This window comes from Rhincodon typus, chromosome 8, assembly GCF_021869965.1.
Source record: "Rhincodon typus isolate 14 chromosome 8, sRhiTyp1.1, whole genome shotgun sequence".
Lineage (NCBI taxonomy): Eukaryota > Metazoa > Chordata > Chondrichthyes > Orectolobiformes > Rhincodontidae > Rhincodon > Rhincodon typus.
Genome location: NC_063339.1, coordinates 29,963,008 through 30,035,096, shown reverse-complemented (window position 1 = coordinate 30,035,096; position 72,089 = coordinate 29,963,008).

Below are 72,089 nucleotides of genomic sequence, written 5' to 3'. Positions count from 1 at the left end.
GTTGCAGTCTGGAAGAATTTAGGTATGAAGAGAGGTTAGATAAACTTGGATTGGTTTCATTGGAAAGACAGAGGCTGAGAGGTGACCTGATAGAGTTCCTCAAAATTATGAGATGCATAGATAACGTGGACAGTCAGATTATTTCCAAGCTGGAAAGGTCAACTACAAGAGGACACAGGTTCAAGGTGAGATAGGAAAAGTTTAGGGGAGAGGTGCAAGGAAAATTTTTCGCACAGAGGGTGGTGGGTGCCTGGGGTGCACTGTCAGTGAAGGTGGTAGAAGCAGCCATGTTAGCAACATTTCAGGTGTATCTTGATAGACACATGAACATGAAGCAAACAGAGGCATAGATACCATGCATGGGCAATAAATAATGGGTCCAAATAAAGACTAGGAATCATCACAGGCTTGGTGGGCCAAACAGCCTGTTCCTGTGCTGTATTGTATTAGATATTGTATAACTTAATATGCCTTCACCTTGCTGTTTTAATTTCAACTAACATAGAATCATATCAAATGTCCTCTGGAAGTTTGTCTCAGGTACCTCCCGAACATTTCCCTGCCAGCACTCTAGTATTCTTCTCTAAAATTACCTTAAGTTAATTAGTCATGGCCTATATTTTCCAAATCAATATTGGTTCTCTCTAATCAGCTCAAATTTCTCAAGTGTACAATCAACTGAACAAATATGGGCTATGGTGAAAAATCTGGGAGAATTTTGTGAGAAGTCCAGTGAGGTGTTTGTCGATGTCAGGAACAGTTAGTTGCATTTTCCAACAGAGATCAGGCAGTGAGACAAGTTTCTTACGCGGCAATGGTGAGATGTCAATTAAGGAGATCTTTGCTTGGTGTCAGCCTAATGAACTGTACATCTCATTAACATGCAACCTCCTATTCTACCATTCACTCTGAGGAAACTAGACACTGAGAACACCTGATATGAATGTCTGAGTAGCTATCTGGTGACCAGTTTACCACTTGCTTTTCCAGACTGTTATATTGGACACTGAGCACCAACATCTCAGGGGGAATTCCATGGGCAGCAGCCATGCAAACCTTATGTTCATGGATGCTGGTATGCAAGATGTGCCATTGATATACTCGCACAATGTTGCTACACCTCAACACTACACTTTGGAGTGCATTGGCAACTATCTCTGCAATGCTGTTGCAATGATCCTTTGTGTAGAAGGACCGACATCCAGCTCACAGACTGGAGCAGGGAACATGGAAGGGCCACTTACTTGTTCTCTTAGTGCTCAGTCACTGATGCCAGGGCTTTTTGCATTTTGCCACTTCCGCCAAGGCTTAAAGGCTCAAAGCACTGTTTTATTGCCTCATGATTTAGCACTGACATAATCCAGGCAGTTTGTAACAGTTATTAGTAGTCAGCAGTCAAGGACATGGACATGTTGCTGTACGTCACTGTACTACTTCAGTCTCAAATCTGCGCTATGTGCACACATGCTAAACACACTGTATATGCTTCAAGCAAAAAGACACATCTCAAAGTCTTAGGGGAGTAGTCCTTGCTGATATCCTGGAGACATTCATTTTTCAAGGAATCCCAACACAGTAAATCAAGAGCAACTGCCGATATCAATCAAGGGGCTTGGACGCGTTCAAACTTCCAGTTCGATGCTAATGGTCACAGGGTCCGTATGTCTTCAGTGTGAGATGTGAGTCACAGTTAGCTCTGTGGATGCATTGCAGCTAACCCAGTCAATCATGGGAACACAGTCAGGGAGCCGTATAGATATACCAGTCAGGGGTCTGATCCCTCATCGATCAGGCTCTTCTAACCACGTCGCTCAAGTATCTGGGACACATTCAGACCAGGGGTTCCAAACACTGAATGTCAAGAGAGGAATTATCAGCAGCGTCTATTGCTTTGAGAGGGAGGCCAGTGAACCTAATGGTGAGGAGTGGAGGCAGAATTCAAGGTTGAGAAAGGGATAACAAGAGTGAAGGGGGAACTCAATATATCAATGAGGGAGATGATACAGTATACTAGAGTAAGGGGTCATGTGGGAGAGGAGGTCATCAACAGTGGGCCACATCCTGACTTCCAGGGAAGTGGGGTGAACTGTGAACTACAAGACCTAACAGGTTCACCTCATTTGCCTGGACTGGGGGGAAAGCTTGGCAGACACAGACTCAGACAGACAGTTTAGTTGGAGGCTTGAGGAGATGCAACATCTATGGGCTTGACAGGGAGTGCTATCAAGAAAGATATTACACTTGGAGGTTCATCTGCACTGCAAGGCAGATCCTGGAACTTGGTTAGAGACAAAAAGTAACTGCAGATGCTAGAATCCAAGGTAGACAAACAGAAGGCTGGAAGAACACAGCAGACCAGGCAGCACCTCGAGGAAAGAAGAAGTCAATGTTTCAAGTATTACCCTTCTTCAGGACTGGATGTGGGGGTAGGGGAGCTACAGATAAAGACGGGGAGCAGGGTAGCAAAATGGTTGGCACCGACAGTAGGTATGATGTGGGTGGTCAATGCGAGGGATGAATCTGGTTGGGAGCTGGAAGGGAGGGTCAGTAGGTGGAATAGAAAGGAAGAGGCAGGGCTGGAAAGGGAACCAGGAGATGGCTGGGAAGGTTATTTGAAATTAGAGAACTTTCTGTCAAAAGAGCAACCACTGCTGCCTTCCGTATCATGCAGGGTTAGAAGCATACGGGGTGGTTGTAGGTGAGAGAGAGTGAACTTTTTTTTATTCACTAGTGCGACATTGGCATCACTGGCTGTCCAGTATTTATTACTTGTGCCTAGCTGTCCTTGAGATGGTGGTGGTGATGAGCTGCCTTCTTGAACTGCTGTATACCAGGTAGGTAGAACCACAATGCTGTTAGGGAGGGAAATCTAAGATTTTGACCCCACGACACTGAAGGAATAACAATATGTTTCCAAGTCAGGATAGTGAGTGGTTTGGAAGGGAACTTGCTTTCTGCTGTCCTGGGTTTGGAAGGTGCTGTGTAAGGAACCTTGGTGAATTTCTTGTAGATAGTACGCACTGCTTCTACTGAGGGAGTGGTACAGGGAGTGGGCACTTTTGGATGTGCTGGCAATCAAGTGGGCTACTTTGTGCTGGATGGTGTCAAGTTTCTTGAGTGTTATTGGAGCTGCACTCATCCATCAACTCCTAATTGGTGCCATTTAGATAGTGACAGGTTTTGGAGAGTCAGGAGGAGAGTTCCAGGTCATTATGTCTCACTATCTAAAAAGGTTCAGCCTTACTTCTCTGCTTCATCTCTGAACCAAAGCATAAATCTAATATAAAGGGGAATACAGGCATCACTCACTAGGAAATCTAGTCAATAAACCAAGAAACAAAGTAATGAATCTCTGGCGTGTCCATATTTCAGTTCCAGGTAAAATTCAGTCTCTAGTTCTTCCTGCTGTTTGCAAACAATGGACACCAGTGCATTCTGACCAATCAGTGTTTTACTTTCACAGCTGGTAACTAACATTAGAAAGTACCAGTCTGAAGTTACATACTTGAAATAGCTGCTGATGGTTTATTAGATGATCAAGTTTAAATACAGAGGTTTCAATGGGATATAATGTGCTAAATGTTTTGGGCACTTGAATGTGCTTCACTGGATTACAATAAAATGAGGTTCTGATTCACTGACAGCTTCTGCAGAAATCCATTGTCACTGATTGACAGGTCTTGGGGAAGCTTATTTATGAATGCAATTTATTCATAAATGAAAGCAGTTTGGATGATAGAAAGCTAGACTAACAAAAACTGTCAGAATGACATTATCTAAATTAGACTTAGAACTACACAGTATAATAGTGGCATCTCCTGTTCCAGCTTCATTAGAAATTAATGAATTTTATTCCAAAAATAGAAAATGCTGTCATCTACTTGCTATTTAGCATAGCTGCCATGTGTAATTCATAAGGTTTAGAATCTGAAATATTCATTATAAAGTAGGTTTTAAAAGTGTTTTAAACCACTTTGCATAGGTATATTTATTGGTTTTGGTTTTTCTGTTACTTTGCCTATCAATTTTATTTTTGTCTGCCAGCAATCCAAGATATAATATATTACATGTCAATTGACCTACTCCTTATATGTTTCCTCAATAATGGCTTCCAAAATCCTCGGAGACAAGATGAAATAAATATAGGAAATGACTGCAGTTTTAATGGTTTCCAACCTCCAGCTTCATATAATTCAGTTCAATTGATCATAGTTAATTCTTAATCATGGATACATTGTAGTGTGTTGCCAACTTCAGTTGCTGAATTAATAACATGATTGCCATAGAAATATATATGTGTTATTGTTGAAATGTATTTTGTGAAATATACATTATTATCCAATGTACATCACAACACTTCCCTTTTTTCTAATGGAAATGGCTACAATAATATGAGAAATAATACAAGTTTAGAGAGTTATATAAAAGGAAAATTATCTGTTGACACAGCACAAAATGCCTTGTGGGGTTGGTGATGAGGAATATTACCAACAAAACTAAGTAAAATCCTTCACGCTATCTGTGGCGATACTATGGCAATAACAGGTGTATTTTGTCCTTTTTTTTAATGAAGAAAGGTTGAGAAGAGATGCCAAGCAATCTACTCCAAAGCCAATAAAGTATACAGCTTGTAAGGCCTTTGTTTTTTTTTAAGTAGGAACAATAGAAGCAGCCTGAATGGGTGGGGTAAACCTCACAGAACTAGGAATTTTTTTCAGTTTTAGCCTTCAGTAGTACTTGCTGGAGTCTTGAAGATGGATGTGGAAGCTCTTATTCCTCTTCCTGTTACACATAAAAGCTGGGCTACTCTTTCTACTGCTAGAGTTGTTTCATGTTAGACAATCTATTTTACTGAAGTCACCTTTGCCAAGGGTGTATTTATGGGATATTACTATATTGGAACAGTTAGTTAGCAGTAGTTAATATATATAGCATTTTGTTAAGCATTTCGACAGAGGTACACTTAACCCAATTCTTCTCTTTCATTTTTATTTTGTCTGTATTTTAATTATAGTGTGTGAATAAATTGTGTTTTCTTTCAAGCCTGGTTGATTGACCAAATAAATTGCATTCAGAACACAATGCTTTACATTTAGCTTTAAAATAAGAAAAAGCTACAGTCTAGACTATCTTCTTAATACATTTTGAGAGGGTCTGGTTCTGGTCCATTGCAAATTTGGGGCTCTTGTTGGGATAAAAATCTCTAATTTCAGATTGGGTTTAGGATTAGTGAACTCAAAGGCAGTGACTGGCAAGTGTTGGTCTTCTCTTTTTGCGAGTTGAATTTGGTTGGTTTAAACAGGGTGCACCTTTTGTAGTAATGGCTCTTTCAGTTGCTAAATGTTTCCTCGGAGTGGAAGAAGTCACTTTGGGAGTTTTATAGCAAACATTTGTGATTGCTGGAAATGACATCGCAATCATTGGAAATGGCTAAAATTCAATTGCAAATGAAGCATCTTGTCAATGAAAAGGAAATTAAACAGTTTGAATTATGATTGATAGCAAAAGAAAGAAAAGGAAAGGAAGGCCCTAGCAGAAGAAAAGGAGAAAGAGAGAGTTTTTGAACTTCAGAGGTTGAAGCTGAAAACTCAAAGTCAACTTAAAATGGTGGAGATAGAGGTGAAAAGTAGGAATGCTGATGAGGACAATGATGGACAACTTTCCTATCGTAGCCAAAGGTGTGGTGAGGATCTGTTTGAACATTTCCAAAGGATGCCTAAGTTTGATGAGAAGGATATAGAAGCCTTTTTCATTTCATTTCTGAAAGTGGCTAAACAAATGAAATGACTGACGACCATATGGGTATTGTTGATCCACATAAGCTTGGTAGGTAGAACTAGTGAGGTATTTGCATCACTATCACTATGATGAGGTGAAAACTGCCATTTTGAGTGCATATGAGCTAATGCCAGAAGACAATATTTCATGAATCTAAGGAGGGAACCTGGTCAAACATACATAGAGTTTAAAAGGATCAAACAAAGTAATTTTGATAGGTGGATAAGTGTGTTGAAAATAGATCAAACATATGACACTCTTAGAGAGACAATTATTTTGGAGGTGTTCAAAAATTCACTTCATGAAGTAATGAGAACTCATGTGGAAGAGCAGAGTTAAAACTGCAAGATTAGTTGCAGGACTGGTAGCTGAGTACAAGTTGGTTCATAAATCAAAATTTGGCTTCTGACATCAATTTAAATCTGTGAGGGATAGAAATTGGGGAAAAAAGAAATCCTCAGGTGGTAAGGGAAAAGGAGATCATATTGACAATGGTGAAGATAGTTTACCACAGGGTAAAAAGTACACCCGTAAGGGAGAGAGAGGAGTAATAAAGCTCAAGTATTTTCACTGTAATAAAGTGGGCCACGTGAAGTCATAGTATTGGTGATTTAGAAAAAGCACTCGTGGTTTAGAAAAAAAACATTGATGTGGGAAAACAGGAGAAGCCAATGAGTTTTGTTGGAATAGTAAAGGAAAGTATTGTGGAAGCAAAAAAGCTGCAAAAGAATATACAACCTAATCAGGGGTTTGTTGAGAAGAAACTGCCAAATTTCATTAAAGAATTGATTTGCATGGATAAGGTTTACTCATATGTGCCAGGAAGAGGAGGTAAAAAAATTAAGTTTTTTAAAAGATACTGGGGCAAGTCAATCTTTGATGTGGAGAAATGAGGAGATGTGTAATTCAGAAGGAGTATCGCCAGAAAAAGTGTTAATATTTGGAATTCATGGTGAGAAGAGCAGTGTTCTGTTATATAAAGTGAGGTTGGAAAGGTCAGTGAAAAGTGGTGAAGGGTGGTAAGAGTAATAAAGAAATTCTCAGTTCCAGAAATACAGCTTGTCCTTGGTAATGATATAACTGGATCACAGGTGGGAGCAATGCCTATTGTGGTTGAAAACCAAGAGCAAAATCAGGCAACTGAGGTATTACAAAATGTATATCCTAGGATATTTTTCCTGACTGTGTAGTAACAAGGTCACAAAGCCTCACGTGGAAACAGGAGGCGAAATCAGAACTATGTTTGATCAAATGGTTGAGAAAAAACAAGAACACGTGTAGGACAAAGCAAATATTTTTATTTTAGAGAAATTAGCTGAATTACAAGATAAAGAGGGAAAACTAAAGGAGTTGTATCAAAAAGCATACACAGATAAAGAATCTAAGTGTATCCCAGAATGCTACCATCTTAAAGCTAAAGTCATGACGAGGAAATGGAGACCATTACATATTCAGGTGGATGAAAAATAGGCAGAAGTTCATCAAGTTGTTTTACCGGTGGGTGAAAGGATGGAGATGTTGTGGGTAGCACATGAATTACTATTAGGAGGTCATCTGGGAGTAAGGAAAACTCAAGCCAAAATACAAAACATTTTTATTGGGCTGGACTGCATAAGGATGTGGTTGAATTTTCCCAGACATGTCATACGTTTCAGGTAATTGAAAAACCTCAGGCAGTAAAAAAACCACCACCCTCAATACCAATTCCTGCATTTCAGGAACCTTTTACAAGATTGCAAGATCAACTGATTGCTAACACCTCTATCTAAAACAAAATGTGGGAATCAGTATTTGTCAACCATAATGGATGGGTCAACTAGATTTCCAGAGGCCATTTCATTATGCAGTATCATGGTTAAAAAGATTGTAGAAGAGTCATTCAATTTTTTCACCAAGTACAGATTACTCACAGAGATACAATCAGATCAAGGGTCAAATTTTACATCAAAGTTATTCAGGGAAGTTATGGATAGCTTAGGAATAAAACAACTCAAATCCATTGTGTACCACCTAGAATTGCAGGGAGCATTAGAACAGTGGCATCAAACTTTAAAGACCATGTTGACAGCTTATTATCAAGTCTATCCAGAGGATTGGGATAAAGGAATTCTATTGTACTTTTTTGCAATTAGGGATGCACCTAATGAATCAAATAAATTCAGTCCATTTAAATTAGTTTTTGGGCATGAAGTGAGAGGACCACTAAAATTAATTAAGGAGGAATTGCTGAGTCAGAATTCAGAGACCACATATTTGGACTATGTATCAAATTTTAGTGAAGATTATATACAGAGATGAGTTGGCTAGACAGCATTTGAAAGTAACACAGCATGTGAAGAAACAGGAAGCAGACAAGAAATCAAAAATTTGCAATTTTGCTAATGGAGATAAAGTGTTAACGTTATTCCAAGTGGTATATGAACCTTTAAATGCAAGTTCCAGTTCCCAGGAAGGGTCACCGGACCCGAAACACTAACTCTGTTTTTTTCTTCACAGATGCTGCCAGACCTGCTGAGCTTTTCCAGCAACTTCTGATTTTGTTCCTTTAAAGGCAAGGTCTAGTGGGCCTTATCAAATCAAAAGGAAATTGAGTGAGGTGAATTATTGAATAAAAACATTAGATGGGAAACAATCTCACAGAGTGTGTCATGTGAACGTACTCAAAAGGTATTTTTATAGGGAAGGAAAGCAAAAGAAGAATGCACCATTGGTTACAGCATAGCATGAAAATCTAAGTTCAGAGGATTCTGAATTGGACATTCCTCTAATTAAATTGGACAATGAAGGACTCTCAAAAATGGGGACAAATTATTGAGTTACCTTCCAGAGGAAAATCAAAATTACCTGAAATAGTTATTAAAATCACATCGGGAGATATGTGGGAATAAACTAGGAAGTACTAATCTAATTATGCATGATGTAGATATGTAGATATAGGAAATGCTGTTCCAATTAAGCACTACTCTTATAGACTTAACCTTCTAAAAGTGGCACAGGTTCAAAATGAGATTGAACACATGTCCAAAAAAAAAAATGAAAACGAGTTGCAACTAATGGAGATCACCCATAATCTGGAGCGAAAACCAGATAGTACCCAATGATTAAGTGTGGACTATCCCAAAATCAATGCAGTTACAAAATTGATTAATGTCCTATTCCACATTCAGAATACAGTATTGTGAGGGTGGGACAAGCAGCATATATTTCAAAGTTGAACTTACTCACAGGATACTGGCAGGTACCTTTATCCGAAAGAGCAAAGGAAAGTTTGGCTTTCATGATCCCAAATGGACTGGACCAGTTTCAAATCATGCCATTTGGTGTGAAAAATGCACCAAACACATTTCAAAGACTAACCAATCAAGCTATTTCTTGCTTACCCAATTATGTGGTGTATATCAACAATCTGGTGACTTTAAGCCACACATGGAAGGAACATTTGGATCATCTATTGCAATTGTTCAATCACGTTCAGGAGATGGGCTTGGTGATAAACCTGGTTAAGAATGAGATTGCAAAAGCCCAAGTTGTTGGACATGGACAAATGGCCCTACAGGATGCGAAAACAAAGGTTATTTTGGAGTTTCCCATACCATCAATGAAGAGAGAAGTTTTATGATTCCTGGGACTGAGACATTTTTCAGACATTATATCAAATTTTAGCAGTGTCATTGCTCCACTGACTGACTTGTTGAAGAAGCGCAGAAAATGTCAGTGGACAGAGGAATTTGACAGAAGGCAATTGACAGCCTTAAAGCTGAGTTAACCATTGTGGTTGGTTGGCTTACTGAGCTGGTTCGTTGTTCCGCAGACGTTTCATTACCCTGCTGGGTAACGTCATCAGTGCAGCCTCCAGTGAAGCGCTGTTGTGTTTTCCCGCCTGGTATTTAAACTCTGGTGTCCATTGAATTGGGTTACCTCACTTCTGGTTTTCCTTCACAGTGGAGTATATATAAGGTCTAGCTCTATGTGTATGTTGATGCCATCAACAAACACATTGAGTTAGACCCCATACGTACACCACTGCAAAGAAAAGCCGGAAATGAGGTAATAAAATCCAACAGACCCCAGCATTTGAATAACAGGCGGGAAAACACAACAGCACTTCATTGGAGGCTGCACTGATGATGTTACCCAGCAGGGTAATGAAACGTCTGCGGAACAACAAACCAGCTCAGTAAGCCAACCAACCACAACATCCACAATCCGAGCTACAAATCTACTTAAGAACCTGTGTTAACCATTGCCCCAGTGTGGGCCACATCTAATTACACAAAGCCATTCGAGGTGGCTATCAATGCGAGTGTTGTGAGTGTCAGTGTTGCAAGAAGATGACAAGAAGATCAAAAGATCTATTGGGTATTTTTCCAGAAAATTGCCTGATGAAAATTGAGTAATCAACAGAACTAGTCCATAAATGAGAAGGAGACCTTGAGCTTGGTGTTGGCGTTACAACATTTCAACATTTATATTACCGGTAATGTGTCTGAGACAATTGTATGTATTGATCATAACCCCTTAAAGTTTTTGGAAAAATTTAAGGATGAAAAAAAAGGGTAAAATACACCTCTTAAAGGCATAGTATCATCACACATCACTATCCACAAAGGGAAAAATGTAGCGATCAAATATATAAATAGTAACTAGGTAACACAGAACTTGAGTATTGCTGTAAAAAAACACATTTTGTTAAAGTTCTTCATCTTGCACTCATCAGAACATTTCACAAGAATACAAATTCAAGGGGAAAGTAAGTCCAGGCAGGCAGTATTAGCACAGTCAGTGAAGTGGTTCATTTGATTTTAGTCCAGGTGGTTGGCCACTGGCAGTCTGGCACTCGGTTCTACTTGAGTCCAGGGATCCATGCCCTTGTAGACCAGGAATCGGGTCACAGTCAGTCCTGAAGGCTAAATGAGATCAATCCTGAGATTATGGGTATGATGCTATAGAGACAGCAGTCTAGAGGGTCAGAATGTTTACTGTTATGAGAGCTCTCACTGCACCTGAAGAAGGGGCTGTGCTCCGAAAGCTTTGTGTGATTCCAAATAAACCTGTTGGATTGTAATTTTGGTGTCATGTGACTTCTGACTTTGTCCACCCCAGTCCAATTCAGCACCTCCACATCATGATGATCTGATTATGCTGCTAAGGTCGGCAGGACTTAACACGACAACATAAACTCCTCTCCATAACCATCTCTCCTCCCTCGCTGTCTTTCTGTAAATATCAGTGCCTTATCTCCATTCTTTACAAGTGGGCTGAGATCTATAACATCTGAAAACCACATTTGGTTTTGTCAATACAGCCTTCTCCATTGATATTACCAAAACGTATGTTCAAAGTAAATGTGCTTATGATAGTGATGCAGTAAAGTATATTTTTTGGCTCAGCTAACATTTTGCTGGTGTTGGTCTAGGAAGAGATGCTTTGGGGTTGAGTAGGTGAAGTAGATTATCAAAAGAAGTCTGGTTTGTTAGACTTTTTGTTCATTAAACTCAAGAGTATAGCACTATTCAACAAAACCTATTTACGAGAATCTTAGTTTGTAGGGTAATTGAACTACCTGACCAAACAGAGGGTATCTTATATCTTATATTCATTCTATATAATTATAGAAATATTGATGCATCGTTTCCATGCCAAAGCACTATCCAGCCAAATACATTTTGCTGCACTTTCTCATATCCTTCAATACAGTCGGTTCTGATTTACGTGATAGTTCCGTTCTCATGCGATGTAAGAAAACCGTGCATTAGCCACGCCATTTAAACTAAAGGGGCCGTAATCACGTTATAGTCAATATAGATATGAAAAGTTCGCATTCTACAAATAGCGGTCTAAATTCTTCAATTGCATTAAAGCCAATTCGTGTTGAAGAAACATGGATTATAGCAGAACTGATTGTATTTTTCTTCTTCAAATGTCAAATAAATTCCTAGTGGACAGAGTATTTGAATCAACCATACTATATTGAGGTCATCTTTTGTATGAAACATCCCTTCTTCAATGTTTATTGTATTAACCATGATTTGAAGCTCATTTTCATCACAACATCCACCAATAATACCACAAACATAAAATATTAAACATAAAGTATAAGCTTCTGGGCTAAATGCATCTATAAGTGCAATGTTGCAAAAGCATGCTCAGCAGATGGAAAAGATATTTTTGTTATTTGTACTGACAGATATCCTTTCTAAGAGTCAAATTTTAAACTATTTTGGTTTAACCTTCTGGCTTTGATTGCTTCCTTCCTAATGTAAGTTGACAGATGAAAGTTTCCGGCTGATAACACTGAACGACCTTTGTTGGGGAGCAAACAACTTTATTAATACTTCACAACTTTTCCAACAACAATACAACAAATATTTCTTATTTTTGGTCCAGAAATATCATTGTTAACCGTATTGTGGATTGTATAGGGATTGGTATATGCATGAAAAATGTAGAATGGGTGTGCAGATTCATTATGCTATATGAACTACTCCCCATGATGAAGGTTGCTGCTGAGCCTGTTTAGTTGTGTGTTGTCGAGAAAAACCATTTCCTGGTCTAACTAAAAAAGAGTCTTTTATAGTTTGCAAGATATAGTTTATCATGTTAGCAACTAATTACAGGTTATGTTGATGTGATAGGCATTGTTACAGAGCCTTTGAGGAGCATCAGATATTAGGTCTCACTCCTTTGAGGCCCTAAGTTATAGAGTCATAAAGCCATGCAGCATGGAAATAGACCCTTAGGCCAACTCGCCTGCGCCGACCAGACACTCTGAATCTGACCTAGTCCTATTTGCCAGCATTTGGTCTCTATACCTTAAAACCATTCCTATTCATATAACCATCCAGATGCCTTTTAAATGTTGTAATTGTACTTTCTCTACACCACTTTCTCTATCAGCTTGTTCCATACACACATCATCCTCTGCATGAAAAAGCTATCCGTTATGGCTTGTTTAAATCTTTGCTCTCTCACCGTAAACCTATGTCCTCTAGTTTTAGACTCTTTCACCCTTGGACTAAAGCCTTGGCTATTCACGCTATTCATGCCCCTTATGAATTTAAATCTCTATAAGGTCACCCCTTAGCCTCTGATGCTCCAGGAAAAAAAAGCCCCAGCCTATTTCAGCGTCTCCATATAACTCAAACCATCTAGACCTGGCAACATCCTTGTAAATCTTTTCTGCAGCCTCTCAAGTTTAACAAGATCCTTCCTGTAGAAGGGCGACCAGAATTGTATGCAATGTTCTAAAGCTGGCCTCACCAATGTCCTGTACAGCCGCAACATGAGTTTCCCTGCCCAAAATCATTTTGGAAAGTACACTGATCATATAGGTATAGGATCTTGTCAATTTAAGTACTTACGCAATATTCCAACTCTCCATTTCCTGCCACTCAACCAATTTCCTGTCCATGTCAGTAATTTGCCTTCACTTCTGTGGGCTTCCACTTAACTAACAGCCTCTTACATGGGACTTTATCATAAGCCTTCTGGATGTCCATAAAAACAACATGCATCAACTTACCTCTGCATCTTGGATCACAAAGTGTATCCAAGTCGTTCTTCGGATTCAGTTAAATGTAGTTAAGAAAAGACTCAACAACACAAATTTACTTGAATATGAACATTTATTAAATAAATTAGAAAAGAATGAAAAAGAAAGGAACATTTATTAAGTAAATAAAAAGTTTGGAAAAGAAAGGAGAAAAACAATGAGCCTCATGCCCTTCTGCCTGTTGGAGACCCTTTGATCGAGGACTGGTCTAGAGGTTTAGATCATTCCTGGCGCCACCCTGAACCAAGGTGAAGCCCAACAACTCGGAACGAAACTCTCTCTCTTATAAAGTGTAATGAACAGCAAGTACAGAAAGTACAGAGAAACAAGCTGATTGTGCTGTCTTCGGCACATATAGGAATGTTCACAGGACTCCTTCAAGGTCATGCAACTTGTGGAATATCATCATCAATTTTAGCCCATCCTATAAAATCCACCCTGGTGATATTTGACAGCGCATTTTACAATATTAAATTCAGACACAATTCAGCGACCGCCACACGAGAGTATGTAGCCTATGCCAGAAGATTAAAACTACAATGAAAATAACCATCATCAATATGAATAATATAACAATAGGGTGTATCATAAAATTAATGATCACAGTGGCCTTTGGGGACCAACCCTTAAATATATGCCACCAGTGATGTACAGTCAAGGCCATGATGGAATCAGAAAATCATGTTAACATTGCCTCTAATGGGGTCAAAATTGAGAGGATCCCACAGAGGATTAGCATTTTCATGCTTACGCTAATAGCAGTAATTTGCTTAATTATGGTTGCCACGCAACCGCATCACATATATTTACATGTGACCTTAATCAATTCCGGCTCCCATCCTGGGGCCGAGGATCCCATTCCTGCTAAGGGCCCACAAAACGTGAAATAGGGGGAGAGGGAAATAAAGAGAGTGCCAGGCTAGCTGGCTGTTCGTTAATTCCTTCTTATTCTGGCATTTGGATCTTTCTTTGCACTTTAATTTTAATCACTGCTGCCACTGGGTATGTGACTAATCTTACACTGGGTTTGGGTGTCCTGGCTTGGGTAGCTTCCTGTTCATCCTGTAAACTAGTTCTGGTGGACTCCAGTTGGAAGCTTTCAAGAACAGGAGCATTGTGATGAAGGGTCTTATGTTGAATTGTACTATCACTCAAGGTTATAAAGCATCATCTTGCCCATGCCATCAAGGCATTTTTACTGTCAGTGTAGATGTTTACTCTTTGCCTTTTTCCTATCTGGAGGGTGGCCGTAAGTACTTTTAGTTAGGCTACCTGGGCGGAGTGACATCCTTCTATCATCCCTCCTGCCAAACATTCCCCTTTCAAGTTAACCACAGCCCACCCTGTCCGAGCCTCACCATCATAGTACTTCCATACCCCATCTACAAACATGCGTTTCACATCTGGCCCCTCTAGTGGCTCTTCCTTAACTCGACCCTGACTCTCTTCTTCCTGCTCCATGAGGGAGAAACAATCATGGGCCTGTCTTTCCTGATTCACATAGTTTGCTGGGTTCTGTCTATTATCTTTAACACTTCCATGTGCTTGTCTCCTGGCAACAGTGCAGCTTCCCATTTGGCTCGCTGACTGTCCGTGACGCCTCTCAGTCTGCCAGCTTCGAATAGCTGGACCATACTATGTGGGGAGTGTAATATCACCTTCCCTAGTTGGGTCAAGTGGGGAAGGATGTCGTTAGTGGCTAGGTAGAACATTGGATAGTCCAAAGACACAAGTGCTGTCCCATCATGGCCAGATTGATTTTGCCTGAGGCCAGAGCTTGTCTCCATGACTCTGTAGTATTACTGCAGACTGATTGCCATTGCTTTCACTACAAGAAAGGTGAAAGGGCTTTTTCAGATCAGCGAGTCGTAGCGCTGGTGCAGAGGCCAGTGTCTGTTTGATTTGGATAAAGGTCATCGCCTGCTCGGGTCCCTAATCAATTGTCTCTGAGCTAGCCTGCCACCCTTTAGTAAGGTCTTGCAGGAGTCTGGCTAGTTCGCTGTAATTTTCTACAAAGTTCCTGCAATAGATAAATAGTCCTAAGACTTGTCTTAGCCCTTTAACATTAACTGTTTTTTTTTCATTTCCGATACTGCCATCTGACTGAGGTGACCAGAGTATCACCTACACTTTTTCAGTTAATCTATTTACATAATTCGCTCTAAAATTCTGTATATGCTTGATTCAGGCTCCTTAATTTGTGTTTTTTTTAATTCTCCTGTTCCCTATCCACAGATCACCTTACCCAATACCAGTAAAACAACACCAAAATTTCTCCAGCTCTCTTCATCTGTATCTATCTTGGGGGTACTTCTTCAATATGCTTCTTTAATTTGCTAATTTTGTAAATGAATGTGTCATTGTGTGGTAACTACCTCTACATGCAAGTAGCCTCATTTAGCTACAAAATTCATGGTATTAAACAATACAGCTCTAACGTTCCTCAGGCTTTGCCTTCAGCTTATGCTTCCCACCTTTTATATTCCCAGGGGCTCCCTCACTAGAGACTCCTCCACTACCTGAATCTTAGTTCAGCCTTCTTTCACATACACTAGCTGTCCTAACATATTAAACACTGGGTCCACGCATCGTACAAATGCTCAAGATGTGGTATCTGTATGTCATCTGTTGGGCCCTTTCACTCAGTCTGCTATTACTCCTCCCAGAGTCCACATTCTTTCATTTTGGTAACATTTTGACACAATAGCAATCACAGTATTTATTTTGATTGTAATTCTTTTCACATCCCTTTCACTAATGCTACTTTCATTGTTTTACAGTCAGTTTCTCTATAGATTATGTGTCAGTGTCTTATCACTTAAACTATGTTTTCGTACTCCCCCAAGCCACTAATCTTTTTGTCAAGTAAGTGTACATGTCTGAGACCCATTCTTCAGTGCATGTCTTTTTTTACCGTGTATTCCCTCATGTTTGTTACCTTTGAGACAACATTCACTTTTACACACTTACATCAGTATCCCAAGACTATGTCATGCATTCTTGACTCCCACGTGATCTTATCAAATGGTCTATGAGGTTTTACTTATCTCTCCATGTATGGTCCCGATGCCTCAGGTAGTGGCTTGATCACCAATTTAGTCTTTCTTAAAATGAAAGGACACAAACGTCACTAAGAGAAAGCTCTCAGCTTGGTGCTCTCATCTAAATTACCTCGGCACTAAAATGCGTTTTAACCTCTATTGCCATTTTACCCCATTACTCTAATTTTTTGTCTTCTGCCACTAGTCTTCACCATTAATTACTTTGTCTCATCCAATTTTGTAACTTAACTATTACCACCTATTTAATTCCAGAGATCTGGAGAGATTTATAGTCCAAGGACATAATCTCAAAATACGTTAAAACAGATATCAAACAGCTCTGTTCGATTCAGGCAAAACTTATTTTGTTCTTTCTCTAAGATGACCCACTTTTTTTTAGTTACTTGATAACTTACTCTAGATATTTGATACGTCTATGTAAATTTGTCCAAATTCAATATTCTGTTTACTCCCCCAAAGTCAATAACCATCTTTTATGCAATTGAAACTACTGAGACTGTGCACATGCACTTTATCATTCCCCAGAATCCCTTTGAATTTTCAGTTAACTATTCCATTTAAATGTTTTATAATACAAGGGCATGTGAGTCTTAATATAATTTTCTCATGATATGCTTAAGTGTACCCAGGCTCAGAGATTTTGAGATCCCTGGAACTGGATACATTTAATGTTTTCACACTACTTCCCAAACACTGAAATGTGTTATTGATTAATGGCTTGATTGGTTGAGGGTGCCTCATCCATTACTGTGTTGCAATGTTGAAAGTCTGCAAACGGGTTCAGCATTCAATGTCTCCAATTTCTAAAAACAACAAACAAAGTGAAGTCCAATGACTCGGAATGAAACTCTCTATCTTACACAGTAACAAACGCAAGTACAGAAAGTACAGAAAAACAAGCTGATTGTGCTGTCTTCAGTATGTAAAGGACTCATTCAAGGTCATGCAGCTGTTGAATATCATCATCAACTTTAGTCCATCCTACTTTCTCTCCACCACTTTTCACTACTTCAACTAAACTTTATGAGATTAGTCAGACATGACCTACCCTTCATGAATCTATGCTGATTCTCCCTGATTAACTGAAGTTTTTTGAAGTAATTACTTACCCTATTCTCATTATAGACTACAAATACTTCCCCTCCACAGATTTCCTGTTTCACATTGATGAAACAGGTATCCACCCTCCATCTTGTCCTTAACAATCATATGTATGAGTAGCACAAGGCAATCAAACATCTCCTGGCATGTATAGAACTGTTCTGATCAGGATGGACCACAAACTCCAGAGCAGACTTGACCCTTAGTTAGGATTTCATAATCCATATTTAGCAGTGAATTGTGTTGCCAATTTTATTCTGTCACTCTCTCCCATTGTTGATAGATAAAGGTAATGCTGCATTTTTTTCTGGGAATTCAGACAAACTGCCAAACAGAAACATTTTCTTGTACAGTTCCAGCAGGTTGGGGCTAATCCAGTCAATTTCACAGAATCAAACACAATCAAGCCATAAGCCATTACTTCTGGAAGTTTACTCATCTCAAAAGATCTGATGACTGTTGACAACTTGTCCAACATTAGCAGTTTGTCTAAGCATTCCTGCATGATGTTATTTAAGATCTCAGTGATAGGGAACAGGTTGGGTGGTGTGCCTCCTGACATGGGCTTCATGCCAGGCAGCCTACAATGAAAAGATATGCTGATGCTTGTGATGGCATGCTACAATGATGTTATCAACCCATCTTTTCCTTGTTAGGTTGCAGGTCACAGAGCTTCCTCCGCATGTCTCATCCTTTGTACAGCAAAGAGTGAATGTTGCTGATTTATTACATCTTGGGGATCTTCCCTGACATCAACTCTCATTGATCCAGCTAGAGTGAATTCTGTGTGCTTGCATTGTTACACTTTGATTTACTGAAGTAGAACATTTTAAGATAATATTTCTATTATTAGGAGAGAGTGCCTACCACCTCTTTAACTTCAGTAACGGGGAATTTGCCTTTCTAGAGTAGATTACCATCGTCAATGAAACAGCATCATTCCTCCTGATTATATTGTTAGCCCACGAGACCTCCTGGCATGTATAGAGCTGTTCTGATCAGGATGGACCACAAAGTCCAGAACAGACTTGACCCTTAGTTAGGATTACATAATCCATATTTAACAGTGATTGCAGGTGACGAGGTGCAGTATTCAGCACTCCCACAGAAAAATCAGGCAGTGTTTGAAATTGGCGAAGTACCCCAAAGTAGTGGTTTGAACACTGTGTATATTAATAGAGACTACCATTATACCCATTTAAACTGTCTATAGACCTTTCCCTTTCTTTTCCCAAACCTTGGATATATCTTTGGGCATATTTCTAATAGCTTAAAAATGAACAATGAAGATTGGGTTCTCCCTCTAAAGAAGCTACAACTATCCAGATTGACCCCAGGTAAACAATTAGCACCTTTAAAATGAGGTGGTGAATATCTGGGTAGGGGAATAAGATGGACATGGTTGAATTCTAGGCAAAACGTAAAAGCTCCCAAATATCTAAGATATCTGAAATATAATGCAATGGAAAACAAATAGTTAAGAATGTTTAATGTAGGATGTAGGTGGACAGGTAGTTACTCTGGAGCTTAATTTGATATGATATGCAGGTAAAAAGTAATATGTGGAGAAGCAACCTCAAAAGGTTAAAAGAATTCCATGGCAAGTCAGATCTTCAGCATTTTTAATTTCCTTTTGTTATAAGATGAAGGAAATATTAAACTCAGATCTTTCAGATCGGAATTGTTACTATACAATCAAGACAAGGCTGCAGCACCATTTCCTAATCTAATGCAAAACTGATGTTCTTATTCATATTAAGATTTGATTAATGTTAATGTAGAATATTAACAAAACAAGCATGTAATAGCAATTAATTTTAGTTGTAAGCTTGATTTTCATTGGGATCATCTGATGAACCATTTTCACTCATTTATTTACTGCTCTTGGTATTAAAATGCATTTTAATTCTAAAATCAATAATATTATAATTGTACAAATAAAGTTTCCTTGAACCAACAGTAACACATTATTGAATATGCCTTAAGCATTTTTAGGAATATTACAATAATTCAAGCAGTGTCAAACAGTTTTGATGCTTTTTGATTTCATGTCTAAGGATCTGGTGTCTGGAGAAATTTAAAGTGATATTGTGTTTATTTTAATGCTATAAAATTGTTCATGAAATACAAACTGTGAGACGGATTTGAGAAATTGTTATTGCAGTATGACTATGATAAAGTAAAATGACAAGAATTTGCTTTTTATAATAGCATGGAATATTGTACAAAGGGATCTGATTGATTAATGTCTATATTGCAATTTCATCACATTTGAATGTTTACTGATGGTTGATGTAAAAAACTGCTATGAAATATAAATAGCATATTTTAACAAACAACTGCTGCAAATATTGATAACGCAAAACAAATCACCAGAGGAGGTCATAACATTGTCAAATCCATATATTTATGCTTGCAAATTTATAGAGGATTGATGCTTTACTTTTTAGAAGACTAACGTGGAGAATGGTCAACTTACCTTGAAACAATGTGGTCTGAAGACCTTCCTCTCTGTTTTGAGGTTTAAATGTTTCATTATAGACAGGTTGAGCATTTTAGAAAAAGAATCCTCAGCTCGTCCTCCCATATGTTTTCATCCATGATCCCAGCTGAAGTGGGTAAAACAAGGTACCTAAATAGACAGGAGGACAGCAGACCAATTCGCCACATCAAAGCTAGGGCTGATGACACCACACTTGTTTGGTCTGCCTGTGAGATTGATAACTATAATCCTCACACTGTGTTCAACAATAATGTTCAACTCTTCAATATAGTCAAGCTTCATCATTTGAGTCAGGAATCCCACAATCACTTTAGAGCATGGCTGAATGAGAACCTTGCATTTTCCATGTTTCTCTGATTGTTGTAAGGCCATTGGCAAGAACATAAATGTGCACCATGATGTTGCTTAGTCAATATTGACTGCACGTATACATTAAAATGTCCAATGCTGCGTGTCTGTGCTGGATATTAAAATGCAAATAATCTGTTTGAAACATTCCCCTGAAGAGATATTAAATTTGCCACAGATTTCTTCTGTGGAATAAATGCCTACTATCATCTATCAATCTTCTATAAATTTACAAGCATAACTATATGGATTCAACAATGCCTCCTTTGGTGAGTTGTTTTGCATTGTCAATAAGGAGGAACCCTACCCAGAAATTAATTCATAGGTAGGGAAATAAGGTTAGCCTTTTAACTGTCAATTTACGGAACTAAGCCATCGGTTTATTGCAAGGGCTTGACAACTACTTGAACAGGAATAAAACCAAAAATCTACTGTTGCAAGGACTAGCTCACCATGAATTCTTCACCAGAAACTTTTCAACCTCTATTTTCTTCAGTGAACCAAAAACTAACATTTCCAGTTTCCATCTCAAAGTGCAGTAGTACCGTGACTTTAGAGATCAGTAAAACTTTAGTGCATGCTACCTCTTTAGTATTTACTGTTGCTTTCACGTGTATGTCTTGTGTGAATGAGTGAGCGGGCTGTTTCAGTTACATTTGGGTGCTTTGAACTGAACATTTTTTTTAAAGTAATGACAACACCTATCTTATAGCTGTTCTTGAGAGTTACCAAACACTCAAGGCATGAAGGCATTTCCTTAAAGTACATTTTGCTGTAGTTAGTTGAAAAGTGGTTAAAAGAAGGGCAAACATCCAACCATATCTCCATTGTCTATCATAACATTTACTTTTGCAAGAACATGACAATTCTGAAAGCCTCTACAGAAATATAAATGGAGCCTTCCAAAATCATTGGTTGGCTCTGTTCTAGTTGCACAACTGTGGGAAGTAACTTAAAAGCTGAGATATAACAAATGTTTGAAATACTTCCAACAGTACAAAATAATAGTGACTTGTTGGCACAGTGCTGGCAGACATCTATTGACAGAAAAATACCGGCTCATTGGAGGATGTTATGTCTTGTGACAGGGTTCTAACTTCCAAGTGACCTTTGAAAGAAACATTTTGAATTCCTTCAGGCTGATGGGTATATTCATTTAAAAAAAATCAATGGAATTTGAGATGATCCACAGCTGAACTCTTTCTGAATAAAATGGTGGAAAAGATATGAAGTGAAAACTAACATAGCAATGAATCCGGAAGTTGGGAGGAAGACATTTGGAAAATGTAATTTACTTAGGGTATATTTTACTGCAACTTTAATTGTGGCTCAAGTTAAGGAGCTGCTTGGCTCCTGTCTGACTGTCTGACTGGAACACTGAGTACCTTGTCTAGGAGAAAGCTTTGCACTACCCAGAATTGACATAAATAAGTAGAACTGTCTCCCAAAATCTAGAAACATAAACGTCATGGAAAACGGATGGAAGAATCCGAGTCTCTAAACTTTTAAAAGAAGATAGAGTACATTTACAGTGGCATTGTTATTAACCGTCCACAATCGTTGGGAGAGGTTAATTGGGCTGGTTAAAAATATGAAAGGGGGAACATGATCTCTACTCATTGAGTACATGTGTTTCATCATTTTTGAGAAGTGGGTTTTGCATCACACAGGACACTTCTTTAACATTGTTAAATCAGCTCCCCTCATTGGAAGTAGGAGTCTGTTTCAATTTAAAGACATTGCATGGGACATTGCATCAGAGGACGTGGTGGTGAAATGGAGTGGGAACTCTTAGCTGAAGGTGACAAATGCCTTCTACTTGTGGTCCAAGAGGAGCAGGAGTACTTCCCCACCTCAGCCTTCAATTTCCACTAAATTTCCTCCCTGCTGTGTTTTCAACCTTTTTACCTATTTATAATCAACATCTCCAGAACCCCCCAGTCACTAACTCCATCTCTCCCATAATTAGTAACCATTAAAATCCACTCTAACTTCCTATTTGCGACAATAGGCAAGCTGCTCCCATATTCTGTTCTCTAACTTCTTCTTGTGATTGCAAACATTTTTCCCTCCAAGCTTCAATCTCTTGTCCCTCAAATCTACCAATAGGTAGATGAGGTGTTAAAATGAAAATAAGTGGAAATACGCATCAGCGGGAAGTCTAGATGACTAAAATAGTCGTTACGACAGATTTCATTCCATGTAGTTTTAGAAAATGTTAGAGTAAAAGTGCAAAACCCAAAACCAAAAGGCTATTATGGAAAAATTAGGAAGGAGCTGAAATCAACAATAGAAATCACTGACTGGTGATGAATCTTGGTGGCTTCCTCCATTTTACCTCTATTCCTTTGATGCCTTCACTATTTCTAGATTTTCATCTGGCACAGACACCATCCAATACTGGAGAAGAAGAATTTTTTCCTAATTAAACACTGGAAAGGTAGAAGTCATAGCCTGGATGTTTGATCCAGAGGCACAGCTGGGAGAACTTCCAGCCCTTACTGCACCCACCCTGGGGAAAAGACCCGTCTAGGCCCGAAACGTCAGTTTTCCTGCTCCTCTGATGCTGCTTGGCCTGCTGTGTTCATCCAGCTCTACACCTTGTTATCTCTGATGTTCACTGGGCTTTGTTCTGGTTGTTACTTTAAATATTAGGCCCCCAGTACATACCCTTCATCCACCACTTACTCCTCCTGCCAACCTAAAACTCATACACATTTCCATGGCCCCTATAGCCCACAAACCAAATTATTGCCAATCCATGGCCCTTTGTCTTTCTGCCCTACATGCCAATTTATCTAGGATTTACCATGGGCAGATCTCAGGAACTATGCTAATACAAAAAAAATGTTCTAAATATCTATCACAGAATTTACAATATGAGGAAAAAAACTTCATTCATGAAAGTCTGTTCCAAGTATTTTATCCCTTATAAAGACTTAGAGATATAGAAACATAGAAGATAGGAGCAGGAGGAGGCCATTCAGCCCTTCAAGCCTGCTCCACCTTTCATCATGGTCATGGCTGATCGTCCAACTCAATAGCCTAATCCTGCTTTCTTCCTATAACCTTTGATCCCATTCGCTCCAAGTGCTATATCTAGTTGCCTCTTGAATACATTCAATGTTTTGGCTTCAACTACTTCCTGTGATAATGAATTCCACAGTTTCACCAGTCTTTGAGTGAAGAAATGTCTCCTCATCTCTGTCCTAAACGGTCTACTCAGAATCCTCAGACTGTGACCCCTGGTTCTGGACATACCACTATCAGCAGCATCCTTTCTGCATCTACCCTGTCTAGTTCTGTTAGAATTTTGTAAGTTTCTATGAGATCCTGGCTCCTTCGTCTGAATTCCAGCAAAAACAATCCTAACCTAATCAATCCCTCCTCATACATCAGACCCACCATCCCTGGAATCAGCCTGATAAACCCTCGCTGCACTCCCTCAAGGGCAAGAGCACCTCCCTCAGAAAAGGAGACCAAAAGGCACACAATATTCTAGGTGTGTTCTCACCAAGGCCCTGTATAACTGTAACAACACATCCCAGCTCCTGGGTTACTAGTTATGGGAGAGATGGAGTTAGTGACTGGAGGGTTCTGGAGATAATGATTATAAATAGGTAAATAAGCTTGTAATACAGCAGGGAGGAAGTTTAGTGGAAACTGAAGGCTGAGACAGGGGAAGTACTCCTGCTCCTCTTGGACCACAAATGGAAGGTATTTGCCACCTTCAGCTAAGAGTTCCCACCTCCGTTTCACCACCATGTCCTCTCACAATGAAGGCCAACACACCATTTGCCTTCTTTACCACCTGCTGCACCTGCATGCTTACCTTCAGCAACTGGTGCACAAGGACACCCAGGACCTGCTGCTTACTCCCCTCTCCCAATTTACAGACCTTCAGGTAGTAATCTGCCTTCTTGTTTTTGCTTCTAAAGTGAATAATCTCACATTTATCCAAATTATGCTGCATCTGCCATTGATTTGCCCACTCAGCCAATCTGTCGAGATAATGTTGAAGGATCTCTGCATCCTCATCGCAGTTCATTCTCCTAGCCAACTTGGTATCATCTGCAAACTTGGAGATGTTACATTTTGTTCCCTCATCCAAATCATTAATATATATTGTGAATAGCCGGGCTCTCAGCACCGATCCCTATGGCACCCCACTAGTTACAGCCTGCCAATTTGGAAAGGACCTATTAATTCCTACTCTTCGTTTCCTCTCTGCCAACCAATTTTCAATCCATCTCAATACACTTCCCCAAATCCCATGTTCTTTAGTCTTGCAAAATTATCTCTAATGCAGGACTTTGTCAAACACTTTCTGAAAGTCCAAATATATCACATTGACTGGCTCCTCCTTATGAACTCTACTCGTGACATCTTCATAGAATTTGAATAGATTTGTCAAGCATGATTTCCTTTTCATAAATCCATGCTGACTCTGCCTGATCCTGCCACTGTTTTCTAAATGCTCTGCTATTGATCCTTGATAATGGATTCAAGAATTTTTCCCACTACCGATGTTAGGCTTACTGGTCTACACACAGAGCTGTCAGTCAAACTGAGTTCATCCTACATCAGGATAATGATAGGTTGTGGAAGCAATCAAGTAACAAAATACTGTAATGATAGTAGTTAGGATTATGTCAACAAACAACTATTGAAACTTTTAAAACTGATTGCTTACAACTCATACTGTGCCAAGCAAGGTCTTATTTCTCAATTTTTGAACTGCATACTTCTTAGAAACTTGACAATTCATGACTCAAGTCACTTAAACAACACCAAATGAACTACAACAGTCAAGAAGTCAGCTCACTATGACATTCCAAAGAGTAAATAATGATATACCACTAAGGCTGGTTTAGCCAGGGTAGCTCACAAACATTGAATTAATAAGAAAAACCTGGCTAAAAGACCATCTATGTTTACTCAAAAAGTCATACGCCACAAATTATGTGATAACGCTCTCTTTCCAGCAAAAATGGGACTATTTGAATTCAGTATTGAATTCAAAGGGTCTTGCTAACTTTGGGTTTCCACCATAACAGGTTTCTGTTCCCTTATTGTTTCAATAGGATCATTTGGAAAAGGGAGAATGGGCTTTGGGATCCAGGGGTCCAGCACAATGTTTGATTGGCTGTTAAATCTCCATGACTCCACAAAAATCTTAGCCTTTGTCTCTTGGCCCCACTACAAACTCTGTTCTCTAGCCACTATCTCATTCCCTCTCCCTGACAGCTCTATGCTGAGATTGAACTGGACTGTTTGAAAATTGGATGTCATACTTGAATTTGAGATTAATGTTTAGCAACATATCAATGCAATCTCTCACGCTGTCTGCTTCCACAATTGTAACTTTCTCCACCTTTGTCTTAGCTCATCTGCTGCTTCAATCTTCATCCATGCCTTTTCTAGCTGTGAACTTGATAGCTCTAACACTCTCCAGGCCACTCTCCTTAATCCTACCTTCCACAAACTTAAGGACGTTCAACATTCTGATACCTGTGAGTAAGTTGCACCAAGTCCCGCTCTCCCATGCCCCTTGTGCTCACTCACCTATATTGGCTGCCAATTAAGCAGCACTGCAATTTTAAAAGTCTCAGCCTTGTTTGTAAATCTCTCCATGCCCTTGAACTTCCCTATCTCTATAATTTCTGCCAAACATACAAGTGCCCCTAAGATCAACATACTTTCCCAATTCAGACTCTTGAATTTTTTTTATTTTAATATCTCCTTTATTGGCATTCATGCATTTAGCTGCTAAGATCTTAAGCTCCGGAATTCCCTTGCTAGAGCTCTCCACTTTTCTACTTGCATCTCTTCTTCTGGGACACTCATTATGACATTTGTGAATAACTAAACTTGCAATCATCTGGTCTTATAACTCTTTATATGGCTCGGTTTAAAATTAAAGTGCCTTGGGTATTTTCTCTTTTAAAGGTGCTATATAAATGCACATTGCCATCTCTGGTTGTAGATCTGTTAAATTCATGATGAGTCTGATTGATGGAGGATCTGATTGTCAACGGTTTGACTGCTGATGCATCTGATCGTCGATGAGTTTGATTTTTGACGGTTCTGTTGGACTCAATCTTAGTCACAAGAGCTCTGAATCATCACTAACATAATCAGACTTCATTTCTAAATTAGATTGTTAAGGTGAGCCATCTATCACAAGAAATTCAAAATATGACTTCATATTAAAGGCTAATACTTTCAAAAAAAAAAACTAAACTGAAGTGCAGGCTTAGGCAGTGAATTTTCTTCTTTTTCGGCTTTTCTGCAGGCCCTGGTCTATTAGACCCCATATGAAAAATAATGCCCTGCAATAAATTCTGCAATTTCACAACATATTTAGAGATTTGATTTTGAAAATATGGCTCCACAAAACTTGATTACACTTAAAATAGAAGCATTAAGACAATCAGTCACACACGCAGCCGAAGAAATATAATCAGTAGTGTATAGCAAAATTCAGACATCACAATCAGTTACTTAGATATTATTCACAAAGGACCAGCTTGGATAAGTACAGGAACAGTATTAAAATAACTGATAATAATTACTTATAATTAATAGTTGACAGTGTAATTTATCAAAACCCAGGAATCCAATTAGTTGATTTGGAGATATTTAATGAGACCATCCTAATATTAGTTTAATCTACTATTTAAGACTCATAGCGACATTATAGATATTGACACCATAATTGTATGTCCTCATAATATCTACACAGCTAAAAATACCCACATAATGTGTCACAGTGAATTCTTGTCTTTGCCCATGAGATTAAAATAATTCCTAGAAGAATGAACAGCTTATTGTATCTAAATATAAAAAGAGAACTTGAGGCAATGAAAACATTCAAACACTGCTTTACAGGAGGGGATCTTATTGTGTGGTAGAAAGCATTTTTATGCCTGGACCAGAAGCTCTGGGCGAAAATCCCATCGCAGAACGTGTTGACAACAAAAGGTTATCAATGTGCAAACCCTTCTGATGTGGCCACACCAGGTAGGAGAGTTTCCTTGTCAAGTCAGCCAGACGCATGTTAGAGCTGCAGTGCACCAGCTGTCCAACCTAAGGGAGATGATGGCCTAGTGGTATTATCACTAGGCTGTTAACCTAGAAGCCCAGGTTAAATTTCTGGGATCCCTGAGTTTAATTCCTGCCCTGGCAGAATGTGAAATTTAAATTTAATAAAAATCTGGAATTAAGAATCTAATGCTGACCATAAAGCCATTGTTGGTTATCAGGAAAAACCCATGTTTCATTTCAGGGAAGGAAACTGCCATCCTTACCTGATCTGACCACAGCAATGTGGTTGACTCTTAACTGCCCTCCAGGCAATTAAGGGTGGGCAATAAATGCTGGCCTAGCCACTGATGCCCTTGTCCTGTGAATAAATCAAATATTAAAAATTCTGTTCACTCATTCTTGCCATAAGCAGGCATCAGCTTGTTCCAAGAGACTACAGTACATTGTTTTAAAGCAATACTTGAGCAGCACCACTTCTATATATTGTCACTGCTAAGGGTTGGCCAAAGAACATTAGTCTTTAAATATTCCTTTGCAGACACTTAGTTAGAATGAGAGTTTGGAGTTTACATATTTGAACTGGCTTTCCAGTAGTCTTCATGTGTGCAGGGAGGAGGAGGGAATGCCCGGCACCAGGATAACCTATCATACATTACTCGTGATAAGTTAGCAGAAGATCTGCTTTCAAAGTTAAACAGAAAGGTTTGTAAATGGGTATTAATAGCAATGACAGTAAGAGAAAATAATGATTAGTTGAGACTGGCAATTTCGCTGTCTACTTTGTGGGAAAGGCAATTTCAGGAGTCATGGGGATATTCCCTAACATTTGGAGAGGATAAGATTGGCCTTTGAGCTTGACAAAGGAGTTGGTTACTGCAAGGGCAAAAGGTCACCAATGCAATAGGGTGAATTTGGTTGCAATTAGCTTAATGGAGAGGAAAACCATTTGACCTGGAGATGGGAAGGCTGGTGATTAAGCCAGGAGAGAGGATGTGATTATCTGAGAGGAGCCAAAGGCTTCCCTGAGGGGCTAGTGTTTTATAAATGCTCCACTCCTCATGAACCATGGGGAGTATCAGTGTTAGTTTGTTAGACCAGAATCTCCAGCTTCCCGTTACTGTTGGGCTGCCCAATCCTGAGATCAGCATCTGTAAAATTTGCACTAAGCTCCTGATTCACTGCACAAGCTAAATATAAAAACATACAAAATATCAGCAGAGGTAGGTCCTCTGGCCTCCTGGTTCTCTGCTCTACCATTCTGTAAGATTTTTAACATGAATTCTACATTTTCATCTGGTTCTCATGTCTCTTAGAGTTCAAAAGTCTAACACCATCAGGCTTGACATACTCAACCATTGGCTCCATAGCCATCTGTGGTAAAGAATTCCAAAGATTCACAACAGTATCACTGTTAGTGGGCTGTTAGGAGGAAGAATTTCTTCATTCAGAGGGTAGGAGAATCTTTCAAATTCCCTACTTCAGAGGGCTGTGAAAGATTGATCATAGAGAACGTTCAAGACAGAAATTCAGAGATTTCTGGAAACTAACAACTTCAAGGGGTAGGAAGACATTGCAGGAAATTGCACCAGCCATTGTTTACGTGAAGGGATGAGTAAGATTGACTGACTGATCAGCCTACCCCTACTCCTATGTTCCTACAACTGGAGGCTCCAGAACTAGAGGTCATAGTCTCATGAAAAATTTCACTCATTTAAGACTGAGTTCATGAGATTATGTTCTCTGGTTTTGAACTCAACAGTCAGAAGAAACATCTCATCTGTAATCACCTCTTTTTGGACTGTCATAATTTTGTAAGTTTCAATGAGATCATTCCCCATTCTTCAAAAGTCAAGAGAATACAAAACCAGGTTCCTCAATCTCTTGGCATTAGACAATCCACCATTCCAGAGTGAGCTGCCATCAGACTCCCTCTATGGGTTAAGGGGACCAAAACTGTACAAAAACTCCAGTGAGGTTTCACTAAGACATTATAAAACTGCAACAAGACATTTTGATCCTGTGCCTAAATCCCTTATGCTGAAGACAAACATACCATTTGCCTTCTTAACTGTATACTGCACTGCAAGCCAATATTTAATGACACATGAACAAGGACACCCAGGTCCCTTCAGAAACCTGCACTTCCCAACATCACATTTAACAAATATTCTGCCTTTCTGTATTTTTTCTATCAAAGTGAATAAGTTCAGACATATTCACATTCTATTCCATCTGCCATGTTCTAACTAGTGCAATTAGCCTGGCCAAATCCACTTAAAGCATCTTCACATTTTCTTCACAGCTTACACTCCTATCCAGTTTAGCTTCATCATGCATTTGGAAATTTTAAAATTATGAAACATCCTCTCAACACCTATCTGTAAGCCCTTTCTGAATCCTCAATGTTTCAAGAAGGCTATGTCTCAAGTCTCTGAATTCCAGACAGTATAGGTCCATGCTACTCAATACCTCCAATCTGATAACCCTCTCATTGCAAGAATCAGTTAATTGAACCTTCACAGCATTTTCCACAAGAATATCCTTCTTTTGAGCAAGGAAACAAATAACATGTATAACATTCCAAGTGAGCTTTCACACAAAAGCAATTGCAGTAAAATGTCCTCAGTCTTGAACGCCAATCCTTTTGAAATAAAGATAGCATGTTAACCTTCTGTATTTCATATATAAGAGTATCCACATCCCTCTATTAGAGCAATTAAGTTTATTTTCAAATTATAAGAAACTATTACTTTTTTTTCTATTCTTACTAGCAAATGGAATAACTTCATACTAACTCCATCTTAACAGCTTTTTATCGCCATTCACATAACCTGTCTGTATCTCGTTAAGGTTTTCTCTATAAACTTTATGTAACTTTGAAGGGAGCCAGGACAATATCAGGAAACTCTGTTCAGATTCCAGAGGCTCCCTGTTGATTAGCTGCTTCCTGTATGAACCTGGTGCTACAGGGAGGCAAAACACTGACATGGTCGGGAGTTGGAAATTGTTCCCATCTTCAATTATTCTCTATGTCCACAAGTTTCCAGAGTTGTGGCCCCCTCACAGGGTATTCGCCCACCTAATTTCTTCTCATCAGCAAACTTGGGAAATTACACTTGATCCCTTCATCCAGTCTATTAATACAGATTGCAAATTACTGAGACCTAATCACTGGTCCTTGCTCATATTAAAGCCAAACAACATGAAAAATAACCTCCTTATTACTTCCCTTTGTTGTATGTGAATAAGTTACTTGTAATCTCTGCAGCGACAGATTCATATACTACAAATCCTGCCACTAGAAAAATGGTGGTGATATATGTGCATCTTTTAGGATCATGTTCACCATTTTTCTCATTTTAACCACATTCCCTTGACCCTCTCACATCCATTATGGAGGCATTAATATCAGGGGCTTTAGATCAGTGAGCTTAGTTTAATTTAGAAGCTTTGAGAAAGGTGAAGCTGTGACAGATCTTTTATTTTCAAATTCCAGCCTGCAGCAAATCTAATAACGATCAGGTATTGAGTTGACCAAATAGCATACAGTGTATGCATCAGCAGAAGTGTCAAAGAACAGAAGCAATTAGTGCAATGCTTTAGTGCGTGTTATGTGTACAAAGTGCAAAATTATTCATTTCAATGAATGATGCATCTAAATGAGAGATACAGTGGTTATCATGCACAGCACAAAGCCAATGGATCTGGATGTTACTTACTGCTGTAAGTGTAAAGATGTATGCAGTGACAGGGAAAATTAAACTTGAGAACTTTCAGAAATGTAAGTTAAGGCATTGAAAGTTGGTGGCAATTTCACACTCCCATACGCTGCGGAATTTAACTGCTGCCATTTTGGAATTGAGCATCTATTTGGCATCTAGTACTCATGCTTGAAACCAATGAGAGCCTGTTTCACCATATCATTCAGAGTTTATTGTTAGGCTCTTTTAAACAGTCTTGTGTCTCATTGCAGAGTTAATTGTGGGTAAATCACTTGATGGTTATTTGAACAGTTAGAATGTTTCCTTCTGAGCTCTTTTGTGAGTTCTGGCTACACAACATGACAGTCATCTTTTGTGAAAGCCATTTGCTATGTCAAGAGTGGGTTTTCACCAGATACCTTTAATAACTGTCAATAGGTTTGCTGCTTAAACAGATATTGGGACAGAAAGAGAAGGAAGAACAATAGTCCACAAGAGTTGTCGCTGCAGAGACAAGAGACAGAGGGGAGGCTCACAGGAGACCATACCTCATGTGAATGTAGAAGCTCAGTAGCTGAATTTACAGAAAGCTGGTTTGTGAAGAGGGCCCACCTTTTCTTGAAGTTGAATCTCTTGCTGCAGCTATACAAGAAAATTGGCATAATTGAACACGGCTGGTAAAATTACCATTGCCCTGAATTTCAGCCTCAGAGATCCTCCAGGGTCCAGCAGGTGACATTTTCACCATTAGTCACTGCACTCTGCAACTCTGCATTCAGAAAATGGTGCACAAATTCTTTAAAAAAAGCCAATGACTTTGTATAATTCCCAGCACATGACACAAAGCAAGAGGACCCCAAACTCTGATAAACATCATTAAGTCACACATGGACATAATTCTGCACTCCTCAGCCCCAGGTCTGCAGGCCAGGGGAATCTGTAAAGATGCTCTTAAGCAGTCATTACAATATCGTTCAGGGTACCTCTTCCTGTTGCCACTTCCATTCTTCCTCAAGACTATAGAGGTAGAATTTTTTGGACAATAGGATTTCTTACCCTGCTACCAGAGTGGTAGCAAATGCAGCCCATCAATGACTGCAGCTCTGTAGCTATTTAATGGTCTGAGGAGCATGAATCGGCTGGAGACATGTCTTCCAGGCTGAGTGGAAGTCCCATCACAGTGACATTATAAAGTTATTATTAACATCATAAATGACATCCCAAATATAAATGTACCCAAATGCCAATGTTCCTTCCTCAACCTTTCCTGAATTGTCTGCAGCCTTTGACAAGATGCCTCTCCACTGTTTTCCAGTTATTAATCTCTCCTAGTTCCATTCTTATCTGTCTAATCGCAGTCAGAGAATCACATGCATTGGCTTCCATTCCTGTTCACACACTGTTACCTCTAGTGATGTTGAAACCCTCAATCATACTTTTGTTACCTTGACACTGAAATAATCTAAAACAGTCCTGGTTGTTCTCGAACTATCTATCCTCCATGAAACTAAAGACAGCAAAACTCTGCCTTCATTGTCTTTAATTGCACAAAGTCCTATTCCCTCATTACCTCTGTGCTCACTGGGCTACACTGACACCCAGTCAAACAACATCTTGACTCTAAAATTCTCATCCCAGTTTTTGAATCCTTTCATAACCTTGCCTCATTTAATCGCTATATTCTCCTTGAGTCACAACCTTCCAAAATTTCTGTATTCCTCTTATTCTGGCCTCTGGAATCTGTCATCTTCATTACACCACAGGTGGTCACAGCTTCGGCTATCTAGGCCCTAAAGTCTGGAATACTTCTCCAGAGTTCCAACATCGATGTGCTATTCTACTTTGCTTTCCTTCTTTAAAACACTCCTTAAAAGTTGTCTCTTTGACGAAACCCAAGTCATCTGACCTAACGTCCCCTTATGTGACTTGGTATCATACAGTATTGTTTTATGATGCTCCTGTGAAAGATCTTGAGACATCTTAAAATGTCAAAGGCACTGTATAAATATAACCTGTTGTTTTTACAGGAAAGTGATCCAGGCTGTGATAGTAATAACAAGAATGTGAATGAGAGTTTACCTTAGCAGAATGGGTCAGATCATTGAATTTTTTTTGCCTTGTCTCCTGACCCTACTTCTGACAATAACACAAACAACCACACTGGACTGTACTTGCTTCAGTTGCAAGGAACAGTTTTCCCATCTGATGCAAATAGGGCATTCTATATTCTTCTTAATCACTCCATTAAAGTTTCCAGAGCAATATCACAGTTGAAATTTACTGGCTTAGTACGAAAGCCACCATCCGTTAAGCTACCTGATGAGTGTTGCAGCTTCCACATGCAAAATGCAGAATACAGGTTGGAGCTGCTCAAAATCCTCCTTCTCCTGCTACTCTCCAAATAGGAAGGTTTCCCAAACGCCAGACTAATTCACAATGACTTTTAAGTTCAACCAGAAGATAATGAAGAAATTAAGAATGATGGATTTGTTTACAGCTATTAGATAGCAGTTAAGTAAAGTAAAGTAACAAGAGTGGGAAACCAATGTAAGCAACAACAGGAGGACTGTGAAAGATAAAGGACTTTAAAAGGACTTAAATTTTGTGTAAAAACTGAAGCTATAATTGTGTATTGGGGTGACTGTAAGGAATGGGTAAGGACAAAGAGAACATAAGTGAATAATGATGTTAATAATTTGGCAAGAAACTGTAAAAAAGGAATATTGGAAGTTTCCATAAACAGTTTAGAGAAAAATAGAGGATAAAGAAACAGTGGCTCACCTTTAGTAGCCCAGGAGAATTTGATTTAAAAAATGACAAAGGAAGAGTAGATGTTATTAATGGCTTCTTTGTGTCTGCTTTTGCTAACAAATTAGAATACTGTAGTTTGAATTTAAAAAGCAAGAGAAATTACCCCAAGAAGTCATAATGAGAGAAAGTTAAAGAGATCAAAGCATTCAGGCTTGGCTGACTTCAAAATAGAATGCTGAAGGAGAAATAAATTACAGGCATTTAAGGGATCACTAAAATGTGAAGGAGTCTGGAGAATATGAAATGCATTTCCCAATTTGTAAAAAGTAAAAATGGTAACCAAGGTAACAAAAGACCAATGATCTTGGCATAGTGAGAAAACAATTCAAATTATTGGGAGAAGACACTGAGGCAATACAAAAACATATAATGATAAACAAACAAAATGGCTAGATTTTGCATAATGAATCACGAAGGACCTAATTGATTAGTTGTAAGGGGAACTCTAAATTTAATTCACTAAGACTTCAGCAAAGCATTTAGTAAAATACTAGGGAGGAAGTTATTATATGAGGTACCAAGAGATGGAATATGAGGGAGGATTTTGAAGTGGATATCTAACTGTTTGAGTCAGAGGATGATTGTTAAATGAACCATACTAATTTTGAAAGAGGAGACCAGCAATGAGCCACAGTCCATTATTGTCTAAGTTAATATTAATGATTTGGTTGAATAAAAATCAAGATCTCCAAGTCTGACAACAATTCCAAATTAAGAAATCACCTATATAAACTGGAATTTGATTATCAACTTCAGAAGGACCTGGACAGATTAGGAATTAGACTCTAGTGGTGAAGATGATGTATAATGTAGAGAACTGCAAAGTCATGAAGTTGAGGAGCAAGATTGAAGAAAGGGAACATCAGAAGAAGACACAGGAGAAAAATCTGGGAGAATGGATTTAAACAACCAGTGCAATATTCTGTAATTAACTTGTATAAAATGCTAAACCACAATCTGTGTACTTTTACTGACACTGTATAGTAGGTATAGAGTGAAACAGTCCTGATATTAAGTTGCAGGCAATGTAGGAAAGGGAGGAGTTCTGAATCTGAAGAATCTGAAGCCTGTATGTAGCATTTTCACACAGGCTGATCACTATAGTATTAGTTCAGGGCTTAGAGTTGATGGCTTGGCAACAGCTGTGGTACAGATCCATGTGATACAACTGCAGCTTCTGTAATCAATGGATCATTACAAAATTGAAATTTGGATGACTTGGGAGTTGGAAGGAAGAATTGTGATAATGGATTCAGGATGGTCAGACATTTATTTATTCATTCATAGGATGTGGGTGCGATTGGCTAGGCCAGCATTGATTGCTTATCGCCCTTGATAAGGTAGTGATGAGTTTCTTTCTTGAACTGCTGCTGTCCATGGGGTTAGGGACATCCACAATGCTTTTAGAGAGGATTATTCTAGGATTGAGATCCAATGTCATTGAAAGAACAGCAGAATTTTTCCAAGTCAGCGTGGTGTGGGCTAGGATGTGAACTTGCAGGTGGTAGTGTTTCCATGCATCTGATGTCTTTCTCCTTCTAGATGATGGAAGTCATGGTTTGGAAGATGTCGTCAAATGAACCTTGGTGAGTTACTGCGAGCATCTCATAGATGGTACACACTGTTGCTGCTGTGTTTCACTCGTGGAGGGAGTGAATGTTGAAGATGATGAATCCTAGATGGTGTTGAGGTTCTTGAGAGTTGTTGGAATTTCATTCATTTAGGAAAGTGGAGAATATTTCATCACACACTTGACTTGTGCATTTTAGATAGTAGACAGACGTCGAAGAGTTGGAAAATGAGGTACTTGTTGCTGAATTCCCAACCTTTGACTAAACTTGTAGCCACCGTATTAATAAGGCTTGTCCAGTTCAGTTTCTAAATGACTGTGGCCATCAGAATGTTGAGAGTGTTCAAAACGTACTGTCCTACTTGTCCTTAAATCATTAAATTTAGCTACAATGCACATGGCTGCAGCTCAACTAAAGTGATCATTAGGCAGGCCATTCACCTTTTGAGGATATGATTCAGGTGCTTTGCTTGAATTGCTTTTCTACAAATCTGTCTTCACAAATGTGTGAGTGTCTTTTTGAGCAGGCCAGACGGGTTGAACGGTCTACTTCTGCTCCTATTCTGTACATCTGTAGCTTGAACAAAGCATGAATCTCTTTGATGCACTGAAGGACTGCAGACTGGGTCATCCTATACATGTCTCCAGTCAATCTCTGGAAGGAGCTGGAAATGTTAACATAGAACATAGAATAGTACAGAACATGAACAGGTCCTTTTGCCCATTATGTTGCCATTCTAATTTAATCCCATCTGCCTGAATATGGTCCATATCCCTCCAATCCCTGCATGTCCATGTTTTGTCTAAATGCCTCTTAAACATTGCAATCGCATCTGCTTCTACTACCTCACCTCACACTACATTTGTCTGAATTCAACTCCATCTGCCGTTTCTCCACTCAAGTTTCCAACTGATCTATATCCTGCAGTATTCTTTCACAAACTACCACACTATCCACAACTGCAACAATTAGTGTGTCTCCTGGAAACCTACCAATCAGACCACCAACATTTTCATCCAGATCATTTATATGTATATTACAAGCAACAGAGATCCTAGCACCGAACTTTATGGAACATCACTGGTCACAGACCTCCAGTCAGAAGACACCCCTCCATAGTTGTCCTCTGTCTCCTATGACTAATCCAAATTTGCATCCAATTTATTAACTCACTGTGGATCCCATGTGCCTTAATCTTCTGCACTAGCCTACCATGAGGGATCTTGTCAAATGCTAGTAACATCCATGTGGACAATATCCTACCCTCTAATCATCTACATCACTTCCTCGAAAAACTCGATGAAATTTGTGAAACAACCCCCCGCACAAAGCCAAACTAACTATCCCTAATAAATCCATTCTTTTCCAAATGTGAGTAAATCCGGTCCCTAAGAATCTTCTCAATAATTTCCTTACCACTGATGTAATGCTCACCAAGCCTATAGTTTCCTGGATAATCCCTGTTGTCCTTCTGAAACAAAGGAACAACATTGGCCATTCTCTGTTGAGAAACTTGCTGATATTCAAAGTTACTGACATTGGATGCCCCCCACACCCCATGAATTTCACTTGTCCTCCAGCATGGTGCAGTAATTGGTGACATCCTCCCTGGAAAACCTCACTCATCCTGTCACTGTTGTTCACACATTTAGAGAAATTTCAGTCTTAGTGTTGCATTCTCTCCTGGGAATACAATCTTTTGTACATGGCAGTTACCATGCCTCCTGTTTCTTTTACAGAGTGACACTGGTGATGTGCCCCCTTTTAGCATTTAGAATACTTTCTGATTTGTTCTTGAGATGTGAGCATCACTGGCTGAACCAGAATTAAGTACCTATCCCCAGCTGTCCCTGAGAAGATTGTGGCCTTCTTGAAACATTAGAGTGCTGTTAAGAATGGAATTCCTGGATTTTCACCCAGTGACACTGATGAAATGGTAATATATTTCCAAGTCAGGATGGTGAATGGCTTGGAGAAGAACTTGCAAGTGGTGCTATTCGCATTCATCCACTACCCTTGTTCTTGGAGGTGATAGAGCTTTGAAAGTGTTGTCAAAGGAACCTTAGTAAATTGCTGCAGTGCATCTTCTAGATGGCAAACACTGCTGTCTCTGTACATCAGTGTTAAAGGGTGTCAATTTTGAATGTCATGGATTTATTGTCAATCAAGGGGACTGCTTTGTCCTGGGCAGGCTTTGGGGAATCAGGAGATGAGTTACTCACTGCAGTATTTTTAGCCTCTGACTGCTCTTGTAGCTACACTATTTATATAGCTAGTCAAAATCAGTGTCTGGTCAATGGTAACCCTGATTGGAGTTGTAGTCAGGATTTGGGGAAGAAAGTAAAGCAGGAGATAGAAAAGGCATATAGGAATGGCTGCTGCTCTAAGTACTCAGGTCTGTTGCTTTACTTGGCTGTTTTGTATACCCCTTCCTTGAATCTAATACTATCCCTAATTTCCTGTGTTGTCTTAGTTGAGCCACCTTTCGAGTTTTGCTTTTGGGTTGCAGTTCATTACTTTTAAAATTTTGAGATTCCCTATCCACGGTCAACCCTTAACTAAAGTTCCCAATTTATCAAAGCCAGTTTACACCTCATACAATCAAAGTTTCTTTATTTAGATTCAGGATCTTAGCTTCAGAATCAACAACATCATTGTCCAACACAGAGTTCTGAGGAAGGGTCACCGGACCTGAAACGTTAACTCTGATTTCCCTTCATAAATGCTGCCAGACCGGTTGAGTGTTTCCAGCAACTTCTGTGTTTGTTTCTAATTTTACAGCTTCCACAGTTCTTTCGGTTTTTAACATCATTCTCCATCTTATCAAAGTATTCTATCATTTTACAGTCATTCTTCCCCAAGGTGCATCACATAACTAGATTGCTAATTATTCCTTTCTCATTCCAACTTAATTTGGACAAGTATAAATGCTGGGAAAACAGATAACATGCATATTACAGGAATACTGTTAAAGTAACTGAAAGACATGTGACATAACAAAGTAGAAGGTAACCTATGTGCTAAAAATAGTGAAGGAAGTTACGTCAGCTGGGAAGTACCAGAGAAGTTAAAGAGACTAAGATCTGAAAAGTCACTGCTTGTCCATATTCAGGATTCTACATTAGATCGTTACAGAGATAGGCTATGATTCTCCAAAATTACCCAGATTCTATAATGGTCCCAGCTAACTGAATGTTAGAAAACATGAAAAGAAAACTTTTCAACAGTCATACCAAATCTAAATGTTAATGAGTGCTGTAAGAGATGTTGAGTCTCCAGCGTTGACAATGCTTGTTACAAGACTGAAGACATCTTGCTACAATTGGAGAGGGATTTGGTTGACCACAACTGAAGTAGTGCGTGCAGTTTTGATCTACATATTTAAGGAAAGATATGCTTGCCTTGAAGGCAGTACAGCACGAGATCATTTCCTACCAAAAGACGGTTATCCTATAATGATTGCATAAATTGGGCATGCAATGTCTGACATTTAGAAGAATGAAAGGTGATTTAATTGGGACATACAAGATTTTGAAAGGGATTGACCATGTAGACACTGAGAGATTGTCTCCACGCCTGCAGAATCCACAATACAGGAGCACAGACTCCGGTTGAGGGATCTATCATTTAGGACTGAGTTGAAGAGAAATTTCTTTACTCAAATAGATCTAAATCTTTGGAATTCTCTACTCCAGATGTTTGTGGATACTCCTTCACTGAATATATTTAAGATGTAAGACTCGGAAAGATCGATTTTTGATATTTTACAGAATCTAGGACACTGGGAAGCAAATAAGAAAGTGGAGTTGAAGCCCAATATTGAATAGTGAAGCAGACTCAGAACCAGATGATCTTCACCTGCTCCCATCTCTTGTGTTCTTGTATCTAAAATGTCCATTAATGAGCCAACTAATTACTTTAATTGAGTAGCCACTTCTGGCCAAAAGGCAGCTGAGCAAATTGCATTCCCGTCTTTGGTAATGTTATATGGCCACAGGAGCATACTAGTCTTCTGCTTCTGCATCATTATGCAACCAAACTCTCGAAGAGCAGTTATGGAAGGAACGGACTGTTAATGGTCAAAAGTTGACAAAACTGGCAAGGGCTTGTTTGTGAAGATTATCTATATATACATCTGTTTCCAGCATTGTGCATTTCTGGCATTCTGAATTGCATGTTCACTCCTGAAATGAAACAGAATATCAGAGCTTGTAGCATGCTGGGTGTGCATCAGAAAGGGTCAAAAGAAAGGTAAAATGTGCAATCTTATGGTGTCAGTATGATATTCTCTGTAGGTTCAATTCCATTTCTACTTTTAAAGTGCAAGTGGGAATTATGTAGGATAAGTAACTGAGTCAGAACTGTTGTGAATGTAACATGTACAGTGTAATTATGAGAGCAGTGAGGCACCCTGTGGTTATGGATGTGTTGTACTCTAAAACAATCTGATTCACTTATATCTCCTGAACACCACACTGAATGACATGCACTGACTCTAATATCTATTGATATTAATGTAACATTCTGTTACTATACTGTCTGATTCCATTGCATCTCCCGATTGTTCAGTCCAATGATATCTGTAGCGTGCAGAGATAAAAGGAACAAAATTTCAATGCAGCAGATGAATAGAGCTGTGCTGTTTATATTAGAGGAAAGTTCTTTGAAACATTAAGCAGCAAAAAAAAACTGTGCTCTCACCACTCAAATATGCCAGGTGAAAATTGAGCCCACTTGTGGTAAATACTTTACTGTCCATTTCACATAACAAAATATAGAAAGCAATATCATGATATTGGCATTTGTCCAGCAGGCATTCAGTATGAGTATTAGTTTAAATTACCAGGAAGCCGTATTTAATTTTCAGCATGCAATCTAAAGAATTCCCACTAATTAACAGTTTAAAGGTAGGAAGTAGGTTACATCCTTTTGGTTAACTCCATGGTCCAAATATCCATTGAAACCAATTAATATAACATTGAATGATTTTAGCCCTGCATTCCAGTTACTCATTTAAATTACTGAATCACAATAACGCACATAATGCACTTAAATCATTATATGTGAGGATTAACAGCCTGAGATATTGAGGGCAGAGCATCTTCTTATTTTCTTTATACGATTAGAAAATATTTAATATACTCAGCAGGCTCATCAACATCTGAACCATTGGTAAGCAGTTAACATTGTGGATGGGAATTTGATTTGTGTTCAGCAAACTTACAGGCTGCCTGCTTCTCAACTATTACAATTTTTGTTTTGTGTGTTTTCATTACTGAAGTGAGTTAAGTCATTGTAATTTAGTGAGAACTGTGCTTTATGTTACACAACATGTGAGTAGCCTTACAGAAGTTTATAAAATCGTGGGGGGTATAGGTGGGGTTAATGGTAGGTGTCTTTTCCCTAGGAAGGAGCATTTCAAGACTAGGGGACATTTTTTTAAGGTGAGAAGAGAGGGAGATTTTAAAAAGACACGAGGGGCAAATTTTATACTCAGAAGGTGGTTCATGTGTGGAATGAACTTCCTGAAAGAGTGTTGGATGTGGCACAGTTACAACATATAAAAGACACTTAGACAAGCACATGAAAATTTTGAAGGGATATGGGCCAGGAACAGGCAGGTGGAACTAGTTTACTTTGAGGTTAACATTCAGCATGGACTGGTTGGACCGAAGTGTCTGTTTCCATGCTGTATGACTCTATGACTCTATGGCTTTCCCACAAGCAATGGAATAACTGTGACACTAAATCTTGAATCATTGCTGAATTGAAAACACCCTGCCTGATTCAAATCAGTACTGAAAGTGGAGTACCTTGCAGGACCTGGCATTCCTGAAAGGAAGTTCTCCATTCACAAAATTAAAAACTCTAAATATTCGTAATCAATGCCAGATTTCAGAGAACCAAAATGTAACCAAGAGGTGTTAATGTTTTCAGCAACTTCAATACTTTAGGCTTGACACAGCCACTAGGAGCGTATAATGGGATATAAATTGATCTTCGCGTATTTGGGGATCAAAATTGGTGATAGTCTAGAATATATCTGCATGAGCTCCTGTCATGACTCCAAAGATAATGTGATCATTTTCCAGAATTAATAAAACCATTTGCCTAATCATCTCAGGTGCATAGATGACCCTATGGTAGTGGAGTGGGGTGCAGTGCAGGTTGCTAATGTGTATGCGAGATAGTCCCAAATGCTGTGTAATCGGAGAAGAAATCAGGTTCTTTCTGGCTCCACAGCAATGATATTTTATTTCATTTTTCTTTTTAAAAATCACCTGCATTTTGTTGGTGGTGTTGGTGTTAGTCCATTTCTCAGTGACCGATTTGAGCAAATTGAACTAACACTGTTTTTATGACAATGTGGCATGGGAACCTAAGACATTCTTAAACAGCCATGTAAGATGTCTGAAAAGTTGTTAAATGGCAGTCAACCAGCCATTTCTAGTTCTGATATTGCAATTGATCCAAAGGGATTGAGATTAGAACACGAGAGGTTTCTTTGTGGCAGCCAGAGCCAGTCAACATTTGATGCTGATGCCAATCAAGTTCCTACCCCTTTTTAATACATGAGCTGCTTTCTGCTCCTTCACATAAAGATTTCTCACATCATGAGTGGAAAGCTCTTTGGCTTTTCCACAATTGTTAGTTAGCCCCTCTTAGCTGTCTCATAAAGGGCAACATTGCAAACTAGTGGACTCAAGTCAAGGATATTGTTAGTATGCTGCCCTCCGTATTCTATTAATCCTGGACCTAGGAATTACAGCCAGGAGAGACAAGCAAATGGAAATTCTCCACAATTATTGCCAGCAGCTATGCTGTCCCAGAGAGCATTTTTCCCATCATGCAATGATGTCCCCTTATTAAATATACCGATACTAGCACTTTTGCAGGAGCCTTTTATTTGAGAATATTTCAGTTGATTCTGTTTGATCAGCAGGTGAAGCCTACACTCACAAGTTAATTCTAAGTGGCAACATTCACCTCTGGCAGTTCTTTTTTGTTCATTATCCAGGTTTCACATGTCAAATCAAGAAGTAAAGCTGATTTGTTTTTAAGGCAAAATGCAGGAAAATTAACTGCAGATGCCTTTACTAACTTCGTCATCAACTTAAATACCCATCTGAAATTATACTTTTTATCGAAGTGTTTTAGATCTACTATCCTGTTGTTAAATGAAAAAGTGGAAGCCATGTCACAAACAATATAAACCTTTTGACTTCTATCCAAAAGAATCATAAAACCATGAAATGATGCAGCACAGAAAACAGATATTGCCTGTGCTGACTCTGCAAAAGAGCCATTCAGTTAATCCCACTCCCCTGCTCTTTCCTTATAACACCCAAAATATTCCCTTTGAAGTAGTCATCTAATTTCCTTCTGAAAGTTATTATTGATTCTGCTTACTACATCCCTCCAGGCATTGCATTTTAGATAACAGCATGTCATTGCATAAAGATTTCTCCTCAAATTGCCTCTAGTTCCTTTAACTGTTTAAATCTGTGTCCTCTAGTTACAGTTCATTTTTTCACTTCTTATATCAAACTCTGTCAAGATTTCAGATATCTACATTATCACACTCTGTTCTAAGTAGAACCACACCAACTTCGCTGGTCTGTCCCTGTAACTGATCTCCTGAAGCCCTGTCAGAGCAAATTTCCTCTGTATCTTCTCTAAGGCTTCAACATCATTCCTGAAGCATCATGTCCACTATTAAACACAACACCTCAGCTTGGTCTTAACTATTGATTGACAAAGGTTAGCATGATTTTCTTGCTTTTGTCCACTATGCGTTGTTATAATCCCAAGGAAGCCAGACTTCTAAATATCTTTCACAACTTGTCTCAGCACCTTCAAACACTGTGTATATACTCACCAAGTCCCTACACCCCTTTTAAGGATTTTCATGAACTTGTTCAGATATGTTATGACCAACATATAGCAGGTAGGAATTAAACAGAAGCAGAATTTTCTGGAGAAACTCAGCAGATCTGGCAGCAATTGTGAGAAGAAGGCAGAGTTAACATTTCAAGTCCGGTAATTCTTTCATAGAAGACTTAAACCCAGTTCTTCTGGCTCAGAGGTAGTGACACTTTCACTGTGCCACAAGAGTCCTCTCTGCATTCGTTTTAAATTTTTTCCAACAATCTGGAAAGATCAACTAGGCTATTTTAAAACTAGTTTTCTTTATTGTACTGTGATTATAGGTATTTGAAAAGGTTTAACCTATTTAAGTAATCGCTTATCTTTGTAAAAGGCAATAATGGGGTACACACATGACATTAACTGTAAGGCTGATTCTTCATCTTCTACAATAAACAGTAATGTAATAATGTTAATCATTACGACTATAATGTTTTAAAAGGCCATCAGATGTCTGGTATTTATAAGGTTCAATTTTCCACATATTCAGGATTTTCCCTGTGGGTTTCTGAACTAGTCCATCAGGCTGTAGCGTGAGTCTTAACACCACAACGTAAGGGAAAATGGTCAGCCATGGAGTAGCTGATTAATGGCCAGAGAATGGGCTCACCATTCAATGAAAGGTGGTGGGTAGGCTTTCGAAGCCAGAAGATCAAAGAAAGACTTTCTATCTTGAAGGCAGATGCCACAGCAAGGAGAGGAGATACCTCAAAATGGAGCATCTTCACTCCAACTTGCCAAAACTTGAAATAGAAAATGGCCTTTGCAGCCAGGTAGAGGAAGTTGAGGGATACTCTATAGGGTGGCCTGTGGCTGTTATTATACAAAATAGATATGGAGGGGCTTTGAACTTGCCTGGAGACCTAACCCTTGATTTACCACAAGGATGCAGCCCACAACAAGCTAAATAGGCTGTGGCCACTTCCAGAAATGTGCCTGGAAAATTCCAGCACATCCCCCCTTATCACCCCCCAACACCACCTCTGAGGAAATAGCCTGGGGGTAAAATGGAATCAGAGAATTAACACACAGATCCTATTAGCATGTTAACGTATGGCTTCAGGTGCCAGTGGAAGGTTACCAAAATTGTTTGTAATGGAGGTAATTTTTGACTATTTAAAAACTGCCCGCTCCATGCTGAAAAAAACAGGGAGTCAATTATTTTGACGAATCTGGTCTGTCTCAATACTCATATTTGAGGAGTTGATATATCAAAATTTTTTATGGGTTCTTTGATCAGCTCAGCAAAGTGCATGTGGAATGTGCTGTGTGAGATAATGACTCTCTGTGATACAATGTTGAAGTTGCCCTAGCTCCATCTGAGAATGTCACACCGTCTTTGGGTGGAGAAACAGTTAGTCTTGCAATTAAGTCCCAATGGAGACAAACATGAAATACCCGGCTCCTGATAGTTCTAACCATGACTAACTAGTTAATGTTAATTGCATCTATTGCTATCATATGATAAATTATAGCTTGTCATTTTTGGCAGGTGCTTCTTCTTGTTAAGACTCTCTTGGGGCCTACATGCTACCACTGATAATTAGACAAGACCTCAGACTCATCAGAGAAAAGAGGACACTAGCATGATAGAGGACATTAGAGACTTGTAGGCACTGCGGGGGCTCAGGTACATAAGCATCCCAAATGGTGTTATTCTGATTGTTTTTATAAGTTTCTATTCTTGTTTTGTAAGTTTTCATTGACTGTTAATTTTTTTGTTTTTATTAAAGTGCCCTACCAGAAGCTATTTAACTTGATTCATGTTTTATTTAAATGTGTTGAAAGGAGGATTGGTGGGAGTAAACCACCACAACCATAAGCTGCCAGAGGTTGTTGTCCAGAGCCCAATGCAACTTGGTGATCAGTATGGATGTCATTGATGAAATACCCTGATGTAATAATAATGGAGAAAATCCAGTCAATCTGATGGGATGAAAAAAAAATCAAGGCAATTGAGTTCACCATTTTAAGACCATCATCACTTTAAGACGACACGGGATGTGAGTCAGCAGCTAAAATGCACAAGCAAACAGTCAGTAGTTCTCCTGGGAGAAGCAGGAAGTTGACAACCAGAAGAAAGTCTTCACCTCAGACCTTTAAAAGGCACAAGGAAAACAGAATGTGTTAGGAAAAGTGTAAAGGCTCGTCATTCTGGAAAGCAACCGAGTAAAAAATTCTGAGTGAGCTGTTAGAAACTCTGAGAGTAAAGTTAAAAACCTTTTGAGGATGAGGGGCAAAAAACCTTTACACAAGAATACAAAGACCAGCAAAGAAAGAAGGGAAAAGGGCCTATTTACCGTTTTGAAGTGAAAATTGCCTCTAATCTCGATTAGGCTCCATGAGGCACAGCTACTGTAGATACAGCAGGGGTAATAAAAATGATTTATACCAAGACTGCTATGTCAGTAAAGAGTCAAGGGTTATTTATGTCAGTGAAAGGGTAAGTATAAAAGATTTCAAGAAGGATTTTAACTGAAGTAGAAAGATAGAATTTTAAGACTTTTATAAGATTTAAAAATCGGGATTTAAACCCCAATTTTTGTGGGAAGGAGCATTAAGACAACTGCCACAGAAGTCTATTTTCAAAATAATGTACATTCTCTTACACAAAATATTAGGCCTTAAATGGCAGGGAACCATCTATTTTACTAGCGAACAGGTAGGAGAAAAAGAATCTATCTTAGATGCAAAATCTAGGGAAAACCTCAAAGATGGAAACCACCATTGTGATCATAAAGAAAGGCAGGGAGAATACCCAGCAAGCAGTACAGAGATACACTATTGCAAAGTTTGAAACTGTAAAATAGGTATAAACAAACAGTATTGATAGTTAACAATTAGTCTTTCACAAAGTTCTGGATCAGGCCAAATGTGATGTACCCAGCTTCTCATAGTTTAATCACTAACAACTAATTAATATTAAGTGTACCTAAAGGTATTATGCAAAATGCTAAACCTTGTGTAAAACAAGTATTGTTTTTAAGATTCTGTAGTGATCTCTCCTCTACTACTGAAAATTAGACAAACCATTGGAACCAATATACAAAAAAAGCATTTGTGGCCACAAATTATCCCAACCACCAGGTACCAGTGGTTGGGACCCACAATTCCATTACAACAAAGTGAACGATGAGAAAGATCTAATTAGATTCACTGAAAATGTACCGATTGGGTAATTTAGTCACACATATCACCTTTCTTAAGAAGTGTTGGTTTCGAACAGATGGTTAATAACACTGTCCAAATGCTTTATTCAATATAATCTAGAAGTCACATTGGTGAGACTCGTGTTCCACTGAAAACTTGATGTGAATTGTTTCTTTCTTTATTAAGAAAATAGCATTAAGACCTTAATTTCATTAAAGATAATGTAAGAAGAAAAAGAATTGAATTTATAATCACATCTTTCATGCCCTCAGGACACAGCAAGGGTACTCCACAACTAATGAAGTATTGCGTGCTGTGTTCATCCAGCTCTACACCTTGTTATCTCAGATTCTCCAGCATCTGCAGTTCCTACTATCTCTGAAGTATTTTTGAGTGTAGCTATTGGTAGTGGCCTCTCTCCAGTTAATGTGGTTTCTCCTTCCATAAGTCCTTATTAGATGAAAGAAAAAAACACCTTCTCTTGAAAACTATAAGAGTGCTATCTCCATTTCTGCTTCGTGCTTTTAATGACACCATAGACTGTTAACTGCAATAATTTACTATAGAGACCATTAGACATTTTCCCACAATGTTCACCTTTTCAATAATATACTGTTCGCGATTAACCAAAATGCAAGGTAGTTTTCTACAGAATGGCTCTAATCATGTTCTTTTCGGAGCCTGAAAAGATTTGTAATTAAAACATCCCTGTCCATCTCCTGTCATTGTGTAATAGTTCTACAACTAATAGCAAGGATAATGGAGACAGTCGATCAAAATGACACCTAACAGAGTGTGAATCTGCCATGAAATAAAATTACTTAAGAGCTGAGAGGCCAAATCTCCACTTATATGTAAGGCTAGGGTTTAATGTGATGCTATTTAGATATCAGGACTCTTATAAAAGGTTTCAAAAATGTACTGATAGCTGTTACGTAGGCCAGGATTTTCCCACAAGCATCAGGAATAAATCAATGACCTTCAGAGGCCTTGCTGGGAGCCATATGGATGAATCCATTTCTTTTTTGAATATAGCTGTTGTGTTATGTCTCACAGTCTGTATGTCAGCGTATCTTTAAGAAACATGCTCATGATATCCTCAGTGTAACAAAGCATGGGACCAAAGGAGCTACCTGATGCTACCTTCCTGGGATCACATGACGCATTCTGATGTTTTATCATGAACCCAGACACTGATGCACTTGTGAATGTAATAGTTGTATATATTAATAACTTTCAATCATTAGGAAGGGGAGGTTATAGGTCAAACCCCTCTGATAATTAAACTGAAATACCAGCCCTGATTTGTTTTGGTGGGAGTAGAGGTTCCCTTCTAATAATTAAACCCAAAACATCCAGAGAAGCTTGTCTTGCTCCTTGTAATATGTTCAAAGAGTTAAATGAAAGGAATCCCTGATACACACTTTATAAGTAACAAGTAACAATTTATTGACTTAACCCTAACAGTGAACAAATTAACAGAATTACTAACAAACCGAACAATTCACTCCAAGTACTAACTATTCCTTAACTGAACTAAATTCTACTGGTATGCTGTTCCAATAAACACACTTAGATAAATCAAAGTAATAAGAAAACAATAAATTAATACTTAGTTTTACAAAGTTCACACAGAATGTGTCTTCCAGAATGCCCTGCTTCTCCACTGTCTCTCCAGCCTGTCTTCTGATCCTGCTACCAGGGATGTTTTCTCTGTAATTTCTTCTGTGAAGACTCTAGCTAGAACCTAGAACCTAGAACATAGGACATAGAACAGTACAGCACAGTACAGGCCATTCAGCCCACGATATTGTGCCGACCTATTATCCTACTCTAAGATCAAACTACCCTACATACCCTACATTTTACTATCATCCATGTGTCTATCCAATAGTCACTTAAATGCAGCATAACCTCGCAGCTCTTAAACTCAATCCCCCTGCCAATGAAAGCCAACACACCAAATGCCTTCTGAACAACCCTATCAACTTGGTTGGCAACTTTGAAGGATCTATGGACGTGGACCCCAAGATCCCTCTGTTCCTCCACACTGCCAAGAATCCTGTCATTAACCCTATATTCTGCATTCAAATTAGACCTTCCAAAATGAATCACTTTTCTGGGTTGAATTCTATCTGCCACTTCTTTGCCCAGTTCTGCATCCTGTCAATGTCCCGTTGCAATCTACAACAGCCCTCCACACTATCCACAACTCCACCAACCTTCGTGACATCGGCAAACTTACTAACCCACCCTTCCACTTTCTCATCCAAGTCATTTATAAAGATCACCAAGAGCAGAGGTCCCAGAACAGATCCTTGCGGAAAACCACTGGTCACCGAGCTCCAGGCTGAAATTCTGAAGAAGGGTCTAGGCCCGAAACGTCAGCCTTCCTGCTCCTCTGATGCTGCTTGGCCTGCTGTGTTCATCCAGTTCTACACCTTGTTATCTCAGATTCTCCAGCATCTGCAGTTCCTACTATCTCTGAAACAACTTTCTATCTAGCACCACCTTCTGTCTCCTATTGGACAGTCAATTCTGTATCCAGATAGCCAAATCGCCTTGAATCCCATACCTCCTCACTTTCTGAATGAGCCTAGCATGGGGGACCGTATTAAATGCTGCTAAAATCCATATACACCACATATCTACGGCTCTGCCTTCATCGATGTGTTTTGTTACATCCTCAAAGAATTCAACAAGGCTTGTGAAGCATGATCTTCCCTCATGTTATGGTTCTTTTTTAGAGAGCTTAGTGACTTTGTGTGAGAGATAGCTATTTATTCCTCAGGCGGCAGGTTTGCTCTCACCACTTCAGATGGCAGTTAGCTCTCTGTTGATTTTCCAAATGCCCTTTTTTTAATACCCTTGATGACCCACTCAGTTCTTACACTAGAGATAGCAGGATGGTTATCACGTTTGCCTCACACACGAAAGGTACCCAGTTCGAAGCTGGGTAGGAACAGTGGTGCAGTTCTTACACTAGGATTGGTCCCCGGTTGTCAACACCATCAGATTTAAATTCAATTGACTTTCAGTTACTAAGTGCTTGGTTTAAATTAATTGGCTGATTCAAGCTAGTTTCCAAAACATCAAAACAAGCCTAAGGTTCTCAATCACACAGCAATCTGGTAAATGTTTCAATTTTTAGAATTGTCTGTAACCTGCAGCTGGTTACAGACCCATTTTTTGTATAAATCTCTAAGCTTAGAAAAGCATTTTATCTCTTAAAGGGGCCACGCACTGTTCTCCTTTATCATTTTTACCAACAAATTCTAGCTTCTTGCCTTCCAATTCATGATCACTTTGCACAACTTTGTAACACAATAAACATCTGTTGAATTCTTCTGTATCACATTATCCATGCTGGTCAACAGTGGTGGTCATCTATAAAGAAAAGACTCCCAGAACTCAGTGGTAGATATTTGGAAAACTTAAAAATGAAAAGGCTGAAGTTACCAACATAATCAAAACCGAGGCTCCTGATCTCTAAGACCATAAGGAACGGGAGTAAGCCATTCAGCTCCTCAAGTCCGATCCACTATTCAGTCGGATCATGGCTGATCTGACATACCTCACATCCACTTTCCTGTCATTTCACTGTAAGCCTTGATTATCTTACTAATCAAGAATCAATTTATCTCAGTCTTAAATTTACACTATCAAGAAGCTTGATACCATCCAGGAAAAAGCATCTTGCTTGATTGGTACCACATCCACAAGCTTTGACTCCCTCCATCACGGACACTTCGTAGCACCAATATGTATTATGTATAAGGTGTACTGTAGGAATTCACCAAAGATCTGTAGCACCTTCCAAACCCATGACCATTTCCATCCAGAAGGACATGAGAACATGAGAACACCACCACTTGCAAGCTCCTCCAAGCCACTCAGTATCCTGGCTTGGAAATATATCACCACTCCTTTACTGTCGCTAGGTCAAAATCCTGGAATTCCCTCCATAAGGGCATTGTGGGACAACACACAGCAGGTGGACTGCAGCAGTTCAAAAAAGCAGCTCACCATCACCTTCTCAAAGGCAGCTAGGGACAGCAATAAATGCTGGCCAGCCACCAATGTTCACATCTCATGAGTGAATAAAGAAAAGAAGGGCTCTTCCCACAAAGCTGTCTGTGGCAAGCAGTTCCAAAGATTCACAACCTTCTGACAGAAGAAATTTCTTCACATCTTAGTCTTAAATTGGTCCCCTTTATTCTGAGACTAAGCTCTCTGGTCCCAGACCCTCCCGTGAGGGGAAACATCCTTTCAGTATTTACTTTGTTAAGCCCTTTAAGAAAGCTAAATATTTCAATGAGATTACTTCCCATTTTTCTGAATTCCGGTGAGTAGATTCCTAGTCTATTAAGCCTTTGGTCATCAAACAACCTTTCCATACCAGGGATAATCCTAATGGACCTTCTCTGAACCACCTCCTATGAAACAATTTCTTTCCTTAAATAAGAAGACATCAAACTGCTTGCAATACTCCAGATGAGGTGTCGCCCGCACCTTGTACAGTTGTAGTTAGATTTTTCTACTCTTACACTCCAATTCCTTTGATATAAGGGCCAACATTCCATTAGCCTTCCTGATTACTTGCTGCATGTGTGTGAGCTTTCTGTGTTTCATGCACTAATGTCTCCAAGTCCCTTTGTGTTGCAGGTTTCTACAGTTTTTCTCCAATTAAATAATATTCTACTCCCTTGTTCTGCCTTCCAAAATGAACAACTTCACAGTATCTCACCATATACTTAATTTGCCAACTTTTTGCCCATTTATTTGACATATTGATATCTCTCTGTAATCTATATCCCTTTGCCTTTCCACCTGTTTTTGTGTTGAGTGCAAATCTCGCTACAGTACAATCGTTTCCTTCCTCCAAATCACTAATATGATCAGTATCAGTGTGTTCTCTGCGTTTATCTATCTTCAGAAAAATGTGACAGTCTGCAGTTGTGATTTTTTTAAAAAAGAGGCTTGACTGGTCCTAAAAGCATTGTTTGACTGAAAGAAAACACAGCTTTAAAAATGCTAAAAAGCAAGAAGTCTTAACCCTGTCCAGACTGCAATTGATTCCTCCTTCGTCTTTCTTCAAATAGACACCAAAATATGGTGAGTCCAGTTCCTTCCTGGCCAATGATAACTTCCTAAAAGAATCAACAATATCACATCATTATGTTCAATTGATATCACCATAAGGAGGAGGATAAGCCAGTGCAGATGTGTCACATTGTAAAGACATTAGAGGATCAATGCAGTAGTAAAGATGAGGCAGACAATTCACAAATTGAACCTCCCTCTATCAATGAGCTATGACTGAACTATTAGAAAAGTTAGACACATGTCTTCATATTTACAACAAGAAGAATTTTAACACCTCACAGGGTTACTCATCAAACTTAAACAGGTTTGCAGGGACAAACCAGGGTGTGAAACCTTAGCCATACATGATGTGGGTGTGGGAGAATCCTCTCCTACAAAACAGCACCTTGGTCACTAAGGTCAGAGAAACAAGTTCGGGTGCAAGCAGAAATCCAATACATGTTAACAAACCACCTAATTGAACCCAATCAAAGCAATTTCCAGCAGTTTAAGTGCTCAAGTCTGAAGGTTCACTGGACTCTGCGTAGACCACAGAAAGATCAATGCAGTAACAAAGGCAAGCAACTAATTCCCCACTTGAGAGTCTGTATCGATAGGTTTGACAGTGCAGATTTCTTACAAAATATATATTTTTTAAAGGATAATGTTTGATTGGAGAGGATTGTCGCACGCCCACATCAAAGCAGCAGGTTAACATCCGTAGGGGTGGATTCAAATTCATGGAAAAATATGAAAAAAATGGAAAAAAAAAGCCCCCAGAACACAAAATAGATCAGAGTGTTTGGAAAGAGTTAGTAATCAAACTTCAAGCACACTGAATAAACGAATGACAATGAGAAGAGAGACTATCAATACAGGACTGAAGGTGTTGTGTCTGAATGCACGCAGTATACAAAATAAGGTAAATGGGCTTATGCTGCAGATCGAAATTGGCAGGTATGATGAGATGGGCATCACGGAGACGTAGCCGCAAGGGGATCACTGGGAGCTAAATATCCAAGGATACACATCCTATAGAAGGCAGGTATGCACAGGGTGTGGGGTTGCCTTATTAGTAAGAAATGGAATTAAATCAATAGCAGGAAATAAAATAGGGTCAGATGATGGAGAATCTGTGTGGGTAGAGTTGAGGAACCACAAGGCTAAAAAAAACCATAATCCAGTAGTCAGGATTTGAGGCAGAAGATACACCATGAGAGAGAAAAAGCATGTAGGAAAGGCAAGGTTACAGTGATCATTGGGAATTTCAATATGTAGGTGGACGGGGAAAATTAGATTGGTAGTGGATCACAAGAACAGGAACTTGTGAAATGTCTACAAGTTGGCTTTTTGTAGCAGCTTGTGGTGGAGCCCAATAGGGAACAGATAAATCTGGATTTAGTGATGTGCAATGAGGCAAACTTGATAAGGGAGATTAAGGTGAAGGAACCTTAATATGATAGAATTTACTCTGAAATTTGAGAGGGAGAAGCTGGAATCAGATGTAACAGTTTTACAATTGAATAAAGGCAGCTATAGAGGCATGAGGGAAGAACTGGGCAGAATTAACTGGGAGAGGAGCCTAGCAGGAAAGACAGTAGAACAGCAATTGCAGGAGTTTCTGGGAGTAATACAGTAGACACACCAAAAATTCAGCCCTTGGAAAAAGAAATGTACTAAAGGGAGGATGAGGCAACCATGGCTGACAAGGGAAATGAGAGACAGCATAAAAGCAAAAGAGAAAGCATAAAATGTTGCAGAGGGCAGCAAGAAGCCAGAGGATTGGGAAGCCTACAAAGACGAAAGGGGGATAACAGAAAAAAATAAGGAGAGAGAATATTAAATATGAGGATAAGCTAGCCAGTAATGTTAAAAAAATTTCAAGAGTTTCTTTAAACATATATAGGACAAATGCGAGGCAAAGTGGACATTGGACGCGGGAAAATGACACTGGAGAAGTAATAATGGGAAACAAAGAAATGGCTGATAAGCTGAATAAGTACTTTGTGTCAGTTTTCAGAGTCGAAGACATGAGTAATATACCAAAAATTCAAGAGGGTCAGGGGCACAGAGGTGAGTATGGTGGCCATCACCAAAGAGAAGGTGCTAGTACAGCTGAAAGGTCTAAGGGTGGATAAATCACCTGGACCAGATGGGCTACACCTCAGAGTTCTTAAGGAGATAGCTGAAGTGATAGTGAAGGTGTTAGTGGTAATCTTTCAGGAATCACTGGAGTCAGGGAGGGTCCCAGAGGACTGGAAAATTGCTAATAAAACCCCCCTGTTTAAGAAAGGAGTAGGGCAAAAGATGGGAAATTATAAGCCGATTAAACCTGATCTCGGTCGTTGGTAAGATTTTGGAGTCCATTGTGAGGGATGAGATTTCGGAATACTTGAAAGTGCACAGCAAAATAGGGAAATGTCAGAATGTTTTCATCAAGGGGAGATCATGCCTGACAACTCTGTTAGAATTCTTTGTGGAAGTAACAAGCAGGTAAGACAAAGGAGAGCCAATGGACTTCCAGAAGGCCTTTGATAAGATGCTACACAGGAGGCTGCTGAGTAAGATAAGGGCCCATGGTGTTAGAAGCAAGGTGCTAGCATGGATAGAAGATTGGCTATCTGGCAGAAAGCAGAGCGTGGGGATAAAAGGGCCTTTCTCAGGATAGAAGCTGGTGACTAGTGATGTTCCACTAGGTTCAGTGTTGGGACCACAACTTTTCACTTTTATCTATTAATGATCTCGATCAAGGAACAGTGGGCATTCTGGCTAAGTTTGCAAATGATACAAAGATAGGTAGAAGGAGAGTAATATTGAGGAGGCAGGGAGGCTGCAGAAAGATTTAGACGGGTTAGGAGAGTGAGCAAGGAAATGGCAGATAGAATACAACGTGGGAAAGTTCGAGGTCATGCACTTTAGTAGGAAGAACAGATGCATGGAATACTTTCTAGATGGGGAGAAACTTCAGAAATCTGAAGTGCAAAGGGACTTTGGAGTCCTAGTCCAGGTTTCTCTTAAGGTAAACTTGCAGGTTGAGTCTGTAATTGGGAAGGTAAATACAACATTAACATTTATCTCGAGAGTACTAGAATATAAAAATAGGGATGTACTTCTGAGGCTTTATAAGTCTCTGGTCAGATCACATTTAGATTTTTGTGAGCAATTTTGGGTCCCATACCTCAGCAAGGATGTACTGGCCTGGGAGCCAGTCCAGAAGAGGTTCACGAGAATGATCCCAAGAATTAAAGGTTTAAATATGAGGAAGTTTGAGGACTCTGGGTCTATATTCAATGGAGTTTAGAAGAATGAAGTGGGGGGGGATCTCACAGAATGCTGAACAGCCTGGACAGAGTGGACGTTGGGAAGATGTTTTCATTGGTAGAAGAGACTAGGACCCAAGGGCACAGCCTTAGAGTAAAGGGAGGACCCTTTAGAACGGAGATAAGGAAACATTTCTTCAACCAGAGAGTAGTGAATTTGTAGAACTCATTGCCACAGACAGCTGTGGAGGCCAGGTTATTGTGTATATTTAAGACAGAGATAAATAGGTTCTTGGTTGTCAAGGAGATCAAAGATTACGGGGAGAATGGGGTTGAAAAACTTATCAGTCATGATTAAATGAGCAGACTCAGTGGGCTGAATGGTCAATTTTCTGCTCCTTTGTCTTATGCTTTTATGGTCAAATGGCAAGTTCCATTAACACCTAGGACTAAAGAAATGTCAGCCTTTGTCACATTAGCAAACTTTTCAAATTCTGCGCTAGGTTCTCAGTTGTTTGTCATCTATATAAATGATTTGAATAAGAATAGAGGAAGCATGGTTAGTAAATTTGTGGATGACACCAAAATTGGTAGTATAGTGGACAGTGAAGACGATTGTCTAAGTTTACAAAGAGATCTCGATCAATTGGGCCAATGGCCCCAGGAGTGGCAGATAAAGTTTAATTTAGATAAATGCGAGCATTGCATTTTGGTAAGATGAACAAGGGCAAGACTTTCACATTATGTAAGGGCCCGCAGAAGTGTTGTAGAACGGAGAGACCTAGGGGTTCAGGAACATAGTTCATTGAAAGTTCCATCACAGGTAGACAGATTGGTAAAGAATTTTGGAATGTTTGCTTTCATTGCTCAGACCATTGTGTTTAGGAGTTGAGGCTTCATTTACTGTGTACAGTTCTGGTCACCCTGCTTTAGGAGAAATATTATTAAATTGGAGAGAGTTCTGAAAAGATTTACAAGGATGGATTAGAGGGTTGGAATTATAAGGAGAGGCCAGAGCAGTTGGGACCTTTTTTCACTGGAGCACAGGAGGTTGAAGCATGACCTTATAGAGGTTCATAAAATCATGAGGACATAGAGAAGGTGAAAGCAAAGGTCTGTTCGCTAGAGTTGGAGAATTCAAAACTAGAGGCATAGTTTTAATGTGCGAGGACAAAGATTTGAAAGGGACCTGAGGGGCAACTTTTTCTCACAGAAGGTGGTTCATATGTAGAATAAACTGCCTGAGGAAGTGATAGATGCAGGTACAGTTATAACATTTAAGAGACGTTTGGATGGGTACATGAATAGGAAAGGTTTGGAAGGATATGGGCCAAATGCAGGCAAATGGGATGAATTTAGATTTGGAAACTTGGTCGGCATGGGCAAGTTGGGCTGAAGGGTCTGTTTCTGAGCTGTATGACTCTATAATTCGATGATCCTTAAGAGTACTGATAGGCAGACGGATCTGGGTGTAGGTCACTGAAAGTGGCAATGCAGGTGAAGAAGGTCATAAACAAGGCATATGGCATACTTGCCTTCATCGGCCAGGGAATTGAGTTTATAGAACCTTAGTTAGGCTGCATTTGGAATATTGTGTTCAATTCTGGTCACCACACTACTAGAAGGATGTGGTGGCTTTGGAGAAGGTACAGAGAAGATTTACGAAGATGTTGCCTGGTATGGAGGGCATTAGCTATGAGGAGAGGTTGGATAAACTTGGGTTGTTCCCACTGGAACCACAGAGATTGAGGGGCGACCTGATAGAGGTCTATGAGATTATGAAGGACATGGACAGAATGGACAGTCAGAAGCTTTTTCCCAGATGGAAGAGTCAGTTACTAGGGGCTGTAGGTTTAAGATGTGAGGGGCAACGTTTAAAGGTGATGTACGAGGCAAGTTTTTTACACAGAGGGTGTGGGTGCCTGAATTCACTGCCAGGAGATGTAGTCGAGGCAGATACGATAGTGCTTTTAAAGTGCGTCTTGACAAATACATGAATAGGATGGGAATAGAGGGATACAGTCCCTGGAAGGATAGGGGGTTTTAGTTGTGACGGGCAGCATGTCAGTGCAGGCTTGGAGGGCTGAAGGGCCAATTCCTGTGCTGTCATTTTCTTTGTTCTTTGTTCTTTGACTCTATAATGACATTTCGCCTAAAAAGCGCTTCAGCAATTTCCCAGAGAGTAATGAATCAAGTAGAAGCCAGTGTTCTTAATTGTGTGATTTGCTTTGATGAGACACTACTTTAAAGGCTTTGTGGTACAGTGGTAGTGTCCCTACCTTTGTATCAAGGAACTCAGACTCAAGTCCCACCTGCTATAGAAGCGTGTAATAACATCTCTGAACAATTTGATTAACAATATGATAATGTACAATTGCACTTGGATTACCACATAGAACAATTTCAGACATTATTTAAGAAATAACAATCAGCCAATTTGGAGGGAAAGTTTGCAAAGGCAAAAATAACCTACTTAGGGCTCAAAATAGGGTAAGGACAAATGCTGCAAAGAAAGGCAAATAAACAAGCATTGGTGAAGATTCCTGTCTCTGAAAATAAACAAGAAATTATGAGATAGCACAGTGCCCGCAGCTGGAGGAACACAGTGGGCCAGGCGGCATCAGAGGAGCAGGAAAGTTGACATTTTGGGTCGGGACCCGAAACGTCAACTTTCCTGCTCCTCCGATGCTGCCTGGCCTGCTAGGCTCCTCCAGCTCCAACATCGACAGCTCTTACTATCTCTGAGCAAGAAATTATAAGATTTTTTTTAAGGATTTGCTCAACTGACAGATTTACTACAAAAGAAAGCCAAGGTAATGTGTTCAGGGAAACTACTGATAAGCCAAAAGCAACTTTGATCACTGAACCAGAGTTGTCTGCACCAAATTTCGTTAAGATCTTCACAGTAGCAAATGTTATTAGTGATTTGGGAATGCATGCAATTCTGTCATGGGAAAATGGCTCAGACGTAAAGAAGCTAGTAAGATACTTTTCTAAGGAGTTAGATCAATACCAAAAGAAATACTTTACAGTTGGAAAAGAAATCCTGGTTCTTAAATATTTTGAAATATATATCTGTCACTGCTACAAAGAGACACAGATATATACAGATCATAATCACTTAACCTTTCCGAAACAAATCAAAAGTATAGTGGTGAGCATAGCTACCTTCCAAACTGCTAGACTATTTTATCAGTGTTTGCTATTACAGCTTCACTGTTTAAAAGTTGTTCACATTGCAGAGAAAATAATATAAATGCTAATGGTTTGTCAAATATGATGTGGAGATGCCAGTGTTGGACTGGCGTGGTCAAGGTCAGAAATCACACAACACCAGGTTATAGTCCAACAGGTTTATTTGAAAACAGGAGCTTTCGGATCCTTGCACCTTCTTCAGGTTAGCGACTTTGTTTAAAATATCTGAAAAATTACATTTAAAATACTAAGTTATCAGATATAATTTTACAAGTTACACATAAAGTGAAAATGCTTGCAATCTTTTAAACAAGTTTTACAATGGGACATATTTAAAAATGGTACTTCATTTTGTGAGGGTGGAGGTATTATGAAGATGCTTCATATTTTGTATTTCTTGGAATGGTAAACTTTTGAAGGATTGTTGAAAATTTAACTCAGCGCACAAATATTGATGATTTACATGTAACCATAATACAATTATTATAACCACCAGCAAATGTCAAAATAACAGATCATCATTGACATAATTTCTACATTTTTGTGTGTGACTTATGAGGCATCTGTTTAACAGCTTCACTAACCACTAATAAAGATAATTATTGTTTTATGTGTTGACGTTTTCTTGCCATAGTGCTCTGGATAATACAACATCAATTGGCAAGGCAATTGCAAAACTGATTACAAGGCTGTAGCAATATTATTAAATCATTGTTCAACAAAAGGAGCAAAATAATGGCTCTAGGTGTCTCTTCCTCCAATGCCCTGTAGGTGATTTATTCTCTTAAATTCATTTATTTTGCTTTACACCTTTTGTTAGGAAAGTTATCTTAAAACTGAAGTTTGTATATAAAACATTTTGTTTCAGTTCACCTTCTCAATTTTGCAAATTGGAGCTCAAAGATGCCCAATGTTACAATGCTGCTGACATGTTGTTTTGCATGCAGGGACAGGCCATCATGGCATGCATTAGTGAAATGTGCATCCCTGGGCTTTTCACCTGCTCTCTTAGAACTCACAGCATTTCTGTCCTGCCTTGTTTTTTCACACTTTGTCACCTCATTCAGAACTTACAGCCTCACATTACTTCTGTATTGCCTTTCCTTTAATTGCAGACACAAAGCCAGGCAGCCTGTCATGTTTTCAAGCACTTTTCTGTCAAGGAGACGAACATGTTTCTCTATCTCAAACCTGCAACATGTGTTAGCAACTTGTGCAGCAAAGATGTTGCATATGGCCATGTCTCAAAGCCTAGGGGTAACAGTTCTTTGCCACGTCCAAAGGGACTGTTGTCAGTTAGGGGGCACCAGCACATGAACTCAAGGGCATCATTCAATCTTATTCTAGGGATGGGGGTGTAGAGTTCTGGTTTACAATCAGTTACGTTCCTGATCTTTAGGCAGTTTGAATCACTCCTAGACCCCTGGTTCTGGACACTGGACTTATTTATGGGGATGTGAATGAAGAGGCAGTAGACAGGTTTTTAAGGGCAAAAGAATCTCTGCATTTAGTTAAGGTAGAAAAAGTAATTATAATATAAAAATAGGTAATTCAATAAATCAAGGAAATTAACACAATTAATATACAGGAAACAGTAGTACTTTAAAATACACTATTGTTTGATTACCACTATTCAACACCATCTACTGCTACACAGAAAACAAACAGCATTTAAATTTACATGCTTAACCAGAATTCCCACCAGCAGGGTCCCAATGCACTGATACCACCGCTCTCCCGCTGCTAACTATGTTGGAACCTTGGGTTCTCGGGAGTTTATGCTCACCATCAAGAAGACCACCATCATCCCTGTGTCCAAGAAAACACTTGCTGTGTGCCTTAATGACTACTGCCCAATAGCTCTTACTTCAATAATCACAAAGTGCTTCAAGAGCCTGTTTATAGCCCACATCAATCTGTCTCCCAACCTGCCTTGATCCCCTACAGTTTGCCTACTAATGTAACAGGTCCGCAGAGGATGCCACATCCATAGCCTTGCACTCATCCCTGGAACATCTGGACAACAAAGACACCTATGTCAGACTCCTGCCCATTGATTACAACTCTGCCTTCAACACCATTATCCCCTCCAGACTGATCTCAAAACTCCATGACCTTGGTCCTGGCTCCACCCTCTGCAACCGGATCCTCAGTTTTCTGACCCATTCGCCGCAATCAGTGAGGATAGGTAACTGCACCTCCTCCACAATAACACTTAACACTGGAGCCCCCCCAAGGATGCATTCTCAGCCCCCCTTACATCTACGACGGTATTTGGACTGTGTTGCCAAATTCTGAATGAACGCCATCTACAAGTTCACTGACGACACCACCATAGTGGGATGGATATCTAACAAATACAGAAGGGAGATAGAGGGCTTGGTGACGTGTTGCAATGAAAACAATCTGCCTCTCAACATTGGCAAAACTAATCAAGAACTGATCGTTGATTTCAGAAAGAAAGGAGGAGAACATGCCCCATCTACATCAATGGAACTGAGGTTGAGAGAGTAAATAGCATCAGATTCCTTGGAGTGACAACAACTGATGACCTGTCCTGGACTTCCAACATAGATGCACAGTCAAGAAGGTGCAACAATGACTCTTCTTCCTCAAGCAGCTCAGGAAATTTAGCACATCCATAGGGACCCTCACCAACTTTTACAGATGCACCATTGAAAACATACTTCCAGGGTGCATAACTGCCTGGTGTGGCAACTGTCTGCCCAGGACCGTAAGATGCTACAAAAGTGGTGTGCACAGCCCAGACCATCACAAAAGCCAACCTTCCATCTATGGAGTCTATTGACATGGCTCTCTGCCGTGGAAAGGTGGTCAACATCATCAAAGACCCATTGTACCCTGGTAATGATCTCCTACAACCTCTTCCGTCAGGGAGAAGATACAAAAGCCTGAACACAAGCAAAAGAAGGTTCAGGAACAGTTTCTTTCCGGCCATTATCAGACTGATGAATGGACTCTCTAGCCTCAAATACCGTAACCTGGAATGTAAGCTGTATGCCTCTAAGTCTTTTGATCTGCACAAACTTTGCTTGCTGTGATATACCTGTACTCTTCATAAACAAAACTTTTCACTGCATTTCAGTACACATGACAATAAATCAATCAATCAAAATCAACCAAAAACCACTCAGAATGCAGTTTTGAAGTTCGCCCGGCTGGTCTGGCTTGCCATACCCAGAGTACAGTTGAGGACTTCAAGCTGTGTAACTCTTACAGTCTGGGAGGGGAAGGGGGCTCTGAAATAAATAGAGAGAGGGGGAGGCAATGATAGAAGGTGGATAGAGAAGCAGATAGGTGGGAGAAAAGATGGACAGGTCAAAGAGGCGGGGACGAGATGGGCTGGTCTTGGGATAAGGTCGGCATGGGGAGATTTTGAAGCTTATAAATGCACATTGAGACCATTGGGCTGCAGGGTTCCCAGGCGGAATATGAGGTGCTGTACCTCCAGTTTTCGGGTGACATCGTTATGGCGCTGGAGAAGGCCCAGGATGACATGCCGTCCAAGGAGTGGGAGGGGGAGTTGAAGTGGTTTGCGGCTGGGAGGTGTTGTCGTTTGTCACGAACCGAGCGTAGGTGCTCCACAAAGCGGTCTCCATGCCTCCGCTTGGTTTCCCTGATGTAGAGGAGGCCACATCAGGAACAGCAGATACAATATACCACATTAGCAGATGTGCAGGTGAACGTCTGTTTAATGTGGAAGGTTTTGTTGGTGCCTGGAATGGAGGTGAGGGTGAGGTGTAGGGGCAGGTGTAGCACCTCCTGCGGTTGCAGTGAAAAGTACCAGGGGTGGTGGGACTAGTGGAGAGTGTGGAGTGGACGAGGGAGTCACAGAGAGTGTGGTCCCTCCGGAAGGCAGATAAGGGTGGGGAGGGAAATATATCCTTGGTAGTGGGGTCAGATTGCAGGTGGCAGAAGTGGCAGAGAATGATGCGTTGAATCTGGAGGTTGATGGGGTGATACCTGAGGACAAGGGGAATTCTGTCTTTGTTGTTATTGCGGGGAGGGTGTGTGAGGGTTGAGGTGCGGGAAATGCGCAAGATGCGGTCGAGGGCATTTTCGACCACTGTGGAGGGGAAATTGTGGTCCTTGAAAAACGAGGACATCGGGATGTCCAGGAGTGGAACACCTCATCTTGGGAATAGATGTGGCGGAGGCAAAGGAATTGGGAATAGGTGATGGCATTCTTGCAGGAAGGTGGGTGAAAGGAGATGTATTCTAGATAGCTGTGGGAGTCGGTGGGCTTGAAATAGATATTAGTTTTGAGGTGGTCACCAGAGACGGAGACAGAGAGGTCAAGGTTGGGGTGGAAGATGTTAGTAAAGTGGATGAACTGTTCAAGCTCCTTGTGGGAGCACGAGGCTGCGCCGATACTGTCATTAATATAACGGAGGAAGAGGTGGGGGATGGGGCCAGTGTAGCTGCGGAAGAGGGATTGTTCCACGTATCCTACAAAGAGGCAGGCATAGCTTGGGCCCATGGCCAACCCTTTTGTCTGTAGGAAGTGGGAGGAGTTGAAGGAGAAGTTGTTAAGGGTAAGGATGAGTTTGGTAGGTGGATAAGGGTGTTGGTGGAGGGGAACTGGTCGGGCCTGCGGGAGAGGAAGATGCAGAAGGCTTTTAGGCCATCTGCATGGGGAATGCAACAGAATTCCCCTTGTCCTCACGTATCACCCCATCAACCTCCGGATTCAATGTATCATTCTCCACCACTTCTGCCACCTGCAATCTGACCCCACTACCAAGGATATATTTCCCTCCCCACCCCTTATCTGCTTTCCGGAGAGACCACTCTCTCCGTGACTCCCTCGTCTGGTCCACACTCCCCTCCAGCCCCACCACACCCGGCACTTTTCCCTGCAACCGCAGGAGGTGCTACACCTGGCCCTACACCTCCCCTCTCACCTCCATCCCAGGCCCCAAGAAAACCTTCCATATTAAACAGACGTTCACTTGCACATCCGCTAATGTGGTATATTGTATCCGCTGTTCCCGATGTGGCCTCCTCTACGTCGGGGAAACCAAGAGGAGGCTTGGAGACCACTTTGTGGAGCACCTACGCTCAGTTCATGACAAACGACAATACCTCCCAGTCACGAACCACTTCAACTCCCCCTCCCACTCCTTGGACGGCACGTCCATCCTGGGCCTCCTCCAGCGCCACAACGATGCCACCCGAAAACTGGAGGTACAGCACCTCATATTCCACCTGGGAACCCTGCAGCCCAATGGTCTCAATGTGGATTTACAAGCTACAAAATCTCCCCACCCCTGACCTCATCCCAAGACCAGCCCATCTCATTCCCGCCTCCTTGACCTGTCCGTCTTTTCTCCCGCCTATCCGCTCATCCCACCTCACTGATCAACCCCCAACCCCACTTCCTACCTACTAGCCTCATCCCCGCCTCTTTAACCTGTCCGTCTTCCCTCCCACCTACCTACCCCTCCCTCCTCATTGACCAAACCCCATCCCAACTCCCTACCTACACTCACCTTTACTGGCTTCATCCCCACCTGCTTGACCTGTCCGTCTGCTCTCTACCTATCTGCTCCTCTATCCACCTTCTATCATCACCTGCCCCTCTATTTATTTCAGAGCCCCATTCCCCTTCCCCTTCCCCTCCCCCATTTCTGAAGAAGGGTCCAGACCCGAAACGTCAGCTTTCCTGCTCCTCTGATGCTGCCTGGACTGCCGTGTTCATCCAGCTCCACACCTTGCTATCTTAGACTCCAGCATCGGCAGTTCCTACTACCTCTTTCAGTTTGGGTTGTGTCCACTGATGTGGTTAGGTGTGTATTGGATCTATTGGGAAGTACCTGGTATACTTTATTTTTGCTGGTTTGGCGAGCCTGGTTTTCAACTCAGGCTGTGTCTGAGGACCTGCGGTATCGGTCGAGTCAGTTGTTGCTTCGAGTTGTCGATCTTTGGTTCTGATGGTTGCAGTCGGTTATTGAGATTCTTGCCGTCAGTTTTCTCAGTTCGGAAAGGCCCACTATCAGAAGTTCTCTCTGGGAATCTGGTCTGGCCTGTTCTGTTGTGGATCTCTTGGTTGACTTCCTCCTCTAGGTTGTCCTTTGTTCTGATGATGCTCTTAGTTCTGCTTCCCGATTGGGCTTCTCCGTTCAGTCTCTCAAAACAGCTTCTCTTGGGTCTTGGTTTGAAGGGGAGGGGAGAGCTTGTGGGGAAGGTACGCAAGCAGGAGCTTGTTGTTGGAAAAGGATCTCTTCAGGTGAGATTGGGGCTGGAAGTTATAGGCCCCCCTATCTCGGTGCCAAATCTGTAGTTTTCATTGAGCTCTTGATGTTCTCTTCTGAGGTTAATTGGCCTTCCAATAGCTAGGTACGTGAGAATGGGTTTTGATAGAGATTGAATGTCAAGTATCTCTGCAGGCCCCATACTCTCTGCACTGTGTAACACAAGGTGTAAAATACTGTCTCAGGCTAGTGTCGCAGAGATAGTAAGAACTGCCGATGCTGGAGTCCGAGATAACACAGTGTGGAGCTGGAGGAGCACAGCAGGCCAGGCAGGATCAGAGGAGCAGGAAAGTTGACGTTTCAGGTTGGGACCTTTCTTCAGAAAATCTGAATTAATTTCTGAACACACTGTGTTATCTCAGGCTATTGCCTGTTGGTTTCAGTTGATTGTTCCTTTAAAAGAGGAGATGTAAATTGAAATTCCAGGCTGAACAATAGATCCAGACAGCAATCTGCATTCTGCTGTGTTGTGTTGTACATTTCCTGCAGAACTCAGTCCATTTGTCCCTTTTCTTTATGAAAATTTTGAAAATCCAGAGTTCTGCCTAAAAATCCAGGGTTTTGTCCATTTGTTTTAATATTGGGGATTCTTGTTCAATCTTACAGGGGTCAGTCAGCCATTGGAGGGCAGGAGTTACTGCCAGTTTGGGAGGGTCATTAATGGAGACCAGCACCTTGGCCCCCTTGGGGAACTGTGCAACATGATGGCTGGCATTACTAAGCTATGGGCCTGAGGGTCAGGAGGAAAAGTGAGGATATGAAGACTTATACAAAAAGTTTGGCAGGGAATTGGTCAGCAAGGAGTGTATGGAAGAAAGGAGCTTTTAGGTTTGCAGATCAGCTTGATAGACAGGCTGAGCCTACAACTCAATCTGTGTTGCCTTCCATCTTCATCTGAATTACTAACGCGCAATGGAACTTAAAATGACTATCACCACAACCAAAGTGGGTGGAGTAAGTGCTTTGTTTTCCTGTAGAAGAGTACATCCTCAACAAATTATGAGCAGCATAAAACCTTATGTTACATTGATGTGTTACTTACACAGAACAGGTTAAAGACATCTGTAATCAGAGATTTTTACTTGTGGGCCTAATGTTGAATACAAGTGCAAGCAATGTTGACTTTGTCATTGGTCAATAAAAATTGATCATAGTAATCTTCGTGAATCAGGGGTAAAACCAAGCAACTGTAGAGTGTCACCTATAGGCCATAATTCACAAAGAAAATCCCAGGCCTCCAAGAATATGGAAGCGATTTACTCTCACCTTGAATTTGATAACATTCTCTTCCATGCAATGATGCCTTTCTTGGATTATATAGGCAGTGGGAAAGGGGAAACCAGGTTTCACTAATCTGACTGGACTTGTGCTGTATACATCACAATAAGGTCCACTATGTTCAAGGTCCATGTGCAGGTATTCCATAGTCATAGAGATGTACTGCATGGAAACAGGTCTGTCAGTCCAACTTGTCCATGCCGACCACATTAATCTAATCCCATTTGCCAGCATTTGGCCCATATCCCTCTCCATCCTTTCTATTCATATACCCATCAGATGCCTTTTACATGTTGTAATTGTACCAGTCTCCACCACTTCCTCTGGCAGCTCATTTCATACACGTACCACTCTCTGTGTGAAAGAGTTGCTCCTTAGGTCCCTTTTAAATATTTCGCCGCTCACCTTAAAAATATATATTCTAGTTTTGAACTCCCCTACCCTGGGGAAAAGACCTTGACTACTCACCCTATCCATGCCCCTCATGATTTTATAAACTTCTATAAGGTCATCTCTCAGCCTCTGACACTCCATGAAAAATGGTCCCAATCTAATCAGCCTCTCCCTACAGCTCAAACGCTCCAACCCTGGCAACATCCTTGTAAATCTTTTCTGAGCCCTTTCAAGTTTCACAACATCTTTCCTATAGCAAGGAGAACAGAATTGAATGCAGCATTCCAAAAGTGGCCTAATCAATGCCATGTACAGCCGTAACATGATCTCCCAACTCCTGTATTCAACGCACTGACTAATAAAGGCAAGCATACCAAATACCTTTTTCACTACCCTGTCTACCTGCAACTCCACTGACAAGGAACTATGGAAGTGCACTTCAAGGTCTCTTTGTTCAGCAACCCTCTTTTTGAAGTCCCATTGTATGGAGGACTAAGCTAAGCAATCATTTCTGTGCGTTGTAAAGCTGCCCACTCACATTACTAAGGACTTATTTTGTTTCTGCTATTCGTCAAATAAGCTCATTTCAGTTACTAGTGGTGTACCTCAAGGATCTGTTTTGGGGCCACTGCTGTTTGTCATTTTTATAAATGACCTGGATGAGGGCATAGAAGGATGGGTTAGTAAATTTGCAGATGACACCAAAGTTCGTGGAGTTGTGGATAGTGCGGAAGGATGTTGCAGATTACAGAGGGACATAGATAAGCTGCAGAGTTGGGCTGAGAGGTGGCAAATGGAGTTTAATGCGGAAAAGTGTGAGGTGATTCACTTTGGAAGGAGTAACAGGAATACAGAGTACTGGGTTAATGGTAAGATTCTTGGTAGTGTGGATGAGCAGAAAGATCTCGGTGTCCATGTGCATAGATCACTGAAAGTTGCCACCCAGGTTGATAACGTTGTTAAGAAGGCGTACAGTATGTTAGGTTTTATTGGTAGAGGGATTGAGTTTCGGAGCCATGAGGTCATGTTGCAGCTGTACAAAACTCTGGTGCGGTCGCACTTGGAGTATTGCATACAGTTCTGGTCACCGCATTATAGGAAGGATGTGGAAGCATTGGAAAGGGTGCAGAGGAGATTTACCAGGATGTTGCCTGGTATGGAGAGAAGGTCTTATGAGGAAAGGCTGAGGGTCTTGAGGCTGTTTTCGTTAGAGAGAAGAAGGTTAAGAGGTGACTTGATAGAGACATACAAGATGATCAGAGGATTAGATAGGGTGGACAGTGGGAGCCTTTTTCCTCGGATGGTGATGGCTAGCACGAGGGGACATAGCTTTAAATTGAGGGGTGATAGATATAGGACAGATGTCAGAGGTAGGTTCTTTACTCAGAGAGTAGTAAGGGCGTGGAATGCCCTGCCTGCAAAAATAGTAGACTCGCCCACTTTAAGGGCATTTAAATTGTCATTGGATAAACATATGGATGATAATGGAATAGTTTAGGTTAGACGGGCTTCAGATTGGTTTCACAGGTCGGCAGAACATCGAGGGCCGAAGGGCCTGTACTGCGCTGTAATGTTCTATGTTCTATGTTCTATGTTCTCATTGGAACCGTAACCACTGGATCCAGCCACAGCAGGAGTTCCTATCACCATGGTCACTGCACAATGAGGACACAGGAACACTGAGGAGGAAGTAATGCTTCAGTAATCCCTGAACCAACAGTAACCTCCAGCAGCTGCCAAGCAGCCTCCACATGAAGAAGTCGCAGCTGGAAGTCCCCTCAGGAAGTGAAGGAGGTACTGGACGGCCAGTATCTCATCCTCCAGATGAGTGAGAGGTAGTAACACTGCAGGTCGAGAATAGCCTAGGACATCATTGCAGAGTTGTGTCATCTGCCGGAGCATGGATTGCGAACTAAAGGGATAGGTGGCAACCTTGCTGACCCTTGGGTGACCCTTGCTGACCCTATCCCATGCTTAGCTTTCAAGGTGACGGCAGTGCATGAACTTTTATGCAACTGGCTGCTTCCAAGCATCCACAGGGGACCTGGGTGGGATCTGTCAGTTGTCCACACACAAATATATTCAAGGCTATTATTGATGTAATTTGGGCCAGATCACACCTCTTCTCATTTCCTCATGATGAGGTCAGTACTGCAACTTGGCAGGAGGCTTTGCCAACATAGCTGGCTTTCCCCAGGTGCAGGACATTATAGACAGTAAACACATTGTGTTGAGAGTGGCATATCATAATGTGGCTGATTTCATCCGCAGAAAGATGTTCCATTCCATCAATGTTCAAGTCATCCATGATCATTGGTACCACATCCTGGAGGTCTGCACCTGGTACCCTGGAGTATTCCACAATGCCAATATCTTTAAAAATTCTTATATTCCTGCTTCATTTCAATGTTTAGATGCTTTGCAAGGGTAATTTCTAGGAAAATAAAACAAAGAACTGCTGATACCGGAAATCTGAAACTAAAAGAGAAAATGCTGGAAAAAGTCAGCAGATCTGGCAGCATCTGTGGAGAAAGCAGAGTTAATGTTTTGAGTCCAGTGAATGCCTAAAGGCTACTTGCAGCTGGCAATTTGCACAACTTGCCTTAAAAGATAGCAGAAATCCCATGAGGTTCCAGCAGCAATGAATACAGCTACTGCTGATAAGCAGCGTCATAGAGACACGGTACATACATAATGACATGAGCAACAAAGAAATGTGTGACGTAACTCACCAGAGCTCACAGAGAGAACCCCTTCATGAAACTCACCAAAATTGACACTTAGTTGATTTTAGATGAGGTTCATCCCATAATTATATACTTAAACTCTAACTACTGCTATTCAGAAGTTTGATTATCCCAAGCTTCAGTTTCTTCACCAGACAAACATATGTCTTTGGCAGTATAGACCAGTGATCATATGATTTTGATGTCAAAATAACCAAGTCCTTTTCTGAGGACAGGCCTTTCCACTCAAACCAAATTCTCCTGGAAGGAATTTTAACAAACTCATCTGAAGTTGTTTCCCTTCCCAAAACGCAGGTCAAGAAACCCAAGAATCCTGCTTTCTGAAGCTGTTGCACTTTTGATACAAGTAAACTTCACAGCTCAATCCTGGGATCTGCACATCTGCTGAATTTTCACCGTTGTTTCATGCTGGTAACTTGGATATGAAAAGAAATGTCTGTTTAAATATATCCCTGGAATAAAATTTAACTGGCAATGCAGGGAACTGAAAAAGAACATGGTCTCCTTTGCGTATTTTTGTGAATTCTCAAAGAACTGTTTCCAAATTTTTTAAAGTTGTCAGTCAATGTACTCTCAGGCATGAATTTGAACTACCTGTTTTAAAATGTAACCATATAGAAGTAGAGGTCAGGAAAGAGTTGATAAAGCATAATTTCTTTGGAACTTTGCTTTTTAAAAGAAAGAATTGATGGTGAAATTATCCCTTTAAAATAAGAGAAGACAGCCATTAATTGTCAAACTATTATCAAAACCAATTTAGTACTGGAATATATGTCAAGGACACTTGATTATAAATGGGTATAATTTATTCTCACCTTGCAAAGGTCATTAGAAAGGCCACAATTAGAATATTGTACGTAATTTTGAGCTCACTACTTCCAAAGCTAACAAGCCTCAATCAAGATTACATGACATTTTCCTCCACTGAGTAATAGATAATGTGAATTGGATTGCTACCAAGAACGACTGATGCTATTTTGATCATCTCTTTTAAAGAAATTGAATAAATATTTGATTAGAAATTGAATTTAAGGTTAAACTACTTAAGCAACGCAATTAAATATTCATCTAAACATGATTGTTCTTCTGTTTGGGGGCCATGTAAGTGTCACCAACATAAAGCAATCATCCAGGTTTGAATAGCATTAAGTGTAAAACTAGGTAAATGTTCTATGGTACTTTTTAAAAACACTCCATTCTCAGTTGAAGCCATTAATGTTAAGTATATTCAAGTAACAGAAAACCTGTAAACCTTCAAACTCTTGTCTTCCAGTTGAGAAGTCACTGAATTGTCCAGAAGTAAAGTTTTTTGAGTATTTGAAAGTGAAAAGGTAGTTACAATTTGAAAGCATTATTCAGATGAACTTCCACAAATGTTCCCCCAATCGTAACTTCAGTTGAGGAGCCATGAAAACTCTAGAAGATACTTGTGCACCATATCTGTGATTTCAATGGCATTTCTACCAAAGTTATAGCAACCCTTGCAGAAATTTACTCCATAATTTAAAGACATAATCTGAAAATGAATATCTGCATCACAACCAGATGGTCAATGGAAGGGGAAATCAACTGGTGTGTTCCAATCCCAATAATTAATCAATTCTCCCCAGGATCAAACAAGAAAAGTTTGATAGCATTATAGGAAGGATGTGGAAGCATTGGAAAGGGTGCAGAGGAGATTTACCAGGATGTTGCCTGGTATGGAGGGAAGGTCTTATGAGGAAAGGCTGAGGGTCTTGAGGCTGTTTTCGTTAGAGAGAAGAAGGTTAAGAGGTGACTTGATAGAGACATACAAGATGATCAGAGGATTAGATAGGGTGGACAGTGGGAGCCTTCTTCCTCAGATGGTGATGGCTAGCACGAGGGGACATAGCTTTAAATTGAGGGGTGATAGATATAGGACAGATGTCAGAGGTAGGTCCTTTACTCAGAGAGTAGTAAGGGCGTGGAATGCCCCGCCTGCAAAAATAGTAGACTCGCCCACTTTAAGGGCATTTAAATTGTCATTGGATAAACATATGGATGATAATGGAATAGTTTAGGTTAGATGGGCTTCAGATTGGTTTCACAGGTCGGCAGAACATCGAGGGCCGAAGGGCCTGCACTGCGCTGTAATGTTCTATGTTCTATGTTCTATAATCATCCATGCGCTAGATCCTGGCATTGCATTACCCACAAAGAAATAAGAAATCAACAGAAGCAACTAACCTAAAGAGCAAGAAGAAAAGAAAAAGCAAACAGGAGATAGACACTGAAAAACTCAAACTTATCTATATAGAAATTAGAAAACAATTTGGGGGTGAAGTTAATTTTCCAAGGAATGTAAAAAGAAATAAAGTATTCCACAGATACATAAATAATAAGAAAAAAATGGACTTAGGATATGGCTACTAAAGGATGCACATGATAAACTCACAAGTAATTACAGTGAAACGGTAGTACTGAGTAATTGCATTGCCAATAATATTGATGTGGAAAATTAATATAGAATCCGTACAGCGTGGAAACAGGCCATTCAGCCCCACAAGTCCACACCTACTCTCCAAAGAGCATCCCACCCTATCCCTATAAACCTGCATATCCCATAGCTAATTCACCTAACTGACACATCCCTGGGCAGGATGGGCTAATCACCTAACCTGCACATCTTTGGACTGTGAGAGGAAACCCACACAGACAATGTGCAAACTCCACATAGACAGTTGCCCAGGAGTGGGATCAAACCCGGGTCCCTGGAGCTGGGAGGCAGCAGTGATAACCACCGAGCCACCATGCCACAAACATAGGAGACATGACATTGGAAAAAGAGCCAAAAAATGACAGACGTTTAAGAAAGGGGTGTGAGGGGTAATTGATAAACTAAACAAAACTAACAATGGTGAAAAGGCATTGGTACAATTATTGTCAGAGAGCTAATTTGATGTATGCATTTAAAAAGGCATAAAGAACAATTCCCTTAACGTTGGTAACGAGAAACATATGATCTGGATATCTGATAATTGACAAAATATTTCTTACTCGTTCTTGGTAACCTACAAAGAAGATTGTAGAAAATCCTGAAAAATGCTTGCCATTTTCCATGGTTTATCCAAGTCTTTTGGCAAAGTTAGGCTAAGCAAACAAGAGAAACCAAATGGAAATTTACCCATAAATGTAATTGGTCTTTCTATTCTAATGATAATGGACAAGATATCATGATTTTACAACCTGCAGCAACACAACCATAAATGGTGCATGATGGAAACAATTAAAAACTGTTAAAAATGAATGCCATAGCACTGAAGATTAACATTTTGCCACGTGGTC